This window comes from Tursiops truncatus, chromosome 17, assembly GCF_011762595.2.
Source record: "Tursiops truncatus isolate mTurTru1 chromosome 17, mTurTru1.mat.Y, whole genome shotgun sequence".
NCBI lineage: Eukaryota > Metazoa > Chordata > Mammalia > Artiodactyla > Delphinidae > Tursiops > Tursiops truncatus.
The window spans coordinates 56,326,549-56,398,637 of NC_047050.1; the positions used below are offsets into that span (position 1 = coordinate 56,326,549).

Below are 72,089 nucleotides of genomic sequence, written 5' to 3' on the forward strand. Positions count from 1 at the left end.
CACACACACACACACACACACACACTTTTGTTGCTGGGCCAGCCTACCATTTTGTAATTATGCAGTCTATTCGAGAAATATTTATTGAGCCCCTCCTATGTGCCAAAATTGTGTAATACAAAAATGAGTGAAGTATGCTCCCTCCCTTTTTGATGTCACAGAATAATGGAGGACACAGACAGGTAGATAGATGACTGCAATGTGTTTGAAAAGGAGCTTTATCCTGGCCATAGTATCAGAATCACAATTTAGAATATATAGTCTGAAATAAGATTTTCCCTAATTTATTAATGTATTTGTACAAAAACTTATATAACAACTAACTGTATCTATCTGTTGAAATGGATTTATTGAAAAGAACAAAATTACAGGAAATTATAACTCTCCCAGTAAATAGGGTTACCATATTTAGCAAATAAAGATACAGAACACTGAGTTAAATTTGAATTTCAGATAAAACGTGACTAATTTTTTAGTCTAAGTGTCTCCCATGCAATTTTAAGGACATACTTATGCTAAAATTTATTCATGGTTTATCTGAAATATAAATTCAATTGGGCATCTTGAATTTTATTGGCAACCCTACCAGTAAACCTGGATTGTGTGGTCACAATAAAACAAAAATATTAAGAATGGACTCTGGGAATTACAAAGAAAAAAAAAAAACCCAAAGTATAGAGCTTTGCTTATTTTGGTCTGATATAAAATGGGCTGCAATGTAGATTAGAGTGAGGTTAATACAAAGGACAGTTGTCTGAATCAACAAAATTATTGTTAAGGTTGATTTAGCTCTAAAGCAACAAACATAAGGAAAATCAGTCTGTACAACTTTTTTCTAATCCATGAGGCAAATTAATATTAAGATTCAGGGTCATGAGGCAACAACTAATAGCATATGCAATTCCAGGCATGAAGAGTGTTTGCATTGTCTTCCAAGATGTGTCTCTACTTACTTCTGTAGCCTAAGGGGGCCATTTGGATCATCAGACTCTATCTCTACATTAGAAGTCAATTATCATTGCTGCCTTATTTTCTTGACTTATAAAATTGGGTCAATACATTTAGTGAAAAAATTGGAAAAAAACATAGCAGGTTAGAAATGTGACCGAATGGACTTGAAATCAAACATTAGCCATCTTCTCTCTCTTGTAATCAGAAATACTCCAGGCTCAGAAAACTGTCTTATATCTCTGCATAAATTGAAGCAGTGAAAAATTTCAGCAAATGGTAATTTTATGGATTTACTACATGACAGAAGCATCAGTGACTGACTTAATGCAAGGCATAGAAAATTAATAAAAATCTACCATAGGTCTGCTCATCACAGAAATAGGAGGGGCTGCTACCCCATCACAATTTTTTATGTCCTCTGAGCTGGGAAGACAAAGTCTTATCATGGTTATTGACAATCTGACAACCAACTGAGATGTAGTACGAGTCATTCCTATGCTTGGAAAAAGGAAGCATGTACTTCTTTTCAAGGTATCAGTGGTAGGCGGGAAGTCTTACTTGGGGTGTTTTTAGTTCCCTTTGAACTAAGAGTAACATTTAATTTCTAAGTCAAGCAATTCAAGAATGTGGGTGTCCGAAGTGATTGCATCTATGGCAAGACCAAGACAAAAATTCAACTCTTGGTCCTGTGAAGTGCAATAGCAACGGTGCCTTCTGCAAATCGCTTCAATTGCCAGGGCCCACCCAGCGGAAAGGGAGTGATGGGTTATAAATACTGCTATACTTATTGTAAAATGACTACAGATAAATAAGAGGGAGAGAGACAGAGACAGAGACAAAGAGAGAGGAGACAGAAAGTTTGTAAGCTTTTGAACCTTCCTCACTTTCTTATTTCAGTGTTTTTCTCCTAGGTTCTAGATAATACATGGAGAAATAAAAACAAAAAGAAAGATTACCTTTCTGTACTTTAGAAGTCCTGGTGAGCTACTGGCTCAGAAAACACTAGATTAAAAAGGTTGGAAGGAGGGGGAAGAAGAAAGAGAACCAGAGTTGTGGGATACTGGGGGGAGTTTGACAAAGGTGAGGTCAGAAACCAGGGACAATTGCTAGGTTATTTGGAATGAGCCTTCCACAGAGATAGGGAAAGAGAATCTGTAAGAGGTTTCACTCAGTGTTATGCAATGTATTACTTCTTTGGCATTTTTCAAGACAGCTTTATACTGGTTACCAAAATAAATGAATAGATGCCATGTGGAATTTTAGAAGAGGGCAAAGAGAAAGTAGCACAGATAATAAAGTCAAAGCAGAGAGTGTCACAATATCAAAGTTGTGGGAAATCAAGTCTCCTAACAAAATCATTTATAGATGTTAGAAGCACTGGATCAGATCCAGCAAAATCTTGATAAAAAAGAGCCAGAAAAAAGAAATACAACTCATACATTTAAACTTGGTAATGTATCCACATCCCTCTGAAGAAGCTGAAGCACTTGATCATCTTCTATCCTTCATCTGGAGTAATTTTCTTTAGGTATAAAAGTTTTATCATTCAGCTTTTCTATTAAACTTCCAATGCTCCCCAAGATTTATAGAATAAATTCCAATTTCTTAGCATAGTATTCCAAGTATCCTATAATCTGGTCCTAATATCTCTTTCCAGGCTTTTTTCCTATTATATCTACTCAAGCACACGTTGGTAGACTTCTTTTCTGATTCTTTATCTGTGTTTATCACATTCCCTCTTCTTACAATATCCTTTCTGAATGGAATGGGTTTAAATCTGGGCTCCATTACTTCTTAGCTGGGAGGGCTTAGACATTACTTCATGTCTCAAAACCTCCTTGGTAAAACAGATCTAATAACAACGTCTACACCATAGATATTCTGTAAATATTAAAAAAATGATGCCTGTAAAAGACTTAGCACAGGGCACAGCATATAGTAATCAATAGCTGCTAGCAATATTATTTTCTCTTCTCCTATAAATCATATGCATCTTTATTCAGATTCATGGAATATTCTCCAGTCTGGACTTTACCTCCAACTGAAATGATTCTTTTGACCCTCCAGACCCCCATAACACTTTGCATATAGCTTCTTATGCACTTTCTCCATTCAAACTTATTTTATAAGGAGTTAGGTCATGTTGGTTTTCCCCACTAAAACTGTAAACTTAATTTTTGTCGGGGCTGCATTATGTTTATCACAGTGCTTCCGTAACACAGCATACGTGGAGCTTGACATAATGCTAGCCACGGGGGAAAACGTCAATTAGTCCTCATCTCTGCCTCCAGAAGCTTCTAGTCTAATGAAGAAATTCAGCCTTTTAGATCACCTTCTAAAAATGTTCGTTGAATTAAATGGAACCTGCTTTCCCAGTGTTTAATTTTAAAGACTACGACTTTCCCAGTCTTTAATTGTAAAGACTATGACTCCAAAGCAGGTCCCTGCCTCAGTTTGTTTGACCAAGAAGCAGAGCCTGAGGTGGGAACTACTGTGCAGATGATTTAAAGTGGGAGTGCTCTCAGGAGAAACATGTAAGGAAGGGAGGAAAAAGTCGGAGAGGCCAGAGTGGTAACATGAGAAATCTAGCCACCTGATGACACGGGGAGCTCTGGGGCAAGAACTGTACTACAGAGGTTATCTTACCCGGCTTCAAGGGAGCTTGAATGTCAAGCCCCTGTAACCCCCTCCCATCAGATAAACCTGATTATGGCTGACTTGGGGGGGAAGGTCCTCAACCTTTCTGGCATTTCCACGCTAGACAGGCCTCATCAACTGAGTGCAAGCATCCAGAAAAGGACGCAGGAGTGAGCAAAGCAAGTCAAAAAACCAAACAGAAGAAAGGGAAACGTGTGGGAAGGAATGAGGGGTTGCGCATATGGAAACTCACATAACTGCTGAAGAAAGATTACTTTTATCGATAATCTGGACATTTGGAAAAGAGGTGGTTTTTTTCCCCTCATTTTCCACTGGAGAGAGAATTGCTTCTTGGAGACAAGAGCTTTGATAGTGTAAGCAGTTAGAAGTTGTTGAAGTTCCAGAGTGTATGGAGACAAGAGGTAATTTCTGTGCTAATGGAGGAAGGGGAAAGCTGCTGAGCATGTGCTAATTGCTCAGAGAAGGGGAAACACAGGAAACTCTGCATTTTTAAAATATGCCCCATCTACTAGGTCCCCTACTAACTGCATGAAGGCAGGAAGTTTCAGGGACTGAAAAGCAGTGTCATCGTAGGAGGCCTCAGTTTCTGGGGATTTAAATGTATTTTCCCTCCTCATCTTCCCATTTTAGTATTACTGAAGGTAAAATGCAGTTCCCACCAACAAGAGGCTTTGGGGGATTTCTTTCTGGTTTGCTTGTTTTCAGGTTTTTAATATCCATAGGGTTTTGTGTTTGTCGAGTGGAACTCCTATTGTAATTCATTAGAGCCATTCCAGATTCTCAGCATCTAGAGCAGCCAAGAATCTTGTGGTTTTCTCTCAGTTGTCCCATCATGCACTTCTGGGGACCTACATGATAAAAGACAAAAAAGCATAAAGGAAAATCCTTTACATGTAGTTTTTAAAAAATCAATTACATAAGGACAGGATGAGAAATACATGGCTTGACTACACTTCCTAGGGGAAAATAAAAGGCCTGGGGCTTTAGACCACAAGTTCAATAAAAGCCATGAGTGTAACGCTACTGTTTTAAAAGCTAATGCAAACTTAGGCTGCAATGACAGAAACACCATTTCTAAAGCAAGAGAAATTATAGTTTCAGGGTTTTCTGCCCTTCTCAGGCCACATCTGGTTTATTGTATTCTCAGGATGGAGGAGAATAACCAGAGGAGAAAAGCCAGCATGGTGAGACATCTGGAAACTAAGTCAAATGACTATTGGCTGAAAGAACTAGAGATTTTTGCCCTGAGGGGAGGGGAGATATGAGACGGAAATTAGGAAGAGACAGAGCAGCTTTTCTCAAATAATTAGAGAAGTTGCATTGAGGAAAACAATTCAAGATTGTTTATTTTGTTTTATCTAATATAATATAAAAACAGCATTGTTCAGAATAAGGGAGAATGGGGCAGTGCTATAGGGAGAAAGATTGAGGCTTATTAGCAGAAAGAACTGTTTGAAAATTAAAAATGCCTAACGATGGGTTGGGCCAACTCAAAAGCACTGAGTTTCCTGTTACTGGAGGTGGTCAAATGCAAGCTGAATGATAGTGTGACAGGATCACAACATGGCAAGAAGTTTTCTCCAGTGGAGAAGAGGTTGGACTCAGAATCTATGGGGAATCTGAGAGTGAGGTAGTCTGAAAATAACTGAGTGTGTTGGGGTGAAGTGTGGGGTGGGTATCATCATTCTTTTTTGCAATTTACATTTAGTGTATATTACATATTAGAGGCAGTCTGAGAACAATACACAGAAAGTTAACCTTTGATCTACTAAGTATCCTTTAAGAATTGTTCACTTCCTCTGAGCAGATTTTCTGCAACCTTTTTTCTAAATATACTTTTAGTCCCATTGACTTGTAATGAACCTGGTATTACCATAAAACTACGAATTTTAGAATTCATGTTTGTGCCCCAAATTTTATTACCCATTATAATTTTTCTGTTGGAGGAGTGTTTAAATTATACCTGAAATCACAATATATCAAGGTCATTGCATTGTTTGCATAAATAACTCACTTCATCGCCATGGCTGAGTTGATCAATACAGTCGGAGTGACCAGTCTGGGCAAACAATTTGACCGAATTTCTTAAACAATCAAAGCATCAAGTATTTATTTATCTCTTCCTACATGTAAGAAACTGTACGGAGACCAAGTTACTGATGATATGGCTGGATAAATACAACAACATAAGAGCACACAAAAAATAAATTTAAGCCAAAAGTATTAATGCTAGCATGGGACAACGATAAATCTGCCACAGGCCAGTAGAAAAATAATTAGCAAATTATTTACTTTGTGTATCCAGGAATTTCATAGAATAGAATCATCTTTAGAATGGGATGGTTAGATTAGATTTTAAAAAGGAAATGAGGTTTTTTATGGGATTTGAAAAATAGATGACATTTCACTGGGCAGAAGGAATGGCATTCCAGGTACAATGGTGCGAGGGAAAAAAAAGGGGACAATGGCAGAAAACTTTAAGGCATACTCAAGAAAATAGAATAGTTTGGTTGAAGGCAAACATTTGTGGGAGGCATTATAAAATGGTGGTTAAGAACATAGCTTTAGGTTAAGCTCTGGGTATAAATTCTATCTCTATGACCATGTAACTTTATGTGAGCTATTCATATCTACCTGAGTGTCTCTTTCCTTGTGTGAAAAATGGATATAATAATATCTACTTCCTGGTTGTTGCGAGGATTAACTTAGATTATGTAGCTAAAGCATTTAGCACAGTACCTGGCAGATTGAAAAGACTCAAAAGTCTTCTGTAAATAATTAGTGCTACAGTCTGAATGTTTATGTGGAAATCCTGTCCTCCCAAGGTGATTATATTACGGTATGGAGCCTTTGGGAGGTGATTAGGCCATGAATGGGATCAGTGCCCTTATAAAAAAGGCCCAGCCAAGCCCCGTTGCCCCTTCTGCCATGCAACGTTACAGCAAAAAGAGGGCCATCTAAGGAAGCAGGTCCTCACCAGAAACCCAATCTGCTGGTGCCATGATTTTGGACTTCCCAGCTCCAGAAGTATATGTTTGTCATTCATAAACTACTGGTTTATGGTATTTTTATTATAGCAGCCCAAACAGATTAAGGCAATGTGTGTTAATATTAATATTACTCAAGAAAGTAGAATATGAAATAAAGTCTGAAGAGGGACCTGGTCAACAGGTTTGAGGTTGAAACTATTACTAAAGGGCATTGAGCAAGAGGGGAGAAGCAGGACAGTGATATTTTAGAAAGAGGTATTAGATAGCTTTGCATGCATTTGATTGGTGGAATGGACTGGAGTGGGGGTGAGAAATGAATTAAAGGCAGAGCAAGTGGACAGGAAGATACTCACAAGGTACATATCTTATACTATAAGTACCTGGATAGTAGTGGGTGGTGGAGTTGGAAAGCAAAGCAAAAACATAATCAAAAGGTATACAGGCACTATCCAGACATGGGAAGAATCAGACTTCTGAATCGAAGTTGATGGCCCAGTTGATAGCTTGAAAATTGAGAACATTGGCACTAGCAGTGAAAACCATGAAGTTAGGATGAGAGCCAGATTGGGAAGGAAAATGGAGATTTCAGTTTTATATCTATAAAGTTAGAGGTGACATCAAAATGCACATATAGAAATGACCTGTAGGAACACATAGATTTTTTTGCCCATATTTGCCTTAGAATTCGGTGGAACTGGAGAACCTGTTGATCACACGGACTCTTTTTTTACACAATAATATGCATTATTGTTTTGATCTAAGTGGAAGCACTGGGACACACTGTGGAAGAGGCGAGCTGCAGATTAAAAATGAAACTACCTCAGTGACAGCTGCACAGGCCTGGGTGTTTCTCTGCAAGGTTACTGACTGTGAGATGTGAAAAACTCCATGAAAAAGCCCACTCCATCTAGTTTGTGAATAAAAGAAACTCACAAACATTTCTGTGGGATAATTAATACAGATCACATCAAAACGAGTCCTTTAAATTGTCCAGTTTAAAGAGAAAGAGGTGACGGAAAGTTTTCTCTGTTCTGGAAGATTAAAAAAGAAAGGAAAGAGTTTTAAAAGAAAGGCTCCAGTGTATATGTTTCTAATTACAATATTATGAACAAATGTTTTATAAATAAAAACAGAAGTTTTTGAAAATGTCCCAAACACCGAGGATGTATGTAGTGCATGGTAAATGTGGAATTTAAAAAAAAAATAATAGAGAATAATTTAACAGGGACATTAATATCTAAGAGTAAGTTATTTTGTTAAAATCATTACTTTGAGAATTTACAGCACAAAATAGGAAATAGTCAAAGTGTTATTTATGAATATTATTATCCATCTATTTTTGAAGTTAAAAGAGTTATATTCTTTCTCTAATGGATCAAAGTTTAACATCTATGAATCAAGAAAAAAATATATAAAATCTTCCTTGAAAATAAGCTATGCGGAAGAGATTGTATTCTAATATTTTTAAATTTTATGCTTGGTCTGATTGATAACATATGAAGGGGTTGCAAAAAGAAAGATGTTTTTAAACAGTGCTTGCTAGCCTCTCCTTTAAAAGGCAGATGCACTGTGGAACTTTAAACAAAAGTTTCATTAGTGATGTATTAAACTACACGAAAAATTATTACTTATGTAGGCAAAGTTGAAAAGTTACCACTATTTCAACAATTACTATTTTTTTAATACTTGAAGTTTGGTCTCTGCTGACAGATGGGAAACGATGAATACGTTCAGAGTAAAACTACAGGAGAGGCAATAATTTATATTACCTTAGTGGTAAAGTACTGCTGGATTTCAATTAGCCCATAATAGGCAGTCTCAATCACTCTTTTCCTCCTGCTTCTGCTTCTTGGACAGTACTACTATAAATGCAAAGTTTCTGGTCACACCATTAGGATTCTAGTATTACCCTGATACTTCATCAAATTTCCAAAGATGGCAGAAAATAAAAGGGGGAACTGTAAACAAAGTAAGGCAGAACACGTTTTTGAAAATGAAACAAGTCTTGTTTTGCTCGTACAATGTTTAAGGTGAAGGAAACTTTTCAAGCATATTTGCCAGCATGGTAATACAGTTTGGAAGACTTTTTTAATTAAAACCAACGAAAGTAAACAAATCAATAAATTGAAAGCTAGTCGTGTGTAATCTCACAATACAATGACTTTGAGGTCATTAATGTTTTCGAAGTGACAGAGCACAATGTGACTTCAGCAGCTTTCAGGACAGAAACTCTCAAACCGAGGTGGATTGGAAGAGATTGATCTGATGAATCAATTTTGAAATTCTCAGTAAGTCTCAGTGTAAATTCAAGTGCGTGAATTTTCTCCCCTTCTCTACACCTCTCCTCCTAGCTAACTGGGAGACGTTGACCGTTGAAAAATCATAGCAAATGCAGAGTTTGTTCAGGATTTCATGTATCAAGCACAAAAGGAATTTCTCTATGAGATTGCCAGTGTTCTCATACACAAGCTCTCACACACCTGGGAAGCGACACAGAAGGCTGGATGGAAAAAGGAGCTTCTCATGGCAACTAACCCATTCTCCTTTGATCAGCAAACAGCTCTGCTGTCAAAGGAGCTTGGGGTGATGCCTCAGGAAAATCAGAAGGTCTTGCTGGGCAAAGGAAGAAATAAAAGAGGCTAGAAAATCTCAAAGAACCATAGGAAATCCAACTCTTTCTTTGGAACAGGAAAAAGGGCTTCCGACTTCATGTCTAACAACATTGGGTAGGTTCACTGGTTTTTCAATGTCCTGGGGCTGATGCTGGATCATTGGAAATTGCTTTAAATCCGCAAACTTCATGGCAATTGCCATGAACAGTTTTTATGCAATTCAGAGCCTGCCTAATCAGAAGGTTCCTTGCCACCAGTATCATTATTAATATAGGATGAGATGCCCATCAATACATAGAACACTTTGGAAGGTTACTTACGAACTGGGTGGCAAAATGGCACATTTTAAACTAGTAAGCAGAACATTTGTCCCATGTAATAAGTTAGATAGAGGTGTCACCAGGAAAGAAATTTGGAACACTCAGCAATTAATCTGTCCTTGTGACATTTATTTCTATCTTTTATTATAAGGATCTCTATAGAGACATGCTTTATCTCCCTAGTAGGCAATGTGCTATATAAGAGAAAACGTCCAGGATTACAGCTGGACATATTTGTGTTCACATCACTGCCTTGCCACTTCCTAGCTATGTGTCTTTGTTAAGTTTTTTTTTTAACATTTTAATGTGCCCATTTGTTTACAATGAATGAAAATGCCCACCTTGAAGGGGGTTTGTGAAGATTAGAGATAAGAGAGATCAACAACTAGAATCATATCTGGGTCACAAGATTTTTGCCAGATTTAATGCTATCTGACTTCCAAGAAAACCACAGGCAATCCTTTTAAGTCAGTTTTCCAAGGCATACTTAAGCACCTACTTCACCAAACACCTAACATTGCAGCAGCAGGTCCATATCAGCTCAGTATAATTCCATGTGTGCAGCATTGAGACAGGGCAAGAAATGGGCAACAAAGCAATAGCAGAAAGGAGGAGCAGCTCTGAATAACCAGGGCAAACTATTCTTTTCTTGGTCCTATAAGGGTAGTTCCATAAACCAGGACTCGCCTTCTTCCCTATGGTCTAGATTAGCGCTGTCCAGTAGGACTTTCCGAGATGACGGAAACGTTCGGTATCTCTGCAGTCCAATATGGCAGCCGTTAGCCACGCATGTCACCTGAGCCCTTGCAGTGTGGCTCATGTGACTAAGGAACTGAAGTTCTAGTTTTATTTAACTTTAAGAAGTTTAAATTTAAAAATCCACATATAGCTAGAAGCCATTGCATTAGACAGTGCGGGTCTAGAAGTCAGGAAAAAAGGGAAATACGTTAGACACAGGATATATACTATGGTGACCAGGCAAACTTGGGTAGCTCAGTCTCCTGGGCTGACTTATTATTTTTAAGTTGAAGCTGTCATTGGTGGCCTCTGCTCCAACTCTTTGGTGACATTTCTGACTCTGCTGTTATGTCTAATTCTAATGTGTGGCTCGGTTCCCTCCTATTTAAGCCAAGAAATGACTTGCCTAGGTTTCTTAGGACAGTGTATCTATAAAAATGGGCAGAGCTCTCTCCCTACCAGTCTTACACTTTCTTAGTAGGCTCCCAAAAATGCATTCTTCTTTCAGTTTTTCTACATTACTATAATATACATAGTAATATATAAATATAAGTATACCAATACATTATTATGCTAATATATGCTATCCTATATATTGCTATACTACTATGCCTCATGATTACATTTGCTGTTTCTTACAACCCACTCTGTCACGGAAGCTGGAGTTTCCCAGACTGAGCAGATCCTAGATAAGTGGCACCACACTGTGTCACATCCCAAAGTCTTTTTCTTTCCCCCACTGAAGCAAGATGAAACCCAGGCTCCCACACCAGAAATGGCAGACGCTGCTTACTGACTGTGGCACTCTTTCCCACTGGGTTTTCATAGAGCCTCTGAATCCTCCTTAACACAACCCACTGATTGTTTTTTATATGTGACATGAGATATATTTACTTTCAGTGGCACATTTTCTTTTTTACTCCAGAATGAGTTCCTTCCCGTGTAAGGTTATAAACTCCAAGGCTTGAGGTGACCTTTGTCCTCATTGTTCAAGAGTCTAGGTTCTGGGAAATATGGTAAGTATGACAGTGCTTCTTCCAGGTGGCCCTTTGGGTGTGTATGAATACACAACTTTTGGCAGTCTTCTCTGGCATGGCACAGCTTCACACACAAATTAGTTAGGACGTCCTCTTGGACTTGACCTGACTAACCAAGAAGTCCTAAATATTAAAAATCCTGCCAAACACAGGTTGAAAAAGTCCCTTGCTGATCCTTGGCTAATGACTAGATATTTCTTGTTGGCTCTTAAGAAGTGAGAATTTCTTTCTAGCAGGATCCTGCTCCATTCACTGGCCATTTTAGAAATGAATTTCAGATGCTACTTGCAGTTCAGAAGCAGGTTCAGAAACTTTCTGACTACCCAATTTAAAAGCTACATTTGATCAATGAAGTTCTAGGTAGTATATGCCAATCTTTTGCATTTTAATGAGAGACAGGGATATCACAAAGCACATATGACTCCCCTAGACACTCTGCAGACTTGTGCTTCGCTATTCTAGAAGGAAGGAGAGAGACAGAGAGAGAGAGAACTAAGAAGGGAGAACGTGGAAAAGAGGAAAGACAATAATGGGAGTGATGTTGCTGAATGCTTCTTTCCTTTCTTTCTACAGTTTTTGAAAACTGTTCCCCAAATCATTAGCTCACAGGTTTAGTCATTCATTTTTGTTATTTTATCGTTGGCCCTTGTTAGTTGTGAATATTGCACAATTAGCACATTTCTGAAAGCCCCGATGGCCATGTCCTCAAGCTTCCTCCCCAGTTCCTGGAATTTATGCCGTAGGACCTCAGCCCTATTTCTGTCTGTGGTTTTGATTCTGGCTCGGACTCTGAGTACAGAGACATCCCCTCTCCCTGGCGAATACCTTTTTCTCCTTGTGGTGATGTTTCCAGTACAGCTTGAGGAGTCATAAAGTGCTATTAAAACAGTCATCTCTCTTCATCTGTCCTCAGTAGTCATCACACAGTATTGCTATTGTCCAGGGGCTGGAGGCCGAGGCTGAAGCTGAATCGGAAAGTTAGTTTTAGCGTCCCAGCAGGGCCAGGGAAAATAAATCCCCGAGCAAGGATATGGCTCGGCGTCAAGCAGCTGGAGAACCGGTCCGTGAACAGGGTCCAGGGGCAGATTATTTGGGTGAGTGTGCATGGCTACCAGACATCAGTTTCATTTGACTAATATGTTCTTTTCCAACCAAGTGAATGGATTACCACAGTGTCAAATAAATAATGTGTTGCCACATTTGGCCCAACGAGAAAAATACTGGGTATCAATAAGCAAGTGGAATACCACATGAAAGCCCAACTGTGTTTGAGAAAAACAGGAAGGAGCCCTCAGGTATCTCGAAACGCAGTCATGCTTCTTGTCAAAATGTTCTAGGAGCCAAATGTGTGGAGTCCCCACTGCTGTGACAACACTCTGGTGTCTGAAGCTCAATCAACACAGCCACGGACCCAAATTAAACCCGAGGTATTTGAGAAAGTGGCCACAGAGGTGGGACAATGGCTCATTACCCCATTCAGAATGCATTCAGTCAACGCTCACTGAATGCCTGCTGGTTGCCAGGCACAGAGGTGGCATCTGGGGGTGGCAGAGAGGAGAACAAGGGTTGAAAAGAAATAAAAAATGAACAAGGCACAAACTCTTGGCTCACGTTCTGGTGGAAGACACACACACAGAAGATCCTTGTATCATGCAGCAAAGCGTTATAATAGAAATGTGGGTAAAGGAAGCAGGAGGTGAGAACAGGTCAGGCTGCAAGAAAGCAGAGAGCATGGGGAGCATCTTCAAGAAGTGATGACATTTGGGCTCTGCCTTAAAATATGTTGCTCGAATGCAATATTTTTTTCAGAATGTATAAAATGTACATTACAAACCATAAGAAATCCACCCCCCCCCTCGCCAAACCCTTCTCATTCTGTAACACACATCAGCACTGATGGTATTATGTAACTTTGTTAAAGGAGTAATAAGAAAAATAAGACAGGAATAATAAACACTGTCCTAAGCATTTTACACATACTGGTTAATTCAATCCTTATGATATTTCTGTGCTCTAGGTATTATCCTTACTTTAGAATAGTGGAAATAAGACACAGAGAAGTTAAGTAAATTGCCTAAGGTCACACTGTAGGTGCTCTTACACTGTCAGTGCTCACTGTAAGTGGTCACAGCGCTAAGTGCTTTAGACTGGTTCTCACAACAGCCTTTGCTCTGAGCTACGTACGGTTATTTCAGGGTGGAGGGTTGAGAGGGTTAAGGACCTGAAGCTTAGAGAGGTTTAGTCTCCTCTCAGAAAAATGTTTCAGATAGAAGGCTAAGTATGGCTGTTGGCTCAGTGGCACAGAAATACACGTGCGGTGTGTTTAGAGAAGGCAAATGAAAATATCATAAATATCAAGGGGCTTGAAATTCATTCTCTAGAAATGGGGAGACACTCATGAGAATAACATAATTGGAGTTTTATATATATTTACATGCTCTGCTGGCACTCTGAATGGAATGGAGGGGAGAAGAGTACAAGGAAAGACTGCTCGGTGGCTATTGAAATGATCTCAGTCAGGGTGGTGGCCACTGACTAAGCGGGGTGCATCTGAAAGATATTCTAGAGGAGAATCAAGAAGACGAAATCCCTGATCTGGTAAGCGAAATATGGTCTGGGGAGAGAAATAAAAGCCAACTCCAAAATTTCTCACATTGCCCACTATGCTGGAATATGCTGGGGCCACCCACCAAGATAGGAAAAGGAGAAGAACTGGTAGATTTTATGGGAAAAAATAACTGGTTTCGGTGGTGTGAGTATAAGGGGGCTACTAAGGGGAAGATGTCCACTACGCAACTGAATATACAGTTCTAGAGTGATCCATTGCACTATTTCTTCCCTGTGTGAGGACAATTCATTGCCTAGCATTTGGGGACGTTCCTTGGTGGGATAATAATACTATAGCTGGCATATCTTTATAAGGCTGACTTGGTGACAGACGCTTCTAACAATCATGTATTAACCTTTACAACATTCTCTCTGCAGCACAGAGAGTGTAAGTCATTTTTCCAGTGCAGCACAGCCCAAGGAGTTCCAGAGGGAAATTCTTCAGTCTCCAAGCAGCATTTCCCATATCCATGATTTCAGGCTTCTGTGGCTAAAATTCCTATTCTGAAAGTTTTTCTAACTATTCTGGGAACTGGGAGAAGAGAGAGATGCTGTGGATGGAGATATAGGTGAGGGCCTGCTGTGTTGTGAAATTCCTGCTCCTTTGACCTTTATAAAATTTAGTACACTTGTTCTCGACTTGAAGATTCTGCAGGACAGCTCATCTTCCCTGCCTCATTTTCCTTCTCTATGGTATAGAAGGATAACGATACTTGCTTCCTAAGATGGTTGAGAGGATTAAATAGGTTCCTACATCTACAGTGCTTATTCTTGGCTCAGGTACATGTTCCAGAAATGTGAACTAAGATGGTGACATTCTAGACAAGGAGCATGACAGTGAGGATGGCTACCTGTTTATCTCTACACTATTTTGCTCAATGGTTTACAGAAGAAACACCAGGTCAAGCCCTGCCCTTCTAAACCACAGAGAGAAAGAGAGAGTAAATTACCACCAGTTGTCAAGATTTAGAACGCAGAGGTCTCTGGCCTATGCATTTTGGGAAGTAAGGGTAATCGAAACTGTGGTGGCAAATTGAGAAGCAAGAGAAAGGCCCCATGTCAGGGTCCAGTCCAGACAGTCAGAGAAGCTCGGTATCCCTCAGTTAGCCTTCAGGAGCACCACAAGAGATAAAGGGGATGAGACGCTATGAGACGAGGGGTTAAAGGACATAGAAACCCGATGCTCTGGGCCTCAGGTGGACCTGTTCAGGTACCAGTGAGAGGCTGGACTGGGTCCTGTAAGGGGAGAAATTCTAGGGGACCAGCCCAAGCGCAGACAGCCTTTGTTTGGACTTTTAAAACCGAGGAGGGAAAATGCTGAAAACATAAAAGACCAACTTGGACCATCTGGTTCTGTAACAGTCTCCCATCAACACGTCCTCACTTGATGAAGCCAATATAATAAATGAGGATAGATGCGTTTCACTCCTGTCAACAGCCATCCGAGAGGAAAGATAAGAGAAGCTTTTGAAATCGTAGAGATCTTTTGGCTTTAGCTATTCCAGAGGCAATTAGTTCCATATGGAAAGCAAATCCATGCGGATAGATTTAACTATCAATTCTGTAGCTGCTTATCACGAGGCAGTATATTTTGTAATGCACACACAAAAGCTGGATCCCCTTACTGTGACACCTGCTTTCACCCAGACCAGGCAGCAATGAATTAGCCTTAGGTCTCCTGATAGTCCACGTGTCAACTCACTTTAAGGAAACTAATTAATTATCCCTGGAATCAGTAATAATAATAATAAATTGCTTTTTAAAACGAACTGAATCGGGACAACACTACTTGCATGAGACTCTAACATGCTTATAACACACCATACTAAGTCCAAACATCTCCCCTTATGCCACAGGAAACAGCTAGACGATCCACTGAAAAAGACTTTCAGATATTCTCTGATGGAACTTACAGTGGGTAACTCTCAAGAAAAGACATTAGACACAGATAATTCATCCCTTCACCCTCCTACAAGCTTTCCCTTATAAGCATCCTGTTTTTATCCATTCTTCTGTTCTAAGAGAGTTAAGAAAGAAGGTAGGGAGGAGGAAAAAGAGACAGCAAAATAAGGAAGAAGTGAAGGATGAAAAGAGTAAAGGGAAAGCACTGGAGAAAAAAGAGAAAAACTGAAAAGCAAAAGAGGAGGAGAGAAAAATCCAACCACCTCCTCTCCCTGCCCCCATTTCTTCCATTCTTTCAAGATCGGTTTCTCTTTGATAACTACACACTTGTGTGCATGGTGAGGAGACGGCAACAAGAGCAATGATGGCAGGAGCTGGCCCTGACAGGTCACACAGTCCTCAAAGCCAAGCAACCTCAAGGCTCAGAAGATTTCTGAAAATACCCATAGGACGAACCCATGGCCTTCAAGATCTGGCAAACAAATTCAACCCATTATTCAAACATTTTGAGCTAAGCGAAGTGCAGTGCATTTTGTCAGGCAGTTTCCCCTTAATTTCCAAACCCATGTGTATTTCCAAGGGAATGTGATCCATATGTTTCTAATTCATTTGCATTTAAATCATCATAATGCTGTTTTGCTGAGCTATTTGATGTCCAAGAAGCCTATGAGGCCTTTTACAAGCCCTTTTAAAGGCTTTCTCCTTTGAACCTGCAAGTCATGGTTTTCCTGTACAGAATGTGAATTAAAATAAAGAAAGGTTATAGTTTGTCTTCAAACTAAATTCCTCTGTATTTAAATAGATAATAATAATGACAACCATTAAAATAGTGTGACCTCTGTGGCAGCCTTACATATAAATTTAGAGAAATCTATCGGTTGAGAAAAAATGTTCCACCTTTTCCAATGCAGCAGCCATGAATAGTAGTGGCTGGATTCTACTCTGTTTGCAGAGTAAGTTGAAAATATTATTTGTTTTTTTAACCCCCGGATTTTTCTGAAGCCCAACCTACTTTCTTTCAGACTTTGAATACATTCATGGATGTTTATTGTGACCATCCTATAATATTTTTAAAGCAAGTTTTGAATGTCTTTGGGCTCAAATCACTTAGGTCCTCAATATATTTATGAAACATTAGAATATTGATTTGTTCTTGAAACAGTAACAATCACAATATTATCTACCTTGTATTTAGCACATTGATATGGGCTGGGCACTGTACCGGATGCTTTATACACACATCCTAATTTAATATTTGTAACAACTACAAGTTTCTCATGATTGCTACCCATTTCACAGATGCAGAAACTAAGGCACAAAATTTGGCCAAGCTACTTGATTTAAGGAAACTTGTTCAAATTCACACAACCAGCAAGCAGAAGAACAGACAACTAGGGATTAGCAATTACTATTTGTGTAGCTTCCAGAAGGGCCCCTGTTAAAAACAGGAGGAGGAATCTGTGAAACGTAGTATAAACTTCTTTTGTTTATTGAGTTTCTACTATCTCCCAGCCACTGTCCTAAGCACACTGAAAAACAAAAACAAGCAAAACCTCATCCTTTTACTTAAAGAGCTCTGAGTTTAGTGGTCTGGAAAGAAGTGCTTGTCAATGCAGTGTGACTATGTCCTTAATTAGAGACTGGAAGTTAGGGTGTGTAGAATAATACTGGGAGATGGGGATCAGGGTTCATTCTGAAGAACCAATGATACACATAAACCACTTAGGACTAAACCTGTCCCACAGGCTTAATAGACATTGGTTTTCTTCTTCAATAAGGTTTGGAATTTGTCCTGAAGACAAGGACCAGGGGTTTTGTTTTCTTGGAAGAGAACTTTGGACAGCAGTGCAAAGAATGAATTCGGAGACACCTAAGACAGGGAAGCCAGCTAGGAGGCTGTTTCAATAACCTAGTGATGGATGGAAGGCAGTGGGCTGGGGAAAAGAATTAATTAGAGAGAAACTTACATTTCACATTTTCTAAATAATTTTGAATCACTTGGCCTTTTAAACAAAAAAGCTCATTTTGCAGTATTTGCTGAAAACTCAAATTTCTCTCTCATTTCCCAATGTAATGTCTATGCACTCGTAGACACACATATGCAGTCATCTGTAATAAACACTAGCTTAATGATCATGTAAGCAGAAATGCTCCTTTCTGGATAACGTTTCAATTCAAGAATGATTTTACACTGGGCTTTGTCTTTCTCCATTGATATTGAGAAACTTATCTACTGTAATGACTTTTCAAGAGAAAAAGAGAAAATTAAGACCTCCCAAATGGAAAATGGTCAAAGTCATTTACATAAAATAGTTTCTTTTCCGCATTGCTTCAATGAAACATCATCAGTCATCAGTCATACCAGCAGTATATATATTGAGTATGCTGAGTCATCAATTTGACAATTAACAGGTCTCAAAATATCTGCTCATCGAAATATCTCCCCTCCCTTGTTAGTTTAAATGAGACTTAAAAGCGTTCGTTTACTTCATTTTTTATAAAAAGGTCTTTGGATCTTTTATGATTTGGGGCTTGGGGTTTGAGAGGTGAAAAGGAGTTTTTGAAGAGTAGCTCATTAACCTTCCTTGTCACTTGTGACAATGAGATAATTGAATTAACTAGATACACTCCAGTATCTTAAATCTCTGTTTTCTTTCCCTCTTCCCAAAGTCTCTCATTTGGTACCACTGCATTTACTACAATATTTGCATCTGTTCATTTCCCATCATCACCCCTACTATAACCCTCTCACCTGGACCCTGCCTCTCAGCTTCCAATTCTGTTCTGTTATAATCTCTTCTCCACACAACCCCAGAACAACCACTTACAAAGGTAAGACAAATGATGTCACTTAAAACCTTTCAACAGCATGGCATATCATTGTTTCTCATTGTACTTATAAAAGTGAAACTTTATGATCCACTCCAGCCAAGCCCCAACCTCAGCTGTTCCCCTGTCTATGAACTCCAGCAACCCCGGCTGCCCTGCTCAACTTGCCTCCTTAGGCTTAGATCTCACCTCTGGTGTCACCTGTTCAAAAAGACCTCTCATCACTCCAGATGAAGCACTGAGTGTGAAGACCCATGTGTGGGATTCAAATCAATAAGGGTCATAACCAGAATGAGTTAAACACACACATGTACATATACCTACACAAACACGCACACACACACACACACACACACACACACACACACAACAGGGAAGAGAAATAGAGAGTTCAATGTACTCTTGCTTCAGTGAACTATCAGTGTACTACTGGATTGAAATATCAAATACATGTCTTGCTGGTTACAGCCCCCTACATACCTGCCCATAAATTATCACATTGCCTTCCTTGTTTGCTTCCTTCATTGCCCTTCTCACTATCTGAAATCTGGCTTATTTCTGTGTTAACTTATTTTTTGAGAATGTAAGCACCTTAAAAGCAGGGCTTCATCTCTTTTATACATTTCCTTATTGCCAGCACCTAGAACAGCACCTGATACAGATCAAGTTCTAAAGGAACTTTTGTTCAAAGAATATCTGAAAAATCTTGTCATTGTGAACTTTATGTGTCAATTTGACTGGGTCACATCACCCAGATATTTGGTCAAACATCAGTCTAGATGCTGCAGTGAAGGTATTTTTTTAGATGTGATTAATATTTAAATATGTAGACTTTGAGTAAAGCAGATTACCCTCCATTTTGTGGGTGGGCCTCTTCTAATCAGTTGAAGACCTTAAGAGAAAAAGACTGAGGCCTGCTAAGGAGAAAGGATTCTGCCTCCAGACTGAGTCTGGACTTGAGACTGCAACATTAAGTCTTTCCTGAGTCTCCAACCTGCCAGCCTGCTTGGCAGATTTTGGAACTCATCAGCCCCCACAACTGCACGAGCCAATTTCTTAAAATAACTCTCTCGCTTATATACACACACACATACACACCCCACTGGTTCTGCTTCTCTGGAGAATGCTGACTAACACAGATGTGTTGACACTCACAGCCCAGTGAAATTTACCAGCATTCCTCTTTAGGTATTTCTCCCTTTGCCTAGAACACTCCAGTCAGGGTAAGAGCTGAGCCTAACTCTCTCTTTTCCAAACCCCCAAACTCTCTGCCCCACCTTTATTCTCTGTTCATTTTCTTCTCCTCAACATAACCTTGCCACCTGACCTTCTGGTAGAAGTAACTTCCATATTTGCCTCTCACATCCTCCAAGCTTTCCATGTCACCCTAAGAAGGGCCTGTAACTCTAGAACTCCTGGTTGCTTTGATAAACACAGTTCTTCTATTGTTTTGATTTCTTTTCTCCTGCAAAACTTCTGGTGGATAAAATGTTCCATGTTGTTCCATATACATACTCATATGGAAGTAGAATCAGAAGAATATAAGATAACCACAAAATGAGTTTGTGCCGCTCTGTAGTGTCAAGTATTCTACACTGAGAATTTTAATTCAAAAGAAGTCATAAAGAACATGTGTTTTGTTTTTTTTTTTTTTCTGAGTAGTTTTTTTTTAAATTTTTATTGGAATATAATTGATTTACAATGCTATGTTAGTTTCAGGTGTACAGCAAAGTGAATCAGTTATATATATACATATGTCCACTCTTTTTTTTTTAGATTCTATTTCCATATAGCCCATTACAGATTATTGAGTGGAGTTCCCTCCATATAAATAATAAAGGAGGTTCTTTAAAAAACTTTAAAAAACAATAAAGGAGGTTCTTTAAAAAACTAAAAATAGAACTACCATATTACCCAGCAATTCCACTCCTGGGCATGTACTGGAGAAAACCATAATTCAAAAAGATCCATGCACCCTAATGTTCATTGCAGCACTATTTACAATATCCAGGACATGGAAGCAACCTAAATGTCCATCAACAGAGGAATGGATAAAGAAGATGTGGTGTGTATATGTGTGTGTGTGTGTGTGTGTGTGTGTGTGTGTGTGTAATGGAATATTACTCAGCAAGAAAAAAGAATAAAATAATGCCATCTGCAGCAACATGGATGGGCCTAGAGATCGTAATACTGAGTGAAGTAAGTCAGACACAGAAAGACAAATATCATATGATATCGCTTATATGTGGAATCTTAAAAAAAAAGGGTACAAATGAACTTATTTACAAAACAGAAGTAGAGACACGGGTGTAGAAAACAAACTCATAGTTACCAGGGGATGGCAGGGGAGGGATAAATTGGGAGATTGGTTGGGACTGATATATATACACTACTATATATAAAATAGAAAACGTGATTTTTAAAAGAGATTTTGAGACATAAATGGAAGTTAACTGCAAGAGGTCTTCATTAAGGAGTCCTCCCTTCAACTAGCTTTCTCATCAGTACCGTTCAAACTGGTACCTGATCTGAATGCAACTCTGATGGCTTCACGTGTGATTGTCACCGATAGGACTTTGAGTCTCTTTTGAACAGGGACAGTGTCTCTTACATAATAATGTGCAAATAGGGCTTCACAATCCCACAGACCAGGGTTAGAAACGTATCTGTCACAACCATGTTCCCCAATCACATGATTTCCTCTCAAATGCTTAACATGGAATAATATGACATTTATGTGATGCACCTAACAGTGCTTGGTGCCTAGTAGATGGTCAATAATTGCTAGTGTCCATCCTTGGAGTTATAGTTTAACCTCCACAGTACCTAACAACATGCTAAGCACATAATAAAATAAAATCATTGTCTATGAGATGAAATAGAATGAAATTTAACTGATGCGGGGCACTTTTCTTTTTTATAGTTCTAAGCTACACCGAAACACATCACTATATAGAGTTTTCCAAATCGCTATGTTCATGTTTTATTATTAGATAAGTGTGCCCTACATACACGACATTTCGTAGTGTTCCTGAAAACGTATATATAAACAGCAGTCTTGATAAAAATACTATTTTATTCTTAACATTGGATTCATCTATTGCCTTTATTTTGAATTCATGTTATGTCCTAAAAATGTCAGGTTTTAAAATTTTGTGTAAACTTGATTCTTTATACCTAGGAATAAATAGTGATGGAGGTACACGTATCATTTTTCTTTAAAACTTTAGTTTCAGGGGCTTCCCTGGTGGCGCAGTGGTTGAGAATCTGCCTGTCAGTGCAGGCGACACAGCTTTGAGCCCTTGTCTGGGAAGATCCCACATGCCACGGAGCAACTAGGCCCGTGAGCCACAACTACTGAGCCTGCGAGTCTGGAGCCTGTGCTCCGCAACAAGAGAGGCCACGACAGTGAAAGGCCCGCGCACTGCGATGAAGAGGGGCCCCCTCTTGCCACAACTAGAGAAAGCCCTCGCACAGAAACGAAGACCCAACACAGCCAAAAATAAATAAATAAATAAACTTATAAAAAAAAACCTTTTAGTTTCAAAAGTCACTAGAGCTAGATTTGATACGGGCAGCCACTCTAAATGCAAGAAAATAAATCAAACACACACTCTTCTTCCAAACAAAAATAGTTATTGTAAAAATGCATTAATGAAAATATTCTAGCCTTTGAACAAGAGGCTCATCAACTAGGCAAAACTAAAAAATACTTTTCTAACTTAAAAGAGATATATAGGGGCTTCCCTGGTGGTGCAGTGGTTGAGAGTCCACCTGCCGATGCAGGGGACGCGGGTTTGTGCCCCGGTCCGGGAGGATCCCACATGCCGCGGAGCGGCTGGGCCCGTGAGCCATGGCCACTGAGCCTGCGCGTCCGGAGCCTGTGCTCCGCAACGGGAGAGGCCACAACAGTGAGAGGCCCGCGTACCGCCAAAAAAAAAAAAGATATATATACATATATATATTCCAATTTATTCTGTAGGCATCCTTCTTATAAGAGGCAAATAGAAGTTTGAGATTGGTTTGATCTTGTTATAGAAGAAATCTCTGTATTTAGTGAAGAGCCCAGGAGACTCTTCCAACTCTAAGATTTTATAGTTCTGTGATTTAGCTACTCCAGGAAATTTTTTAAGTGTTCATTCCTAATATTTTTTATGTCCCCATTTTTGTTTGGTGCTATACAACTATGACCTCAGTGTTGAAAATCCAGAGTTTTTTCCCCACTCAATTTTTTTGTATTTCAAAAAGCAAGAAGAAAAAATAAGAACAAAGAAAGAACGGCACAAATGTTACTGAAATTTTACAGGGTAATTCCACTTAACTCTAGAGTTATACAAATACATAATATAATTACACAAATATATAAAACATCTGCTTATATCACCACCGAGTTACACAATGCCTTCTGTATGATTTTCAAGAACCATCTTGAGAACTAAGGCTGAAGTGTTAAAATTTAAAGTATGTCCTAAATGACCTTTAACCTTTATTAGATGTCCTAGTATAAGAAACTCGAAAAACAAGTCTGGGAGTGTATGGATATGTAAAGTCTCCGCTATTGATGCTTGCTTTAAATATTTGATTAAGCACATCCATATGTCAACCTGATCTTATAGAAGATCAAAGCAAATAAAGTGCTTCCAAAGTTCAACGCTCGAACACATGAGGCTACTGATTCTTCTGGAGTTAGAGAAGAGAATTTATTTAGCAAATTGCATCTAGTGTCCTTGGAAAATTCAGACATGTCACTAGATATGAACTGACACAAACGAATTTTAAAAACCCATAACTAGATCCCAAATTCCAAAGAAATCAACATTTCTTTTGGATGCTAATTTTCCAAAAATGTGACCAATTTTTCCTGGATTAGTGAAATAAGCACATGATATTAGAAATTGCAAATGGATTTATTTTTTCTAGCTCCAAGGGAGAAATAAGACAATATACATTTTGAAGGGTGATCAAGGAAAGTCTATGTATCCTGTAATAGTGTAACTGGATGAACACACTGGTGTATAGGGCTCCACCTAAGCCTCTGAGATTTGAGTCAGGTTTCCCTGGCAGGCATTGTGACATTGCTAGTGGCCTATCTGCACCTACAAACAGTGTCTTACTTAGAAGCTCTGCCCAATGGCTTGGCATGAGGGGAGCTGAAGTGCCTGCTGCAAAGAGCAGTTCTGTTGCTATAACAACAAGGCCCCCAGAGGGAGCCCGACCTGCCTGCGTCTGGGGAACCAGGAGCTCCCTAAACAGTCTGTCATGTTTCTTATTCACAAGAAAATTTAATAATCCCCATACAAGGACGAGTGAAGAAGAATTTAAGGACTGATGGTCAGTCTCCTGGAAAACTGAGCCAAATAATCTTCAGTAGAGGAGATAAAGAGAAATATTTGGAAGCTGAGAACACGAAGTTAAAAGAGAATGAAGGTATGGCTTGGGTTTTATAGTGGGAAACTATATTTTTATTTAAGCAGAAGTCACAATCATTAGTAAAATTTAAATGTTCTCTCTGATATGATAACGAATACATCTGGTTTTTGTCCCTGGTTCCTGGCCCAGATGTTCAAAAACCATTGGGGTTTACTGAGTGACAGGAGTGTCTTTGCTCACTCATGGTGAGTCCCTAAATAGATTCAGCACAGGGACTGGCCACCGGAAAGACCAACCGTGTGATCAGATGGTTGGAACTCTGGGCCCACCTGATGACCCCTGATCTCCGAAGAGGTAAGAGGGACTGGAGACTAAGTTCAATCATGTGGCCAACGATTTAATCAATCATGCCTATGTAATAAAAGCTCAATAAGAACTCTGTACAGAGGCTCAGGAGAACTTTCCTGGTTGGTGAACACACTGATATGCTGAGAGGACGACAAGTTCTGACCCCACAGGGGTTAGGCATGGAAGCTCTGAATCCGACCCTTCCGGACCCTGTCCTATGTGTACCCTTCATAACAAAATTGTAATCATATTATGGTGCTTTCAGGGAGTCCTGTGACTCTTTCTAGAATGTCAACCCTGATGGGGTTGCAAGAACCCCCAAATGTACAGCCAGCCAACCAGAAGTGCAGATGGCCCCTGAGACTTATAGCTGGCACCTGAAATGAGGGCAGTTTTGTGGGGGACTAAGCCCTAATACCTGTGAAGTCTGGCACTAACTTTGGGTAGTTTGGGCCAGAATTGTACTGAAGTACATCCACCTGGGGTAAAAACAGAGCATCTCTAACCTAGAGATTTAGCCCATGTTCCTTGAGACACAACAGTAATACACATCCAGAGAGCCAGGCTCTCTCTCCCATCTTAGTGAAATCAGAAGTGGAAGTCAATGCCATCCCCCAGGATGTGCAAATACATCTAACCCTGGTGCTGGCCTTGAAGGAAGAGCAACCAGGCACTTGTTGGAGAGGGCATAGCAGGAGTGCAGGGGAAACAGCAGGGCTGAAGCCATCAGAGATTTACAAATGCCACAACAGACAATGTTTAAATAAAGGTGAGACAAAAGAGATGACCCTGAGTAAAATATCAGGACATGGGGGTAGGATGTGGTAAAAAAAAAAAAATGAGCTTCACATTTAGGTGCAGGCCATGCTGTTATCAAGTAGTGAGCAGTTCTAGTATCAGATGAGAGGCATTAGAAGTAAAATCTCCTAGGCTTGAAGGTTCCAGATTGAGAATGCAGCCTAAGGGAATGGCTTACCATCAAGTTCCCCCAATCTCTCAACAGGATAGAGAACTGCAAGCACCAAGAGACCCAGACAGTAGGGAGCCAGAGATTGGGGCAAGAGATAGTGACTGTGTGTCTAAATTAGCTAACATTTGCTATTGAACATTAAAGTCTAGAGTGAAAATAACATCCAAATATTAATGATGGTAATAATAATGATAAATATCTATAGAATATTTTCTATGTGCTGGACACTCCAGAGCATTTTACGTGTATTTTCTCAGGTAATTCTTACGACAGCAGCATCAAGTAGCTACTATATTGTCCCCATTTTATTCAATACATAGGAGAAAACTGAGGCCTGGAAATCAGTGCCCGAGAGGCTGAAATGCTGGAAGAGACTTGGGTCCAGAGAAGCGTAAGGTGTCCTGCAGTTGGTGGGATGACCCTTGTGTTCAGCTGAGAAAGAGTTAGAACGAGGTCAAGGAATGGTGAAAAAAAAAAAAGAGGATAGCAGTGGCAAATGCAGCTGCTATGTGGTTTTTACAATTAAAAAAAAAAATAAAAACCAGTATGGCTCATCAAACTGACCCTGTAGTCAACAGATTCCAGTCAGTATGAATTTAAAAACAAAACATCAAATGATTTTCAATATGAAGATTTTCTTTGCAAGGACACTGTCTGGATACTTTCCCAAAAGGAAAATTTAACAAAAGACCGCATATGTCCTTGACTGTATCATTCCAATCAAATAATAATCTAGGTTTCTTGGAGACCGAGAACAACATGAGGAGAGAACTCAGGAGCGGCACAATCCAGTGAAGGGCCTTAGCTAAGTCCTGGTATTTTCAGTCCTTCTGAAGATTCCCACACCTTGTGGACATATGAAAGGGCTTAGTATTTGGGAGGTTTTATTACCAAATCATAAATATTTTATTTACCCAAACCAGTAAGGAAGGAAGAAATGAGGGGGAATTTGGGCAGCTTTCTGAGGAAACTCTTGCCAAGGCCCCATTTGCATCGACTCTGCCCAGCATTCAAAAGGACTTTTGTTTTGTTTTAAATCTTTCATTCTGTTGGAATACAGCCATCAGGTATGCAGCACAAACTCATCTGCCAATATCCGAGATTAAATCTGAAAAAAAATACATCAATGAACTTGATCGAGGTTACATCTTTCACGCTAGCATCTGCTCTGCTGTTTCCAAAGGTACGTCAGCAATGGAATCAATATTAATGCTGTCCTTATAAAGACAGATCTACTGACCCACCACCACTGGGGTGACTGCTTTGAGAGTTCTCTTGAAGATGAGAAAACTGGTCCTTACTCACTCTGTTGACTAAACCCCAGTGTGCCCATGAGAAGAGTGTGCCAGATGAAATGGGTAGGCTGTGGCTGGAAAACAGCACTGTAACTGGTTTTTGTAGGGATGAAATCCTTGACTTTGCCTTTGAAATCGTTCTTACTGAGGGCCGTAGAATCAGTCTTCACCTCATAACTGAAGTTGTTATGTGCCTGTTGTTAGCCTCTGTTCTTTTCAATCTATCCTCTACACATCTTCTGGACTTGTTTTTACTAAAATGAAACACTATTGTGTCACTCTGCTTAAAAACCGTCAACGACTTCTCATGGCCTCCAGCACAAGCAGATTGCAATCTAGCTTGTGGGGAATTATTACTACGGTTATGGAATTAGTTTCTAATACTGAAAAATCAAGAGATTTTACCTGAATAGATATATGGATTTCTGTCTTTTCTTGTTAGACTGAGATGTCTGGAAATCCTGTGGCCCTATCCTTGCCTAGAAGGGAGCTGAGTTGCCACTATCCTCTACAAGGTAGGGCACTCACACTGCTGCTCTCCACGGTTCATGGGTCTTCCCAAATTCATGCTTGTCAGTTGCCACTTACTGGGCTGCCTGTTTAATTTTAGAAAGGTAGAGAAATATTCTTCTGCACATTCATCAAGCGGGCAAACAAAGTTGGGCTGGAAAACAGCAAAAAAACAAACTACCAAAAATAACAAAAGGGAGAAAAAAATACTCTCAATTGTCACATTTGCCCATTTCCATGTTGCAAATACTGATACTTCCACCATGCCAGATTTTAAGCTACCAGCGTGAAATCGCTGAATTCGGAGTTGAGAGCACATGCTAACAATCCACTCGCATACCAGCTCCAGCACATCATGTAAAAAATCCAGGGAAGGTGCGTGTTTCAAAATTAGAAGACAAAACAGAAAGAAGGAGCTTACATCCTACCCTATTCTCACTCTATTTTCCTGGCCTGTGCAGACCCTTGGGTGTGCAAATCTTATGAGTGATCAAATAAAATTCAAACTACTTTGAATGGCTTACAAATCTCTTCACAATCTGACCCCAACCTAAATTTCTAACCTATTTCCTTTCACTACCCGTATAAGCTAATCAAAGGGGTTCTCGCTGGTCCCTGCACATACCAAGAATTTTAATACATTTATGTCTCCATGAATGATATTCCCTACACCTAGAATACCATTCTCGTCTTTCACACCTACTGTACATTCTCTCCGAAACTTTCTCTAGTGATGCTGGGCAGAGTTAAATTCTCATCTCTGCTTCTATATCACTTTGCATTTGGGGTTGTAAATTGTGAGCTCTCTGAGGGACCATATCTTATTTATCTGTGTATTCAAAATGCCTAGCATGCACTAGATCTCTGATAAACACTTGTTGAAAGCAAGATATAACTGTGCCCTTAAATGAAAGACTTAGGTTTCATTTTCAAATTGTATAAAATGCTCATATATACCTACATGGTAATCTATATGTTTTCTTGATTTCTTTGCCAATTTTCTATCAGAGTACATGCTAGGGGAGTGAGAGTATTTATCTTGCAACCTCCAGCTGACCAACTGTCACCACTACCAAGTAGTATATTCTCATAAATGCAAACATGGAGACTTCCTTTTGACACACAGCTCTTGAGAGATACAAATTTGGCTCCATCACAAGGCCAGGACTTGGGTTTATACAGAACTGCTGATTCTAAAGCACTGAATTCAGATAGAATGTAGCTCTAAAAACACAGCAGTCAAACCCAAATGATGAGAAATGGATTGAATGGATGGTTGGAAATGATAAATTTAGGAAGATTTCCTCCTGTCTTAGCTACTATATTGAAAAACATCTACATCTTACCCATTTGTTTTTTTTTTTTTTTACTAATATGTTGCCCTAGCACAGAAGTTCACAAAGTATTTGGTTTCAGAACCCTTTTACATGTTTTAAATTATTGAAGACCCACAAAGAGATTTTGTGTATGTGGGTTATATTTATGAGTAATTATTTACTGTACTCAAATTAAAACAGAAAATTTTAAACACAAGAATCCACAAGCACACATATCATTAGCATCAGAAAGATGATGCCATTAGATATTACGTAGCCTCTGGAAAACTCTACTGCATAGTTGTGGGAGAATGAGAGTGAAAAATGAACATCATTCTTGGTATTATTATGAAGAAAGACTTGACCTTGAAGATCCCTTAAAGGGATCTTGGGGACTACCAGGGGTCCCTGGACCATACTTTGAATACTGCTGAACCTAGTTCTTTACGTTCAAACAAACAAGTTTGTTGAATAAATTAAGTAGTGATAGGTTAAATTCATGGCCAATATTTACTACCAATATTACATTTATCCAACTGTCTTTAATGAATAATGATCAGAGTCTGCTTGTTTTTGCACTTTTATTGCCATATCAATCAATCAATCAGTTTTGGTTACTAGCCAATAGACTATGAAATAGAAAATACTTGGGACAACAAGAAAATAAGTGTTATGAGAGGACAATTATCTACCTTGTTTGAAATCTTTGTTTATAATGATGCAAAAGGAGTCAGGTGGAAAGTAGGGGAGGGAGGGACATGTTTGATGGATTCAGAGAAGGCTGAAATTACCTATCTGAACAACCACTAAATCAATGATTCCATCACTGCTTTCAGATTCATACCATTATGACATGTCATCTAGATAGAGAAAAGAGTCTAAATTGGCCTAGTTACAGTATTTGTTGTTAAGCTTACAAGCACTAGATTTGACACAATCTCTTATAAAACACCCTTAGATACCTGCAGAATTGCCTTGGTTTACCTAGTTTTTCCATAGGTCAGGTTCATTTCTCTTTCCATCTTCAGTTCATTTCAATGTAATAAATGTGTAAATAAAGGCATAAATAAATGGTAATGAGACCTCAAATTGCTAAGTATTTTTCTTATATGTTATTTAATCTGAGACTCAGAATAGCAGGAAATAAAGTTTTCTTTAACAAACTGTGTAAATATCCTTCAAACAAGGAATCTATATACCTCTTAGATACAAAAGCCATTGCTATTGTGCTTCTGCTTGGAGCATTCTTTACAATTTTCAGCCTGTAGCCCATTTCATGAAGATGAGAGAGTCAAATAAATCATTCCAGTAGAGGACAATCTTAAAATGAAATGTCTCTTGGAGAAATAGCTTTTCCACTTATTAATATTAATTTTTAACTTTACCATATGTTCAGTTCATTTTCCACCTCTGAAAGTCAGGGTTCATGGTGTGCGTGTGTTTTTCTGAATAGTTGAAAGAATGATGTTATCCACCCAGTGGTCAGTTTATAGCCTTCCCATTCCCAGTTCTTTATCCTGATTTTAACTCAATCCCAGGTATGGCCACATTCTGGTAAATCCCTTAAGCAAGAAACACTGCAGCCAAATTAAACAAAAGAAAGGGCGGGGGTGCTGCTGTGAAGGCAGTTATGCCAATGGGAAAAACGAAATCAACTCTTTGCCAATACTCTGTGGCCTGAAGGTTAACGTAGTGTCCAAGAAGAACTTATAAAATGAGCCTTAAAATTGAAGCATCAGAGAGTAGGGAAAAGAAACTGCCAACTTAAGGTGATGAAATGTTTTCCTATTTCAGCACTGAGTTTGTATCTTCAGAACGTCAGATAAACACAGCGTATTAGAAATACGTCTCATATTGGTGATGTTTTATAAGACCAGATTGATACCGGTTACAGGTTTAGATATGATCTACTTTCAAGTGGATTTATATTTGCATTAAATAAACCCAGTAAGATGACGTCGTGCATTCAAACCTATTTGCTTTTGTTGATGAACATACAGTGGTTGGTAAATATAGAAGGAAAAAACTTTTTAAATTGTCAAACTAAGGAGAAGGTGTCTATCAATTGACTTTTCAGAAAGAACTTTAAGTAATCTGTTGGCTTAGGCAAAAAGGAACTTCAAAATACTGTGAGACAGAAATTATTCTGGCTCTTCATAATCTCCATTCTACCCTCCTCCTTCCTCTAAAGGGAAATTCTGTACAAGTCCGAAGTAGGAAAAGAGACACTTAAAAAGAAGAAAGAAAAAATAGCACTAAAAAATGAAAAACGTTTCTACTAACTATAACAACTACTGGGGATTATAGCTTTTGTCAGAATGACATTAAAATAGCTTGTTTAAAAGCAGATGCATAGGGACTTCCCTGATGGCACAGTGATTGAGAATCCGCCTGCCAGTGCAGGGGACACGGGTTCGAGCCCTGGTCCAGGAAGATCCCACATGGCCACGGAGCAACTAAGCCTGTGTGCCACAACTACTGAAGCCCACGCACCTAGAGCCCGAGATCTGCAAGAAGAGAAGCCACCGCAATGAGAAGCCTGCGCACCGCAACAGAGAGTAGCCCCCGCTCACCGCAACTAGAGAAAGCCCGCGCGCAGCAAAGAAGACCCAATAATGAAGACCCAATGCAGCCGTAAATAAATAAAGCAGATGCATGTAAATACTACCACATGTACTTAGCTAGTTCATATATAGTTTATCCTCCTCCTGAGTGTTTTATAGGGTTTTTACTAACAAAGTAGTAATATCAGCAGTTATTTATTTTCATCTGTACTTCGTGGTACTTAATCCTCACGCTGACTCTACAAGCTAGATGGTTGGGATTTGAACCCAGATCTTTCTTCCTCCAAATACTTCGTTATTTTCACTAAGCTACAATCATGTCTAAGCCACTGCCAACTGGATGAGAATACATATGCCTTATTGTCCCCATACCTTTCATGTTAGAGTGAATAAGACTCACTCACCCAGGAAGGGAGGTGTGGGCAGGAGAGGGAGAGAAGACTGTACTGTGGCTATTTGTGTAAGATGGATTCTGATGATAACTATTTCAATTTCTGGGGCAACAAAGCCAACACTGAACAACAAACCCTGGCTTTCTCTTTACTGTAGACACCAAAGACATGTTGCTATTATGTTGGGTTTTCTTATAAGTGGATTGAGCAAAGACAAGGGTCAGAGCGGGGTCAGCATTTTACACATGGCAGCCCTAGAAACTGTGGCTTTTGCTGTTGATGAGCAATGGCTGGAGGATGATGGTTCTCCATTTTCTGACAAAGACGACCAAAAACAAAGACAAAAAGCCACCAAGACACAGTATGAAAAGCTAGAAGATATGCCAATGTCATATCTACAATGGGGAGTGAATCTCATCTAAAAGATCTTCTATTATGTGCCCAATGTAAAGCCATGATTACTATTTGTATTTAGTCAGTGGTCGTTTGCCACTTGGTTAACCAAACTGTCAACAGCGCTTAGCAGTCGAACTGAAAATCGGGTAGGACTGCCAATCCTCTTCTAACCCACTGAGATGTTAATAATAAATGGAAAGATGCATCTGTGTCATTATTACGTTGTGTTTATTTTGAGGTATGGAATAGTTCTTGTTTACCTTCCATGTGAAAGATAAAAAAAAACAATTTAAAGTGATCTCTGTAAAGATTTTCAATTCAGGCACTCAATGACATTTGAACCTCCTTAAAGGGGTAGCAATAAAACATACTCATTTTCAAAATTTTTAAGCATGAAACTCTATATTATAATTAAATTTTCTTACTGAGACACAATAAGTAAAACAGACAAAAGTGTAACTGCTTTGGTGAAATCTGATTGGGAAGGTGCTGGCGGCTCTCCTCAATACTAGCTTCCCCTTCCTACCTCTGACCGCTCTCAAGAATAAGGCTTGATGGATTCCTCAGGACTCCCGGGACTCAGTCCTCTAATATGATCAATTACATGATTTACTGAATTTTTTCTTGAAACTGGAAATCAACTATTACATGAGCTGTAACTTTAGAGTGATTAATTTAAAAAGAAAAAAAAAAAACCAGCAAGAATACCATGATTCATACAGTCCCATGAGTGCTGTCCACTTCAGGGTAGTCCAATTTGGAAACTAGGCACTTACTTCACAAATGATGGCATTGCTCAAAATAGTTTTGGAATGTCTGTTTTATTATTGTCCCTTACATGTTCTTCTGGATTCTGTCAATATTGGCAAAACTTTGTCATCTGAAACTGAATTTGATCTTTTGGAATAATCAAAATCATTCATAACAAGGGTTGTTGATGGAAGTAAATGGTTTGTCAGAGTAACACGGCTTACTTATTCATTTGTTTTAATAAACCTGCCATGTGACCTTAAAGCACTAAGATTTTTTTGTGTGGGTTAAAAACTTTTTTTTGAGAAGAAGTAAATCCAGAGGAGATCTAAAAGCAATTTAGCTTGGAATAAGGATAGAATTTTATAAAGCAACTTTTTGACGGTAACTTTTTTTGTGAATGTATAAATTCTTGCTGAATAGTCTGACTTTTAAATAAGCATTTTTAAATATAGAAACAATCTACCACTACACATCTTGAAAGCTCAGGTTTCCCATTACAGACCAAGGGAAATTCTACCAGTTCCTTCTTTATTATAAAAGGTTACATAAAAACTAATTGGATTGTTTCTGCATGGAACATTTATGGCCTTGAAAATTTCCTATTAAAAAAAGGACAGGGCTTCCCTGGTGGCGCAGTGGTTGAGAGTCTGCCTGCCGATGCAAGGGACACGGGTTCGTGCCCTGGTCCGGGAAGATCCCACATGCCACAGAGCGGCTGGGCCCGTGAGCCATGGCCGCTGAGCCTGCGCATCCAGAGCCCGTGCTCTGCAACAGGAGAGGCCACGACAGTGAGAGGCCCGCGTATTGAAAAAAAAAAAAAGGACATTTGATTGGTTAAAAAAAAAAAAAAAATTAGAGTTGTAAGAAGATGAGGAAGAATTTCAGCAAAAGTACCTCCGGATTGATTTTTTAAACATTTTTACTTATGTTATTTGAAAATATTATTTAAGAAAGCTTATTTTAATATAATGATTTTAAGGAGAAGTAACACAAAATCTGAGAAAATGATAGAATACAGAGTAGTCAGCCTGGGAAAGTCTGATTGTACACTGGGAGGCTACTTAAGATTCAGATTTAGTTAAATGTTCCAGAGTGTCTACTACACAGGCACAAACTCTAACTCATTCAATCCTCAAGATAATCTTAGAAGATATATGATGTTATCTCCACATTAGAACTAGAAGAAAAAAAAAAGCAAGACTCAGAGAGGTAAAATAATTTTCTCATAGTCACATTCTAGCAAAATTGTCTTTTGACTCTATGCCCAATGCCCCTCCCATGACAGCATTTCAACTCTGTGGCTAGAAAGGCCATTGTGCTAAGCATCAGCAATAAGGGGAAAACAGGGAACATTAGAATCCTAACGGATTAGAATTCAAGATAAGGAATGTCTCAGGATTCAGTTCCTTGGACAGGAAAGGCTGGTGGACATGTGACTTTGGTTTCAATGAAAGGTACAATCAGTCAGCTTAGACAAAATGAGGCAGATCCAATCATAGAGATAGGGCTTACTCTAGGTGAACAGGAGATCTGGTGGGAGAAAATAGGATGAAATCATGGATGACCCTTAAAACCTAGCTCTTCATGGTCTTCAATCTTCTATTCTATAGACTACTGTTCTCTTTTGAGGAGAGAGGCAAAGGATTGGACTAATCACAACTGCTTTCTCATGCCCGGAGGACTTTTGAAGGTGGAGCAAAAACCTTGATCAAGGTCACATGTCCTCCTCAACCAGCTCTCCTCAACTGTCTTCTCATCCATCTTTACACTCAATTTTATTCTTAAAATCTTGCCTATTGGTGGGAATGTAAATTGGTGCATCCACTATGGAAAACAGTATGGAGGTTCCTACAAAAACTAAAAATAGAACTACCATACGATCCAGCAATTTCATTCCTGGGTATAAATCCAAAGAAAACAAAAACAATAATCCAAAAAGATACATGCACCTCAATGTTCATAGCAGCATTATTTAAATAGCCAATACACGGAAGCACCCCAAATGCTCATTGACAGACAACTGGCTTAGGAAGATATGGTATGTATACACACACACACACACACACACACACACACACACAATGGAATATTACTCAGCCATAAAAAAGAATGAAATATTGACATTTGCAGCAATGTGGATGGACCTAGATAATATTATGCTTAGTGAAATAAGTCAGACAGAGAAAGACAAATACTGTATAATATTACTTATATGTAGAATCTAAAAAGTAATACAAATGAATTTATATACAAAACAGAAACAGACTCACAGACATAGAAAACAAACTTACGGTTACCAAAGGGGAGAGGGAGGGGGAGAGGGACAAATTAGGAGTATGGGATTAACAGATACAAACTAATATATATAAAATAGATAAACAACAAGGATTTACTGTATATCACAGGGATTTATAACATATAATGGAATATAATCTGCAAAAAAACCGAATCACTATGCTGTACATCTGAAAATAACACAGTATTGTAAACCAACTATACTTCAATTAAAAAAATAATCTTGCCAAGCAGAAGCAAGCCACACCTGGTAATGATTCTGTGCAGCTCATTAGTCCCAGGGTAGGTCAGCCAATGACGGTGAAAAATAGTTGAGATAGATTAGTGAATGCTAAATTCATAATGGATTACTATAAAGCCAATATGTTATGGGGGAAATGTCTTCTCCTTTGATCTTTAAGTCATTGAGAGAGAGAAAAAACCAAGTGTTGTTATTCATCTATCATTTAATCATTATAATAACCAATAATTAATATTTTTACAGATGTGGAACCAAAGGGACAAACTTGTCCAGATTCACAGTCAGTAGTAGTACTGAGACCAGAATTTAGATACACTCTGTCAGTTTCCTATATACCCTTGCTCATTAGATTTTTTCTTTCTGCTTCAGACTAAACAAATATTTCAACATACACACACACACACACACACACACGCACACACGCACACACACACACACGCACACCCCTTGGCTGACAGTATCAGGGGAGCAAATCATGGAATTGCATAGTCTATGGGCCTTCCACTGTGAGAAAATTTTAAATTCTCAAATTTTACTTGCAAATCCTGTATGAAATGGTTGTATACACTGTAATTTGCAGTGTACATTTTGGAACTGGTCCAAATACACAAAAAGTACTATCAGAAAATGTTTTACAATGGCATTATCACTAAATATAATTGCACATTATATCACTATACCTCGAGATACCTCACTATACCTTAAGAATTCCACTTATATCACAATCCAAACGAAAGTCCCTCTCTGAAACAGATCAAGGATATCACTCTGAGTTTTTAAGGAAAACTCAAAGCTGCAACTTCAGTACAACAAATTCATCATTATAGATTATTTGGTGAATTGGTATTACCTTTTTAACTTCACTAATTTGCACCAATTAAAAATACTGCCATAAAAGAAAGAAACTCCATCATAATATCATGTTATCTATTTGCCTTTCATGTTTGGAAAGTCTGTTTACATATCAATGAGGGGAGTCCAAGGATTACATTCTACCTAATGTTTAATCTCTTTGGATATTCTTTTCTCTCTCTTCCCTGATATCCTCTTCCCTGGGTTATATGTGATTTCCCTTACTATATGATGTGCAATTTTCTTTCACAGTTCCAATCATAGTTTATAATGCTACTTTTTAAGCATAATTCTTTGACTAATACCATTCTCCCCTACTAGACTCTAAATGCCATAAGGGTATTGACTGTATCCCTAGCACCTTCTTGCTCAGTGGTTCAATAAGTAAATGTTCGTTGATAAATAAATTTTTTACATATACTCCACAAGGTTATTGTGAGTGAAAAAAAAATGTTAATGTGAAAGTCCTTTGTAAACTGAGGAAAAAAATGCTCTATAAATGTAAGCTCTTCTGGATCTATTGTCTTTTCAGTCAATATTCAAAGTAAGAGGAAGCGATACTACATATACCGTCAGACTGGCTAGACCCCAAAGTTTCTGGGCTTAAAGCTGGCAGTTGGCAAATGCTTCATCATCTCTGCGGGGGAGGAGAGGGAGAAGTGATTCATCTCTCATATCACCCCCAAGGGACAAGCAATTCACATAATTGCCCCTGTAGGAGGGAAGAGAGAAAGAAGAAAACAATTCGGAAGACATGAGACTGGTCCTACAATATCAGGATCTTTGGGGGATTCCTGCCACTACTGCTATTTTTACAGGTGGCGCTCATGGGCTATAATATTCAAATTCACTGAAGACGGCATGCTATAGAGGAAAATTCTGTAGCCTATAATTTATTTTTTAAAGCCATCTATCTAAGCACTCTTGAGTTCTAAATAACTTAATGCCATGTCTTAAAGTTAATCTAACCAGGAAAGTCACAAACACTGGCAATAATCACCTTAATCATTCCAGCTAGCATTGTTAAAAAGTAGGGCATGGAGAGCCGCAAACAAATGCATGGCACTCAATCAATCAGAGCTTGGAGGAACGATTGTACACTGGGGGTGTGTTTGGAAACTGACTGAAAACTGTGTGAGCAGTAAGCCATGAAGATTGTACCTCCCGGGTTCCCACCTCTGCTCAACAGTCAACATGCCTAACTTCAGGACGGGCTCTTAATTTTGCTCAGGGCTCCTACCCCCAGTCAAGTGAGGGCAAAGCAGAGTGTGAGAGGTCAGATAAGAGGAAGCAAATTTGTGATCTGTTTGCACTGGCACAGTGGAGGGGTCATGATTTTGGAGCCAAGCGGGAGATACCTTTGTGGTCTCCTTGGTGAGGGAAATTCCCAGAAAAAGCCAACTCTGAATATGTATATGTGGAGGCAGCATGGTTAATCATCATGTTGCACATTGAAAGGGATCAAGCCAGCACCAAGTGCTTTTGCTGAAAACAGATGATGTGTCCCTTCTCCCTAGCCAGAGGCAAACTGTTTCTACAAAGAGCTGACTTCGTTATACAAAGAACTGGTACTGCCTGATTCTGAGAGGATGATTACCAAGGGGCAGTGACCTTCTGTCTGCTCTGAATATCAGCTTATCTTGGTGCTGAATAATGCATAGTTATATTTATGTTCTCATTTAAATACTGTTTAATATTTAACTTGCTATTGCCCATTCACTGGGTTAAAATAAGTGATTCCTAAATAGCACAGACATCGCATGTACTGTAAATGCAGTCATGTTGACATTTGGGGTCTCTCAGAAAACTTATATGAACCTCAGTCATTGAAAAAAATCGTCCTAGAATCTGGGACATGTTACTTCATCAACTCTCGCTTGGCCTTCAAAGAACTTTGCAGTATCTGTTGTGGGGAGCCTGAGGGCACCTCATTTTCTTCAAAAACAGTCTTAGGATTAAGAAATGAACTAAGTTTTAAGAAGGTTATTTAAAACTTCGATCATGTTAATGGGATTTTTAAAAACCCAATAAAGACATCATCCTGATTTAATTGCAGAGGCTATTAGTTTATTAAACACTTTGTTATCTGTCCGTTTATACACCACACACTGATTCTAAGTGACAGCGAGCATCCAAATGAAGAATAGATTAAAAACCCTGTGTTTCTAAGCATCCAATGTTGAAGCAAAGAGGTTGACAAAGATTCTAGATGATGTAAATTATTCTCCCACTTTTTTTTTTCCAAACAGTTGGTCTCCCATAATTTCAATATAATCTTAGATGTTGCATAGATATCTTTGGTGTAGTGACATCTGCACTGGATTTGGAGCCCAAATCCATCGGTAAATCTGTTTTTCTGCCCTAAGTGAGGGCATGGGTGATTCATTACCTCTGGATGCCAGTTTGTTCATCTGCAGGATGAAGGTGCTGGATTAGGTGCTCATCCTGCTTCCTTTCCGCTCCAACATTCCTTGGCTCCGAGTATTACCCACAGCACTTCTATTAGGTAGGGATGGAACCATGATCCCCCTTTCAAAGCTCAAAGTCTGAAGGACTAGCTCAAGGTCATATATAATCTGAGGAAGCAGCCAGGCTTTGAAGACATTATGACTGCTAATGTCTAACTCATGTTTCCTCTCCAATGAAATAGCTGCCTGAAAGAAATGCCGCATTCAGATGTATGAGTAACAGAGCGTCCACAAATAACTCAGTAAGATCCAAGACCACTCGACTTCTAATTTTATCATCTTTAAAAATTATAGGGCAGAAATAAAAAGGGATTTTAAATTACAGCTGGCAAGTGTGTTTCCAACGGAACTTTTTGAAGTCTAAATCATATTTGGACAAAATTACTGACATAAGTAAATTAATAACTCAGCTGAGAGAAAAATCACACTAAAGTATCATTTAATTGCAAAGACAACCAGTACCATTCTCAAGTTAAGAAAAACAAACATAGCGTATCTCCTAACCCCAGCACAGATCTTCTTATTTATAAAATTAATTATGACAATGAGATTAAGAGGTTTAAAATGCAGACTGCTGTACCATACTTTGGTAGCACTATAGCAACAATTATATTTAGAAGCTTTTAAATTAAAAATGTAAAAGCCTCGTATTTGTCTTTTTAGTTTAATTAGTTGCTAAGTACCATCCTGGAGGTTGCATTCATGACACAAGGCTGATGGTTGCAAATCAGTACTCTCTAAAGGATTCACAGCAATTCTTTAAATGAGATGCCATAAATGCCCCATAACAATGCATTTAATTTCAATTTAATATAATCACTTTTATATGGTAAATAGTAAAAAACAAATCCAGTGCCTTCAAAGGCCTCTAAATTGTCAATTTGTTTCCCAGTCCTTCCTCTAGCCTCTCGGAGAAAACACACATATTACAGGAACGCATAAAACAAGCATAGCAAGCATTACTCTGATTTGGTAACACAGCTAAAACATCTTCTCTGAATGAAGGATAAGTTGTCTAAGGTGAATAAAGAATATACCGTTTGTCTAATGAGTTTAAAACATGAAATAGGTTTACTGTGAAAGCGAAAGCTAAAATAACTGACACTCAAGCCTTGCAGCACTGGCTCACAAGCTTGCCCGAGGGTGGTAATGACAAATAAAGGCCAGTGGTGAGGATATTTTCTGCTTCCCTTATGTACTGCCCTGGGGAAAATGACAGCACAAGAGTTAAATCTCAAGTCCCAAACTGTCACTACTGCCTCTACTATAGCAAATAGAGCTAATTCTCCGGAGGTCTTGGTTCTTGCCCTCAAATTCATCTAAGGGGCTCTACTTTTTAAAAATAATTACTACTAATATGGCAGGTCCACTGCTAGGTGCCTTCCATGATCTTAACAACGCCCCAATTTATTTATTATTAGCTCTATTTTAAAGCTGAAGACATTTAGATTCAGGTTAACAATCCCACAGCTAATAAGTTATGGAATCTATATTTGAACACAAGTCAACTTGATTCCACAGCCCATGCCCTTTTCCACAAGCTATACTGTAGCCAAGTGATAAGGAACGATCTCTGTGTTCTGCTTCATGTTATTCTGTACCTGAATGCCGAGAAGGATGAAACATATGTTTACCCCACTTTGCCATACTTCCTCTGGTGCGCCTGGCCCAGTCGAGGGTCTGCCTCTCCCCGGGCCAACATTCCTGAAAGTTGATTTTTTTTTCTCACTGCCTCCTCGTCCTTATTCTCAATTCACTGAAGTCTGGGCTCCATCCCCACTTGCTGAAGTTATTTTCTAGTGCCAAGAGCAACTGGTGCATCTTACGTGGCCTCTTTAAAGCGTTTGGCACTGACGACCGTTCCTTCCTCAGGAAGGGTTTCTGGAGTTCCCCCTTCCTCTCCGGCTGCCCCTTCTCAGTTTTCCCTCCTGGCTCCTCTTCTGCATCTACTCCTAAAATGCTCCTGCCTCCTGAGTTCAGTTCCTAGACCAGGTATGATTACTCTATTTACTCAACTTAAGTGATATCATCTAAATGCTGGTGATTTTTCTGGGAGAATATTCTCCATGGTTCTCTTATATTCTTTCATGTCTTGTGAAGTCAGGTACTGACTACTCTTTATCTGAAACTATCATTTTAATAAAGGACAGTCTTGGAACATAGAAATAGTATCTCCTCCTGGTTAAAAGGAGAAAGTTCACTTTCGGGTTTAGATAACACGATGCCCCCTCCTGAAGAAAGTCAATCATGCTTATTGCCCATTATAAACGACTTGGATTCCCTAAACTCAGACTTCCACTCCTGTAATGTAACTCACTGAGTGCATAGGTGCCATCTGGGTGCTTGTGAATCACCCTGTGGGAATTGGGGCTATGGGCAGCTGTATAAGCCATCATGACACTCTGGCTACTGCCATTGCTGTGAATAATACGTTGCCCTTCCTTTTGATCTAGGAGTTTCACATCTCCCATCAACATCCATGATCCATGGAATTATGGCAAGTTAAGTTGTTAATTTGAAAGTAGGTTAAAATATCAGGCCCTTCACAATTCTTAACAATTTCCTGTACCAGTTAGAACACCATAGATTATAAATAGGAGAAAGGAAAGAAAGAAGGAATGAAAAGACCAAAAGAATATGTATTCTTTTGAGAAAGAGAGTGGAAGGACGGGAGGAAGGAACGAAAGAGAGGCGGGTGTAGGAGGTAAGACAGCCTTTCGAGAATATGCTAGATTGGTTTAGGCTAATCAGGTCTCACTTCTAGATCTTGAAGTCGTGTCAACTTCCTCTAATAGACATGGACTGGATAGGGAAGGAGTGGCCACTGAAATAAAAACTGATTACTGTTACAAAGGGAAGAAGGGGCAACTAATGCTGGGTAGGCAATTATCACATGTCCTTTGCAAGCCTGAACCTGTACCCCTGACTACACTTGCATCCAAACCAATACTTTCAATTGCTCCATGGACATCTCTAGCTGGCTCTCCTATAGGCACCTGAAACTCAGTATGCCTCTCCTCTTTCTCTTCTTTTTTCTGAATTGTCTGTCTTGGTAAATAGCAGGGTTATCCACTCAATCAGCCAACCCCCAAATATGCAAGTCATCCTAACTTCTGTGTGCCTCCTATCCCTACGTCTAACAAATGACTAACTCCATTTGGTTCTATTTCTAAGTACTTCTTAGAATTACCCTCTTTTTATTACATTTCCACTGGGATGTTCCTCATTCAAGTCATCGTTGCTCCTCTCCTGTGTTACCACAATGTCACCCTAACTGGCATTTCTGCTTTCAATCTCGCTGTCTCTAAACTATTATCCACATTACTACTAGATTTGTTTTGGAAAATAAAAACCAAAACCTGTCTGAACCATACTTAAAAGACTCCCTGTGCCATCAGATAACAACATTCTCCTTAATGTGGCCCTTTATGATCTAGTTTCTACACCTTTTTCACTCCGACCACTCCTTATAAAAGTTTTTCAAACATACCATTCTCACTCATGATGACTTGGCTCAGGCTGTCTCCTCTTTAAGAAATACCTTCCACTCCAACAAAGTCTGAGTAATTCCCACTTATTTAGACGCAAGACTGAATTCAAGCTTAAAACAGCACTGCATTTTCTGATTCCAGCTGAGGCTGAGCTAAGGGGCTTCTTTTCTGTACCTTTGCCATCTAAGCCTGTAGCTTCCAACATGTGTTTCTGTCACAGTACTTACATCACTGTATTACCATCAGTCACTTTCTTTTCCTTCTCTCTTTTCTAATAATCTGCGAGGTCGTTAATGGTACGAGTCCATGTTGAGCACCCATCATCCAGCATGGTGGCCGACCCATAATGGAGACTCACTGACAGTGAATGCTGAATGAACAAATCACATTTTACCAGTGCATTCAGAGTTGATATTTAGCTTTGCAGCATAGCCATGCTGGTTGTCTACAATGCCTGTGTTATACCAGTTGCTAAACATGTGAATATCATCCTTATGCATGGATCTTATCCCTGTACATGTCACTTGACATGTAGGATTGCTGATACCATATATTTATAACTGGTATCAGTAGCTAGTTTTAGTGATTGATTCTTGACTTTGCCAAACACGTTACTGTTGTGAATGTGTGATTTAATGCAGTCAGGATTGTGCTCTTCTGTTCCAACGACACAATCAGCTGGAACTTGCTAACTGGAATAATGAATACTTTGCTAACATGAAGAAGAGAAGTGGCTGATTAATCTCACAAGCAGATGCACTAAGGGGGCCTAGAAACCCCGTTATCACCATCTACACACTGACCATCACCCATTCCTCTAAGACAGCTCTGTTAATTTTAGAATATATTTCTACTAATCCCATTGCTAACTCATAACATAATGATAAAAACAGTAAGGATAATAATAGCTAATACTTACTGTACACCTACTAGATGCCAGGCACAGTGCTGAACACTTCACATTCAGCATTCATATTGTTTCACTCAATCCTCTCAACATGACTGTGCGTTCTCATTACCTGTATTCACCAGTGTATTGGTGCTCTGTTGTCATATGAAAAATCGCCACAAACTCAGTGGCTTGAAACAACACATATTCTGTAAGTCAGAGAGGTTCAAGGTCCTCCTTTAAACTTGAAACTGTAGAATTCATGGAAGCTGGTGGGAGAACCCCCCCATACTTTGAATCTCTCTGATTTCTCTGTTACTGACCTCTAGAGCTGACCTTTACAGAGTTAAAGTGATTAGGTCAAGCCCATATGCATAATTTCCCTTTTGATTAATTCAAGGTCAACTGACCAATAACCTCAATTACATCTGTAAACTCTCCTTTGCCATGTCATATAACATAATCATGGGTGCGATTCCTCATCCTCTTCACAGGTTTTGCCCATACTTAACAGGAAGGAATCAGAAAAGGGAGAAAGTCACTGCAGGTCTTTGTGTGATTCTGCCTGCCACAACTAATGGGGAAGCTGCTAATTAGAGAAGTTACGTTACTTGGCCAAGACCAAACATATAGGAAGTGCAGAGCCAAGGACCAAAAACTGAACCCATACTACTCAAAGCTTTTGACACTAATCCCTGTGATATATTTCTTTTTTTAATTAAAAAAAATTTTTTATTGAAGTACAATTGCTTTACAATGTTGTGTTAGTTTCTGCTGTACAACAAAGTGAATCAGCTATGTGTGTACATATATCCCCTCCCTCTAGAGCCTCTCTCCCACCACCCCCCACCCCACCCCTCTAGGTCATCCTGTGATGTATTTCTGACCTCAAAAGAAGCAGGGCTTTGATGATCAAGGTGGAATATATGAACCTTTACCCCTTCACACCAGTTCACTTACTTTTAGAAAATGATTGGTTTCCTCATCTTTATTAAAGGTCTTTAAAGATCAACGTCAAGTTAACTTCCTTTTATGCACCATTGCTAGAATATTTTTGCAAAGTACAGCTTTTATCAGACCACTCCTCAGCTCAAAATCTCTCAGTAGCTTTCTCCCTCTTGCCATATCAAATCCAAATAGTATGATCCCACCCGACATTTCCATCTTTATTTCAACTCCTTCCTACCATCCATTCCACTGGCTCCTCTCTGCCACATGCACTATATGGCCCAATGGGAGTAACACCATTTCTATGGCCTGTAATGTGTTTTCTCCTTCGTATTCCTTCTTAAAACCTCATCTCCAATCTCTTCTGAGAAACCTGTCCCAATTCTTTCCGCATACACTGATCCTCCCCTTCTAGGAATTCTTATTACACTTAAAGTCAGCAGCACATACATGAGCATTTGATTATTCTCTAATTTTTCATGGATATCCGTTGTTTAACTAACTAGTTTGTAAGTTGCTTTGGGCAGGACCAAACTATTCTTTGACGACCTCCACATTCCCGAGAACAGCAGAAAAATCACATTGTAGGCAGTCAACACATAGAGGTTGACTGATGGAGTTCTCCCAAGTTGGATTCTTCCTTCTCAACCAAGAGAATTTGCCCAGTGTTTAGAAAGCAGCTTTAGCTCATCCAAAGATGCAAACTGTTGTTGTTATGCATTCAGTTTGGTTTTGGACATCAGTACCAGGAATCTGTATGGCCACATGCCTTCTCATTCTGGAATAGGCTACTCCTACCCTGGGGCTAACGGCACCCACCCAAGCTTACAGAACAGACTTCTCTGACATTCCTTTTGCTTGCATGTTGCTCCCACCAATTACTCCTGGAGCTTTATTTTGATTAGGAATGAGAAGACATGATATTTGAGGATTCAGGTTTGAGTTTATGTGCAAAGTTAAAACAGAACATCTAAATTTGTTTTCTTTCTCAACAAAAATAGTAGGAAATGCAGTGATATAAGATGTTCAGGAGAGGCAAGAAGAAGTATGAAGGAAAAAAAACAATGAAAACTACTGTATACAATGCTGGATTTTGAATGAATTTTAGCATCTTGGGAACAAGCTTAGCATTTACAAGAGAGTTCAAGAAACGGCTATACCCAATTTTCATTTATCATTTCCCCCAAGAAATCTATAGTTTTATTAATTTAAATTATTTGTGATAATATAAAAAACTTACTCCTCCATGTCTCTGGGTAAATCACAGCAGGCAGAAGTGACTGACATGAAATGAAAGGCTTCTTTCTGATGTACCATCCAGGAAGAGAAACAGACTTGTCTTACTGTGACTTTCTCAACCTTCTTTAGAACTTTTCCCAGCCCTCCTCCCTCAGGATAGTCAGTGAGAGCATCAGTAGACTAATAACAAAGAAGAAATGAGTATCTTACTCACCAGTGTGCAGGGATTCAATGTCACTCAAAGCTAGAAAAATGAAAACAATTTAATATTTTATTGGTTTTCTCTACAACCACAAAAGCAGGTAATACATACCATTCGGGACTTCGTGAAGGCAAAACACACATCCAACCTCCGCCTTAAATGTCAGTTCAAAACCTTCGACTGAATCCTCTGCAGGCACTTAAGGTCTATTTGCTTTTGTTTCATTGGAGAGCATAGTGTGGCTCTTTCATTTCTCAGCCCTGGCATGCTGCTCTCCCCCAAGCTAACTGATCTGATGTATCAGTTCTAATTCTATGTTTTCATACAGACACACCAGGCTGCATCTGTGGAAGTCGGGTGGAATATTCACAGCCTGGACCTCTTATCTTGGAAACTGGTCTTGGCCATGGTTTTGGTCTTAGAGAGAGAGTAGACAGGGCAACAGCCAACAGTGATTCTTATGTCTGTAGGATGACCATCATCAGTAGATGCAAAGTAGGCTGAGTGTCTCATTCCTTCTTGGGCATTCATCTTACTAAGTGAAACCAAACAATTTCCAAGGATGGATGAAGTGGGAAGTAGAGTGAACATTTATGAAGGAGTTTCTGTATAGCAGGAACAATGATAGGAGCTTTAGTTTGGTGTTTTGACCGCCACAAATGCTTCAGGGAGGTATTCATATGGACACTTTAGAGATGAGAAAGTTAAACCTCATGGAGGATTAAAGACATAGGTAATAAAGGTTGGTGCCAAAACCCTACTCTCTAACTCCAAAGGCGCTTCTGCTTCCACCATGCCACACTGCCCAGCTTTCACTGGCTTACCACTCTTTGAATGCTGAGCTGAGCTGAGATGTAAGGAATATCCAGCAAAGCAAAAGCGAAAGCACTATTTTTTTACATAGTCTCAGCATGCTAATGAGATCCCTTAGTGTAGTGTCAGCAAAATAACACTGTTTGTTAGAAAAATTATTCACTAACTTATCTGTCTGACACAAAGTCCCTTTTTAATTTCCCCCTCACTGAGTTCTGAAAAAGAAAAAGGAGTGCTCAGATACAAGTGTCATTCCTAGTCTTCCCAAGCTTTCATTTTATTTTTTTGCTCTTTTCTATGTCTATTTCTATTTATTTCTCTGACGCCTATCACCATGGTGTCTAAGTCTCCAGACAAACACATTAAGCTAAAACAAAACATATGAGAGAATTGAAAAGAAAAGCTTCTCAGATCGCTCTCCTCTGGAGCTAAGTTTTGTTGATTGAGAGATAACTGATTGAGCTGTGAAACCCTGGGGCTACACGGGCAGTGTTAGGAACGGGCTCTGGTGGCAATTTGCTATTATTTAGCCATGGAAATGATGATTTACCTACAAACCATTTTCGGAATAGAAGAGTAAAGGAAACCCAGGAGAATAAGACATAGAAGAGTAAAGGAAACCCAGGAGAATAAGACATAGAAAGTAATCGATTTTGATCTTAGAAGATTCTTCACCTCTGAGAATAAGATCCCAGCACCCCAAATACAGCAGAGTGAAAACAAGGTACCTAGAAGGCATGAGAGATCAGGGCTTTTCTGTTGCTTTTCCTGTTCCATTTTGGTTTGCTTATCCAAGTCATCCCATGATGGCTCTGAAAATGCAGAGCCCACACAAAATTGTCATTACAGAAATAAATTAGTCCAAAGGGTCGGGCCATACAAATGTAGTCTATGTCTCTCTGATGAAAATAGTCACTTTTTAAAAAATGATAGGAATAAGGAGGTGAAATAATACCATTGGAATTTGTAGTTAGGGAGAATGGACGTTCTGTAGAAAAAGAGAAAATCTGCTATATAATATTTTATAAACACTCTTGAAGTCTTGTCTTTTAAAAGTCTGACACCACATCCCTCTCACATGCTTCACCACACATGTGCACAAACACACACAGACACACAGATACCACTAAGGCCCATCTATTTCCCCGGGATCGCAGTCACCATACCACTCCATTGGCTGCTTTGTAAAGACGTATCTACAAGGTCAAGGGAGAAATGTTCAGCATCCTGATTGACACAACCCTGGTGTTCCTGAACCCAGCACACACAATGGACTAATGATCTTTTGAAAACACAAATCTCATTGTCCATTTTCAATTACTTTTTTTTTTTTTTAACATCAAAAGCAAAATCTTCAATGTGACTGCAAGGTCTCACGTGATCAGGCTGCAGCCCCACTGCCTCTTCTGCAGCTGCCCTCCCAGCTTCCTTCACTCCACACATACCAGCTTTTGTGCAGGTCCCCGAATAGGGGAGGCCAAGCTCTTCTCAACTCATGCCCTCTGCCTAGAATGTTTTTCCTTTCTCTCTGAAGTTGCCTTTGAAAAATATATTAAGTAATGTTATTGAGTTTTCTAGTTGTAAGTGTAATGACTGCTCTTGAATAAAATTTAGAAAATACTGACAAGTTTAAAGAAAAGGGAAGATAATAGGCTCAAAATTCGGAGACACTACTCAGTATTTGAGGTGTTTCTTTCTCCTTGTGAACTTATTTCTTAATACAAATTGTGATCATCTTGTGTTTGTTTTTTAATATTTATTTATTTGGCTGCATTGGGTCTTAGTTGCAGCACGTGGGCTCTTCGTCGTGGCATTCAGCCTTCTCTCTAGTTGTGGCATGCAGGCTCAGTAGTTGTGGCATACAGTCTTAGTTGCCTTGTGGCATGTGGGATCTTAGTTCCCTGACCAGGGATTGAACCCGCGCCCCTTGCACTGGAAGGCGGATTCTTAACCACTGGACCACCAGGGAAGTCCCTTGTGTTTGTTTTAATGTTTTCTAGGGGGTTAGAAGATAATTATTTTTCAGTTCTACTAATAATTACTTTTGAAATTTTTGGAAACATTCTTGAATATGTATTTCCTAAATAAGCAAAATCAGATATACAAGTACTTCTGAGCAACTTCCACCCACATTTCTTCTATGCCCATCCTATACACTACCCTGTATCTCAACTTTTTTAATATAACCTAGTATTTTAGACCCCAAGATTTTAAATTAACATTTATATAATGAAGTTTCTCTTGATAATATAATTATTTTTATTCATGTATGAGTTAAGTGTATAAAATTATTCAGAAATCTATATTTTCACTAATTTAACATTCGCTAGTTCCTTTATACCTCAACTTCCTCTTTCTTGAGTGCTTTATTTGGGTTCTTTCTCAGTCATCTGAACTACAATATCAAATAACATGTTAGATTACAGTACTTAAATAATACATATATTCTCAGCCTTAGATAGCTGAAAAACTCCTTTTGTTTGCATTACAAATAAATTATCTCATTTTGTGTTTTCCATTTTAAAGCACAACTATTTCCCCTCAAATTTATACAGCCTTTGCTTTGTGTCTTAGCACTTAGTGTTATGGAGGAAATGTCCAAAATCGGCCTGAATTTCTTCCTTTCTGCTTTCGTTGTTAAAGCAATTTTCCCTTATCAAGATATTTCAAAAAAGTTTTATCTGAATATACCTTAATGTGTTTTAAAAATTTCATCCAAAATAAAGTGAGATATGTCAAACTGCATAATTAGGAATTATCCCAGTTCCTGAAAGTTTTATTTAGTGATGACTTTTCTTATGGTTACTACTTCAATTGTTCTACTTTCTTCCTCAGGGAAATTGAATCTTTAAATTGAATCTCCATTTTGTCTGCCAGTCTATGCTCTCCTAACTCACTACTTTTTATCACTTTAGTCTCTCCTCTGCTCTTTGGGAAACAGTCTTAAGTTTTTTCTCTGCACCACAGATTTATTTTCCACTGTGTCAATTCTGCTCTTTACTGCATCAATATTATCACCACATTTTAAGTTTTCTTGGTAAACTTCCTTATATAATTATATCCCTTTCCCTCTCGGCTTATCATGTCTTCATTCCCACTTGTTTTCCTTTACAGACTTCTTTGTGCTTTTCACAGAAAAATTCTGTCCTCTTAAATCCTATTAGGAGGTTAATATGTGCAATTATTGGTGCCTAGTGGGCTTTATCTATAGCTGCTTAGAGACTCCACTCCCTCTTTAACTCTCTAAATAGGCAGAGTATATACAAACTAGAATCATAGATTAGTGCTAACATTCTTTTTCCTGACTCTTCCTTCTTTCCCTTTGCATTCCATGATGCAATTAGTCACACCACTGACACCTATCCACCCCACAGGAGCCCCACCCAACAGACATACATCCACAGTTTATGCCTAGTTGTTTTTAAGGAGGTGAAATCACCAACTGGATGTACAAATGGAGCTGCCAATTTTGGAGGCATTATGCTAAGAGAAATAAGCCAAACGCAAAAGGACAAGTATTGTATAATTATATAAACACAAATATAAATATATGCCATAACTTCCAGTTAGATACAAAGTACTGCGTATCTACAGCAGGGAGCAGACGATGGTGTGGGGTGCAACATAATAGAGAACAGAAATTCTCTATTTCTCACTGGTCCTAGTCCAAATAGGTCCATCAATTATATTTTTCAATTCATTCAACTGACCATATATAATTCATGATAACTTCTCTACAAAATTTTGGCAATAGATTTGCTGTCAGTCCTAGTTTTAAGTTTCCTTTTATTTTTTATGTTTGGTACTTTTCTGAATTATAACAATTATACTATTGGCAAATTTGGAGATATTTCAATAGAGTAGCATTTTAAAATTAGAAATATCTTTCAAGATTTCAAAACACATAACTGGGGTCACCCTTCCCTGAGAAATTCAAAGTAAATGACTGAGTCCTGCGCGTGTGTACACATTTCATTTATTTTTTTTCTGTATATTATAATATCATCTTCATCATCATCATCATCATCATCATCATCATGTACTTTTTGTGTTTCTTCCTGCAAATTTAGAATCCCACTTTACTTAAAATGTATAGTTTTATAGAGTGGTTTTTAAATGTTTCTCATGTCATGTTAAATATGTTTTAATAGTTAAATTCTGGTACCAGTTAAAAAGACTCTACTTCAAAGTTTTTGTACAGGCAATCTGTATCAGATTTTCTAAAGATAATTGAGCAAAAATATATACTGGTCTCTTTCTTTCATTCCCCTAAAAAAACATTGGTTACATGTCCAGACTATAACCAAGGAAACCACTAGTCACTTGGCAGCCTCAAATTGTAACAGCAGACTAAATATCTAGGAGGAAATAAATGTACAAAGTGGTAAGTGTACAAAGAGGAAATAAGTGCCAAAAGAGGAGATAAGTGCACACACAGAGTATTCGGGGGCGGGGGTGGGGGAGGAAGGAAGGAAATGAGGATGGTGGAGTAGATGAAGGACCAGATTTGGAGTTTAAAGACCTGAGCTCATGTGTCCATACCTCCTAGCGATTAGGTAAACTGAAGGAGCCATTTAATTTCTCTGGCCCTCGCTTTTTTAACCCTTGAAATGTGTTCATTATAAGATTCATCCCTAATGGCTGTTATCACAATGAAAATATATCATAACATGCCTTATAATAAAACGTTATAAAAATAATGTCAAAGTGAAGTATGAGGACGCTACAATATGGATTAACCTTGAAAACATTATGCTAAGTGAAATAAGCCAGACACAAAAGGACAAATATTGTATGACTCCACTCATAAAATACCTAGAATAGGCAAATTTATAGAGACAGAGAGTACATTAGAGGTAACTAGGGTCTGGAGGGAGGAGGGAATGGGGAGTTATTGCTTAATGGTTGCTGTAGCTCTGGTGTGATTAAAAAAAAAATTGGAAATAGAAAGCGATGATGGTTGCATAACACTGTGAATATAACTAGTGCCACACATTGTTACACTTAAAAACAGTTAAAACAGCAAATTTTATGTTATATCTATTTTAACACAATAATTTTTTTAATGTCAGGTTTTATTTTGTTATTTTACATGTATTCTTTAAACCACTTACGATACAACTTTGTTCAAAAACTAATTGATAAACTTAGGGTGGTATTGTAGTAATTGTGTGAATACATGAACAAATTAAATCAATTAATTAATATAAATATCATGAACAAACATTTACGTAATGCTTATGTATGAGGACTAGTCACCATGGCTATGAGGATACTTGAGAGATAATTACTCACCCACTTAAAGGATAATCCCATCTATCATTTTAGAATGAGTTTTTAGGATGTGCCTTATGATTCTCCTGTAGTAAAGAGGTACACATGATGATTTATGACATAACTACTCCATATGTGAGCATCCCTCAGATAGCTATGATGAAAATGAATGCTATAATATATATTTTCACCACTCAGGAAGCATGAATCATTAGAACATAAATAACTTTTCCCATTTCAAAACTTATGCATGATCCCAAGAGTTGCTGCTTCCACCTGAATTCCCCATCATGTCTGAAGGTTACAGCTTTCCTCTGGTTTTATCAAAACAGCTGGACCTCACAGAACCTGGGGAACAATACTCGTGACTTTCTGTATTGGCTCCTCTCCTCCACAGTCCAGCATCATCTCATTTTCACTTTAGCTCTCATGAAGCAATCTCATTCCCAATGGGAGTGACTGAGATCACCCTCCCATTCCCCATAGTTAAACCTATCAACAGTTTCATGATAAATGCACTCCCTGCACCAAATACAAAATTGAGATGACTTCAGACTAAGACCTTAGAAGAAAAGAAAGTCAGAGTTAATTCCCCAAACTGTAATAATTTTTATTTGTTGAATATTTTATCTCAGATGAATCATTTTATTTGTTGTAGTCACTTTCTTCTTAGTTTGATAAGTTAATTTAAACTGTATTAGCCCAATTTGAGCTGAATTACTGGGGGTTTTGTAATTGCTTTCTTGGTTCTAAAATTATCTTACAAATGACGTCTCATATTGAATTTAATTCAGCAAGTATTTTGGAGGATCATATTATATAGAGAGCATGGAAATGCTCTATGAGATGCTGTTATAGCAAAGCTGAAGATAATATCACCTATTCCTAAAGATTCAGGATCTAGAGAGAGATTACAGAATTATAAATAAGTGAAATCTTAAGAAAGATAAGGTTTCCCTTGAATATATTTACTTGGCAGAATTAGAAGAATCTTAGAGAGAGAAGTGGCATTTATGATGGGTTTTCTGGCAATGTTAGAAGGTTTATTATTGTACATTTAATCTATTAAACATAAAAGTCCTCAAGTGTAAAGACTATCTTAGTTACCTGTGTACCCTGGAAGCAATCAAGTTGTTAGGACAGGATCATGAAGATATCCTGACTGGAACAAAGGCTTTAAGATCGTGCTTCTTATTTGGGAAATATGTTCCTAAGTCACAAGGATTTTTATCAGCACTTATTTACAATAATTCATATTCCTTTTACAAGATTGATCCAGGGACTGAGAAGTTGAAACATAATCAGAGTTGAACAGGACTGGATACTACCAACTTGATCAAGTTAGAAGTCATGAGCTTGAATTCCAGCTCTGCTTGTTAGCCAGGTGAACTTGAACGAGGTATTTGGTCTTTCTGAGCTTCCAACTTGTCCACTGAGATTAGAAATAACAAAATGTGGTACTCAGGGTTTGAGGATGATTAAATAAAATATTAAGCCTTTCACAAAGTAGAAATTTAAAACAGGTTAGACAAAGTTGAATTCGACTCAGCAAGACATGTTTCAAAAAAATCTTTTATTTATTAATAATCTTTTAATTTATTTATAAAATAATAAATTTATTTATTATTAAATAAATCTTTTATTTATTAATAATAATAGCATATGAATCGAATCTTGATTGTGCATCAATATCAAAAATACTATGTTCCGTACACAGTCTCATTAATCTTCAGACCAACAACAGCTCTGAGAAGTAGAGATAAAGAAACAGAGACTTCATGGTATTTACTTGCCTAAGCCTTTAAGTGGAATAGACAGCCTTTGAGCCCTTACTGTCTGCCTCCAGAATTTTTGCAATTAGTCATAATGCAAACTATTTCCCAGTGAAATGAACAATTGCAAACTTCTGAATCTAGTAAGAATACAACTTTTTAATTTGTCTCCTGTTAGGGAAGATGTTTTTCCTCCTTGCCCCCTGAAGGGTACTGTCTTCCCCTTTACAAGAAGTTCTCGCTTTCTTTGAGAAACCTTTAGCTCTGGCTTCCCCCTCTGTCACTGTCTCTTCCACAAGGGAGGACGATCATCTGGTTAGTGAGGTTGAGGGGTAAGGGTGTAGGCCAGGCTTGTTGATAATGCAGCCCTATCTCCTCCATAGGGTCCCCTACCCAGCATGTTCTGACTCTGCCTGGAACGCTCGTTGCTGCCCTGCTGCTCTGTGACGAGGTGAGTAAGGTCCATTCAAGGACAAAGAGTAGGAAACCAGGTGTTAGCCTTGGTTCCAAGCTATCTGAAATAATTCTAATACCTTGATGCCTATCAAATTCCATGTGTATTTATCAGTTGGTTCAACATCTGGAGGAGACAGAGGTATGATTGGCCATTAATTTCAAGTTCCAACACATGTGAAATGTGGCCAGTTGTGTGGGCATTTTAAACTCCACTTGGAGAACGGACCATAATGGATGAATGAACTTTTTGTATCCAGAATCCATTTTTTGCTCTTTCTCAAAGTATATCTTATGAAACATAGATACGGATAAAATATGGTCTGAGTATAATTAAATTGTCACTGAAGAAAGAAATCAAGAGGATGTGAGTTTACTACCTCACGAGGCGGGGAGGGTTTAAGATGAAGAGAGTCACTGGAGCCAGTCAGATCCTAGCTCTACATTATCAGATACCTAATCATCTAATCTTTAAGTCACTTAATACCACTAAGCCTCAGCTTCACGTCTATAAAGTCAAATAACGATGCTTCATTACAGGATTGATCTGAGAATCAAATTTATTAAAGAACAAACAACTTACCACCATGTTTAATATACCATGAGCACTCAGTGGTATCTAATGCTATTATTATTATATCATCACCATAATTTATTCAATTAACCAGTTACTGATTTTTCCATAGATAATAGAATAAAAGAAAGTAACCTAAAATTTGGTAAGAAAGAAGCCAATAAAAAAGAATGAGCTGGGCTTCCCTGGTGGCGCAGCGGTTGAGAGTCCGCCTGCCGATGCAGGGGACACGGGTTCGTGCCCCGGTCCGGGAGGATCCCACATGCCGCGGAGCGGCTGGGCCCGTGAGCCATGGCCGCTGAGCCTGCGCGTCCGGAGCCTGTGCCCCGCAATGGGAGAGGCCACAACAGTGAGAGGCCCGTGTACCGCAAAAAAAAAAAAAAAAAAAAGAATGAGCTTTTAAGCCGTAAAATGTGCTAGGCATTTTAAAAGACATGTTTCTGAATTGCTATTCATCAAGCTCATTTAAAATAGGATCAGTAAACCACCAGTATATTTGGATTATTTAAGCAAGGGTAGTAGTACTTGCCCATGATATCTTCAATTAGTTAAAGCATGTCATGACTTTATACGATGCTGATCACAGGGCAAATTGACTTTTTTTGTTTTGCGTTGTCATAATTGATAAAGTAAAAGATGCCATTTCTAGAACAAAATTTGTTATATTCATATTCCAATGAACTTTTTTCTTTCCTCCCAAAACATTTTTGATTATGAATACTGGTTATCACCTTTTTCCATGCCCAATAACCACTATTATTACTGCCCTCTCAACTGCGGCCAGTTTCAGATTTAGAAGTTAAGTGACTGTCACTACCTTGGCTCCTAATTACTGAAGACACTCTAAAATTGAGACTTGGTTGCTAAGAAATATAGCTTTGAGGGAACATTTCTGGTATCTTTTATGTTTATGTTGAGCCTTAGATTAATGCAAAGCACGATATATTTCCAGTTGGTGACTAAAATAAAAGCCAACTGCAAAAGAAAAGTAATCAGAAACTATTCTTGTGTTCAGATAATACAAAGTGAACCTGCGTTTCCAGTTATTCTGTGTTAGTAATTGTTTGAAGTTGCACGGTGAATTGCATAATTGAGAAATTCAGAATCAGGCATTTTAAATAATAATATGTAGCAGCTGTCAAGGTAACTTGGGAAGGGTATTGGAGAATTTTTTTTTTTTTTTCCCGGTATGCGGGCCTCTTACCGCTGTGGCCTCTCCCGCTGCGGAGCACAGGCTCCGGACGCGCAGGCTCAGTGGCCATGGCTCACGGGCCCAGCCACTCCACGGCATGTGGGATCTTCCGGACCGGGGCACGAACCCGCGTCCCCTGCATCGGCAGGCGGACTCTCAACCACTGCGCCACAGGGGAAGCCCGGGAATTTTTTTTTTTAAGTAAAAGGAAATGGGAACATTCTTATTTATTGATCATGTTTGTGCTTTATGCTTTGCACTGACACCACAGAGCAAAACGTGATACATTTCCAGCTGGTGACTACAGTAAAATCTTTTCTCAGACTTCAAAGGGAGCAATTTGAAAATGTTCTGGTACTCTTTAATACTCTATTATAATATGAGCATATTCTATTAGTATGTGTGTCTAACTAGCTGAATTAGAAGTGAGGCAGGTAAAGGATATTCCTGGAAGGTAACACTATAGGGCTACAAAACTGAGTAAGGTGATGATTGAACAGACCCATGAAGCATCATACAATCTGAATTTTTATCAAAATCAAACCTTGGGCAAAATTTCAAACTATTTGCAGAGATGCTACTGGGTACTCATATGTCTATGTTGCTTTATATTTTTAAAGAAAACATGCACAGCACTAGCTATGTGCCAGGCCTCATTCTATGTTCTGTACCCACTTAGCTCATTTGATCCTCAGAACAACCCTGTGGGCCAGGTCTATAATTATCCTCACTTTTCAGATCGGGAAACTGAGTGATGAATAGATTAAATAACTCATTCATGATGCCAGATAGGAAGTGCCAGAACTACAATTTAAACGAAGCAAGTTTGCTGTCAAAGTCTATACTCTTGACCATGCAGTTTCTCTTCTTGTGGGAGGGTCTGGAGTCCTTTATTTTCTAAGCACAAGTCTAATGAAAGTAGAAATGTATTCTAGTCTCCAATCTGTGCCTTCCCTTTGTGGGTTTTGATGGCAGAATGCATGTGTTCCCCATTGGGAGAGCCGTGGAATAAGAGTGTTCTTGCCTCCCTGGTTTCAGAATGTGCTTAGTTTCACCCTTTGGAGTTAGAAGAGAAGAACTGAGCTGATTGGGTTTTTAGGGACGTTGTTTGTTTCACCAGCTTTAGCAGAGGTGACTTCTGCACCTCCAAAAGCACATCAGACCCATGGGCAGCCTCAGTTTGGGTGTTCACCACCGCTGACTGAGGGAAAGTCATGTTTGCTACCTATGTGTCTCGCTGTAAAACAAGATATTCTGCGGCCAATGACAAATGCTTTTGTATAGCATAATAATGCAATTTGGCTGGTCTTCTTCAAAGGAATTTGCACAATGGAATTAATTGAACACATCAGAGTGAAAATAAAAGAGTTCATAAGAAAGAACAAACAAAACAGAACAAATGAAGTGCAAATGAATTTAAGACAATTGTCTTTACGAGTTTTACTCCTCATATCTCTTAAAATAATTGCCAAAGTCCTAGGTTTAAAACTGATATTATATGATTTTGGTGGACAAACCCTAAGCATGCTACCTAGAGGTACGGAAAAACTTAACAGAAATTATTCTAAATATAAAGACCTTATCCACTCATATTAGTGAATTTAAATTAAAATATCTGTAGTGTGATCATATATTTAACTCTTTCATCTTTCCAGTCTAGGGTTGAAATATTTAAGCACAGACAGAAAAATATAAATTCTCCGTGTACAGAGAACAAGAACAAAGTAGCCTTCAAGGTTTTAACAAAAGCACACATATGATAGATAATCATACAATTGAGGTCATGAAATTCTTCACTGGATGTCCCAGAATCAAGGTTTTCGGGTTCTGGGAGAGTCCTCTGGGCTGACTTAAGGTTTTGTGCCTGATTTCCCTGAGATTCTATTTAAGGTGGAGTTTGAGACTGAGAGGCAGAGAAGCTGCCTGGATCTCGAGCTTTTGAAAGAATATCTGAGGCTGAAAGGAGGCAACTAGAACCAAAGGCTGGCTTCTAATGCAGATCTGCTTGGCTTTCATCCTCAAATATTAATTTAAATAGTCCACCCTCAAATAGACAGAGATTCATTCGGATGGGATCTCACAGCCTCTTAAGATTGGGACCAAATCAGAATGTGTGTGTGTGTGTGTGTGTGTGTGTGTGTGAGAGAGAGAGAGAGAGAGAGAGAACACAGAAAAAAAGAATTATCATTTCTTCCCAAGAAAATAAGTCTTAGGACCTAGTATTCAGGACTGCATGATGACAGTTATTTCTGGGACTTATTGAGAGCATTTGACTACATTTCCAACGCCACCACTTCATGTGACAAGTGTCAGGCATAGGCCATTCAGTGATCCCTCCCTAGTCAAGAACTTGCACATGCCCACCAGGTGAGGGCCTGAGGATTGTTATGAAGAAGAAAGTCACTGAGGTTAAACTCCCTAACCAAGCCTCATCACAATCTTCCTCACCAGCCCTCACTACCCCTCACCATCTGGACTCTGGCCCCAGATCAGTGGAGTATGTGATGGCAGGAGGGTTTTCCCCCAACGCAGGGTTCGGTGGAGTGACTGCAGGCAGGGAGTGGCTGCTGTCTTCCCAAGAAACCTCTCCAATCTGGAGTGAATTTCAGTCATTTACCAAACACGCTGCACATCAATTATTCCAAACCATGTTTACTTACTTGGGCCTAAAATCCTGTAGATGGACAAAGCACACATGGCCACAGAAAGAAAAAAAATCCTGATTGGAGCCTAGCCTGGTGAACACAACTTTTCCTTCTCCAAGAAGTTAAGTCCGGGTTTTAACCCTCTGGCATCAGATGTGGCCACACAGCAGAATATATTAAATTAAAAGACTTTTTTTTCTTTTTGGTCAAAGACATGTAAATAAATGATCAGGAGAAGTAAACCTAATATAACAAAGAGATTCACAGATGAGTTTATCAAGAACAGAAGGAGAGTTCTATAGTTCTTAAAAATTATGTCCCCAGCTCATTCTCCTATAAGTTTATACTCAATGACCAGTGATAGCAACTTTTTCTCCCAACCTATTATTCACCTATTATTCAATTTTAGGGATTTCCTGGGTGTTTTATTGCAAACACTTTCTTAGGGAATTGGTAAAAGAAAAGCTTCTCTCTCAGGTAATAAGATACGTGTCTACTCAATTCTTCAGCTCATTCAACTTGAGGTTTCTAGAGCCATATTACTAACTCACAAGACTGTTGTGAGACTGAATTAAGCAGCATTTGCAAGATCCTTCAAGATGTTCACATAAAAGTTGCTAAGAAAGAATCAAATCTGGCATCATAACAGAGGGGCCTCCAAAGGAGACCTCCTTCTAGTAATATTTTTTTCTTAATTCTAACCCAAACTCAGTGGTTGGCCAATGCCAAGACACTGTTTGCAAATACCTGGATGATGGAATTCTGATGTTTGCAATCAGATTTCTTTCTGGCTTGCTCTTAGTAGTGTATTCCTATTAGGCCATAACTCACACAGTACCCCAGGACTACAGCATTTTCTTTATAGCTTTTTTCGTTTGGGGGAACATTTTTTTTTTTTTTTTTTTTTTTGCGGTATGCGGGCCTCTCACTGTTGTGGCCTCTCCCGTTGCGGAGCACAGGCTCCGGACGTGCAGGCTCAGCGGCCATGGCCCACGGGCCCAGCCGCTCCGCAGCATGTGGGATCCTCCCGGACCGCGGTACGAACCCGTGTCCCCTGCATCGGCAGGCAGACTCTCAACCACTGCACCACCAGGGAAGCCCTGGGGGAACGTTTTTTTTCAAAGCAAACAAACCACCCAAGAACCTCACGGCAGTCCAGTAGGTGAGAAAATATCTATTGTCCTGTTGTGCTCTAACAGGGACACCAGCTCATGTTCAGTTTTGACTGCTCTTCCTATTTTCCAGATCATCAGTGTCAGAGATGAGTTTCTCTTGTCCTTCATTTGAAAGTTGTCTGCAACCACAACCTCTGAAATCCTTCTTGGGAGCCTTCAGGTCTGTTCGGATTATTTACCTTGTTGCAGCATTTCTAACCATTTTGGCTCTGTTATCCAGCCCAGCATTACTTCTAAGGTCCGTCAGTTTCTGGCCCTGAGTCACTGAAGCTCTTATTTCCCATCACAGAATTCTAAGAATGTGCTCAGCATGAGAGGCATTGTACAAGCTAAGGCTGCAACCATCAGTAATTTTACCAAGTTAAGTTTCCCAGGGCAGGTGTCAGCAGTCTTACTTCCCAGACCCCACCACACAAGGAGCATTGCCTCCCCACCATGAGTGGAGGATTTCATGGCAGAAGAGTTTTTATTCTGCTCGCTATGCACTGTAGGGCAACAGGCAGAAGTCCTGTGTGCTTGCCCAAGAAGGCACCACCACATTAAGATGAGTTTTCAAACTTTTTTCCCCTTCTGCTCTTGTCATACAGAAAAGGAAAGTAGCATGTAGGTCAGCACCAAATACATAATAAGCATTCAATTGATGTTTGTGATGACGAATCATTCTGTCAGCAAATCTTGTTGAGTCCCTACTATGTGCCGGATACTTTTCTCAGAACAGGAAATACTGTGGTAAGAAAAACAGACAAAGCCCTGCCCTTGTGGAATGTACAGTCTTGTGTGGGGCAAAGATGAAAAAGTATCCTCAAAGCTCAAAGCACAACTGGCCGGTTTCAGCAAATCAGACCAAAGACACTGCAACTTCTCAGTAGTAAAATGTTTGGCATTTCAGCCCTTGTTCCCCAGACAATAGCTGTAATTCTTTTTGACTTTAGTTTTAGTCTCACTGTTCTAATACAGAAGCATCCAGAAATGCTTCTGTTTAAACCCTGCCCAAGGACTGTTTAAGATAGAAGCTCTTACAGCCTTTGGATTTGAAATTAATATAAAGCGTGTCGTGGCCCCATCACTTGAAGGACTAAGAGAGCCTAGAATTTGGCTCGGCGAATGGCCTGGTCAGTTACTGTGCCCTTCCTCAGGGCCTGTGCTCGTTCACTGCACATTCACTCCTCTGTCACTGAGGCCGTTCAGCAGGTGACTGCCTTGACACATCCATACTTAATGATTACTCCGGTTCCTAAAATGCTTCATCAACTGTTTGGCTGAAGTTAAGATTGATTGTACTACCCGTACTACCTTTATCTATTCAGTTAGTTACTCTATTTAAAAAAAAGGAATAAATAGGTGTGTCTGGGAGGATTTATTTTTAAAGACTTTAGTAAATGATCTCAGAGTCCCCATTTTTCTTCCTCCTACAACTTCGCAAGCAAATTACCCTTGGTGTGATGCCTCATCGTATGTCTCCTAGATACACATGTGGTTTGATAGCCCCTACCTGACCAACAGCTCCCCAGCAAATTACGGTGCTCAAACAATCCTCACCTTCCAGCATCTTCTTGTAGGTCCATGGCATTCAGCTGCAGGGAAAACTTTATCTTTGATTTTTTTTTTTTTATAATTTCCAGGGGCTGATGTGTTTAGCTGAGACTGCATTTTTTCATAAGAAGTAGGGCTTCTCAATACTATGGAAAGCCACACTGGCATATTTTGGAATTAATTTACTAGTAACAATGAATTTAATACAAAACATACTTCTATTGTAGCAAAGAAAAAAGCCTAAGGGAGCAATATGCATTTTTCAGATTCTGCCAAACGAGGCAATGTTTGTTTATGCTTTAGAGAAAATAAATTAATGTCTTGTTTACATTTGCATACATCTTTCTAAAACACATGCATACACAAAACACAGTTGCTGCTGTGTTATTATTAATATTTTTGTTATGGGGCCTCTTCCTGTCAGTCCATATGGCTTCCTCCACATGGCTTTACCTTTCTACCCTAAGAATGAATCTTATAGCCCTTCCTAACTTGCCATGACCTATGTGACCTAGGTAAAGACACTAGGAAGCACTGACTTCTACTCTGGATTGACATTGCCACCACAGTTCATGGAGATTATATATATATGTACATCTCCCATAAGATTTACATGAAAACATCATCCAATAAAGAAAATTGATAAATTCTTTCTAAAGAGTTACTCAAACTGAACAAGTGACTATTTTCAAGGCTTGGAAAATCTAAATTAACATAAAAAACTATCATTCCTTTTAAGAATTTGACCTAAAATGTCTACTCAGCCTTAGGTTTTATTCAAAAGGATTTTTTTTCTATATATATATCAAAAAGTCCTCTTTCTGATACTTCTTTGCCTTAACATAGCCCTAATGTAAGAGAGCACGTTTTTTGACCCTGTTACTTTCTTAATGTATTTCCCCCTGCACAATTCAAATTTGGTCACAAGTGTGTGAACCAAATACACTAATTGGTTATTATTTATACTTTTAAAATCCATTTAACATTTTTCTTCCTTCTCCCTTTTCCCTGTGCTTCTTTTTCTCTTCCTATTTTTTTTGCTTCCTTGTTTTTTAACATATGTGTACATATATTTGCACATATATATAGAAATACTTATAGGCTTAAGTGTGCATGTGATTTATATAGATATATGTTTGTACATATAAAAATTAATTTATTTCTAGCCCTATCCACTAAGAGGTCCACAAAGTAACAACACCCCAGTAGCAATGATCACACTAAACACCCAGATCTTGGTTTCTAAACACCTTCTCCACAAAAAGGAATCTGGGTTGCTTGGAGAAATGAATGATTTCAGAACTAGGGCAGGAAAAGTGCAAAATAAACTTGAAACAACTTGTGATCAAAAGGTGAAGACATGCTCAAACAATGATGGAAAGGTGTCAAAAGAACACAGGAAAGGACTACTGTTGGACATATTAGGAAGAGTTTGAGCATCAAAATAAGTACTGATAATAATGAAATACACCAGTTAAATGAAGTTGGAACCTATGTTCACACTGATATAAATACAAGTGGGAGAAGCAAGAGTTCTTCCTTAAAATAAAACACTAACTAATAAATGTAGAAGAAATGGTGGAAATAGAAAATTACCATTAGGTAACTATCACAGTTCAGGCAAGGGGTGGAGATTATTGAAGCCAGAATATTGTGTACTCTCAGAATACTTTCCTGCAAAACACTAGGCAATTACAAAGGAAAATGTTGACATTATGATGGGGAAATCTGCCAGACAACAATATGGCCAAATGATCAAGTTTCACATCACCAGAGGTGATGGTGATGTGATGTGCTGAAAAAAACACAGCATCTTTCCTACAGTATTTCTGCCAAGAGAGCATAATCTAGTCTGGTCATGAAGAAATAGCTTAAGAATTGGTCAAGGACATAAAAGGGAAAGACCATATAACTGTTTCAGTTTGGAGGAGAGCAAAGGGATGTGACAACTAAATGCCATGAGTGTTCCTGGATGGGATCTTAGACCTGAAAGGCAGAACTTCATTGGAACAACTGCCAAAATTTGAATTGGGTCTGTTGACTGAATCACTGTATCATTGCAGTGTTGGTTTCCTGGGTAAGAGGTTTGCATGACGCTTATGTAGGTGAGTGTCCTTGATTTGGGGAAATACACACTGGAGTTTTTAGAATAGTTAGGGCTTTGTTTGTTTGTGTGTGTATGTTTTGTTTTGTTTTGTTTTTGCCACATCACACAGCTTGTGGGATTTTAGTTCTCCAACTAGGGATCGAACACGGGCCCTTGGCAATGAAAGCACGGAGTCCTAACTACTGGACCGCCATGGAATTCCCAGGGCTTTGTGTTTTCAATTTGCTCTCAAATGATTTAGAATACCAATGTTAATGGGGATACCAATAGGCCTGTGTGTGTGTATGCGTGTGTGCACACGTGTGAGTGCAGGGGGAAGACAGGGATAGAGACAGAAGGAGACAGAGAGAGATAGAAAGAGAGAGAGAGAAAGGTGATAGAGCAAATGCTTTAAATAACAATTGGGGAATCTGGGTAAAAGGGATAGGGAGAGTTTTGTACTTTTAATGTAACTCTTTTATAAATTTGAAATTACTTAAAATAAATTGTTTATTTTTCTTATCTCAGACAATTTTTCAGTTTTATTTACATCCTTTTCTCCTGGCTGTGGTGAAAAATGGGAACAACAGTTGAGGACTCTAACAGATGCTCTCATAAACTGAATATGTATTTGTAATCCACATTTAATGTAGAAACATCTGAGGAAACATCTTGACCTCTCCTATCCTTCTCTAGGGTTCCAAAGAAAAAAAGGAAAAGGTTATTTTGCATGTACAGAAATCTCCCCTTTCTACTCATTGGTGTATTTGCATCGTGTCACTCTGTTCCTGCAGAGAGGGACAGTGGAGTCTATCCTATTCTGATTTATCACATCTAGCACCCACTGTGTACTTAATAAATTATTACTATGTGGTTAGTTACATCTTTTCAGCATTCTCCTGCAGAGTAAGGTGAAAATACACAGACTCTGAGTCAGACAGACAAGATTTCAAATTCTTGCTCTCACCTGTTTCCAGCTGCTTCTTTAATTGCCTGAGTCTCAGTTCCTTGGTAGGCTTGTTGAAAGGATTAAATATATTTAATATATGATTTGGGCCCAGGGCAGTGACTGGGCTATAATGGATTCAATGGGTAGTAATGCTTCTTACTGCTTTTTAACATGGTATTACCTTTGCCCAAAGATGACAGACACAATGAACCGAAACGAGTTGAAAATTGTGTAGTATAGAGCCCCTGAATATCAAGCAGTGGGCTTCGGGGAAGAAAGGAGAGAGAGAATCTATGAGCCAACAGCAAACTATTCCACTCCATACAACTTGGTTGTCACTATCATTACCATTACCATCACCGTGAAGAGCACCATTACCTTATCACTAACATTCATGCCACACTTGCTCTGTACCTATAGTATCTCATTTAATTCTCACCACAACACTCTGAGATGGTGTCCATTACTCTCCCTCTTTTATAGAGAGGTTAAGTAACTTGTTCAGAGTCATCTAGATAGTAGGTACCAGAGCTGGGATTCAAACCTAGAGAGCCCTCCTCCAAAGGTGGCCATTCCAGTACACTATACCCCGAAGGAGTTCCTCCTGGGGTGTCTTCCTAGATCCAAAAAGAAATTAGACAGTCACATCCGAGTCTTGAATCTCATGTTAACTTTCTGGCTTTAAGATTCTTGAGGTCCACTGGAAAATGTTTAAACCCAGAGATCAGCAATGGCCTTCCACTGGATAATAGAACTTAATAACCTAACCAGAAGCCCGAGAGATGCCTGTGGTATGTCAGGGGTGCAGTCTAAACAATGTGCAGTGGCCATTACATTTGGCCCTGGTGGCTCTAACCTTGATATTTGAAAGTAGATTCCAACCTGACAAAGGCAGAAGCTTTATCTTCTTTGTTCATACAGGGATACCTCCTTTACTAAGCATAGTGCCAGGCACAAACAAGGTAGGAGCTAAATAGTTGATAAATAAGTGAGTGAACTCTTTTGCACCATTTAATGACACTCAGCAAGTACTTGTGTCACCACTGCTATTAACCTTGAACGCATTTCCCTACCTCTTTGCCTCAGTTTCCTCATCTGTATAAACTAGAGATAATAGTTGTATATGCCTCATAGGACCATTTGAGGATTAAATAAATGAGTAGTGCTTAGAAAACAGTGCCTGGTACACAGTGTTGGTCATGATTATTTTTATTTTTATTATTTACCGTAAGTTCCTAAAGGCCCGCAAAGGCTACTCAATATAGTCCTCAACAAGTGCCTAATTTACTTCTAGAGAGTAATTTCCATCACACCGACTTATAAAGTATTTAGACCTATTTGAACATGTACATCATCATCTCTCCATTACCAAGCATTGATGTCACACCTACTGGACAAGACCAGTATTAATAGAGCGATTTTTGCATTCCGCACTCAACTTAGAAAGCTTTTAATTCACTGGCACGTTTCACAAGTAATTATAAGCAGCTCCATTAGTGATACCAATCCCCTTTCACCTTTGCATGCATACAGTTTCTTAACTTTCCATATTTCAAGCCTTGCTTGATTGCTTTTTGCCAATTACTTTTTTCATTTCCTGAAAGGTCTTCATTAATTTCTAATTGTAGACTTTCTTATCTGCATTTTTCTTGTTTAAATAAAATTAGAAATATAAATGTTCAGGAATTTTGCCATTTTATATTCATCATATTGCCGTGGCTTTTGTTGTTTAACTTTCAGAATGTATTTTTTCCTCCTTAATAACACTTGATCATATTCACTAAAATTAACTCATTTAAGTCCTTGCATCTTTCCACCACTTATTTTAAATATGTACCCTGTTTTTAATCCACCTCTACTTTTTATCCTACTCAGATCATTTTTAAGCTAAAGATAATTCGAGTTCTTCATCTAACACATTTTACCTCTTCCTTCACTGATTTCAAGAGGAGTTACAACTATTGTCTTTAATAACAGTACATATCTCCTTCTAATACTTAAGAGATTAAGTTTTTTCTCTTGTTGCATGACTCATATTACTTAATCTAAAATCTCCCTTTTAAAAATGTCTGTTGCAACAAATCAACTATGATGAACATAAGTTAAGAAAAGTTTTTAAAAGATATACACAATAAAAGGGATGATGGAACAATTATCTCCACAAGTTAGGTCAAACAAAAGGGTATATGCCTCACAGGGCTCTTATGAAGGTTAATTTACGCATAACACTTACCTGCCCCACAAAATAAATATGGGTCTATACGTATTCCCCAAAACACATTATTCCTGACACACTCAATCATTCAATCATTACCTATATCTTAAGCTTATTTCTTTGGATTCTTACAAGTTGTCTAGGTACTGTTTGAAATGTCTAAAACACCATAGTGAGATCATAATCTCACGATTCCTATGCCAGCTCTCCACAGAACTTCAGTTATACTAATTTTTCAGGCATTGGGTTCTACTGACAGTTTAATTATTTCTTGTATGAGTATATGAGCTTCTGAGATTGAAAACTCCCTTTTTTTCAGGTACTTGGAAAGTGCATAGGTCCTAGGCATTATAGATATTGTGTCCAATAATCATAATGGCCCATTAGCTCTGTGTTGGGTAAATTAGAATCTTAATAAATGTACTGTTGGTGTGTTAATTTTAACAGAAACAATCTCCAACACTCATAGTAAAGAATATTTTAATTATACATTAAATATAGGGTGGTAATAGACAGATATCTGATAGAAAGGTGTTTCCATTCTTTTTTATTCATGTTATGGGTCATTCGTGAAATCTTACTTTTGATTTTGTTTTTCCATTATATTCTGAGGTTTTGCAATGCATCTCACTCAACATAGATTTGGAATCTATTGCAGAAATCTGTTTTTACACATTGATTCTGGCTCCTATGTCCTCTAAGTAGACTTTCTGGAAAGAAAGAAAGGAAAGAAAAAAGAAAAGAAAAGAAAAAAGAAAGAGAGAGAGAGAGAGAGAGAGGGAGGGAGAGAGGGAGGAGGAAGGAAGGAAGAAAGAAAGTCAGTCAGGAAGGAAGGAAGGAAGAAGGAAGGGAGGGAGGGAGAAAAGAGGGAAGGAAGGAAGAAAGAAAGGAAGGAAGTCAGGAAGGAAGAAGGGAGGGAGGGAGGAAGGAAGGAAGGAAGTCAGGTAGGAAGGAAGGAAGAAGGGAGGGAGGGAGGAAGGAAGGTAGGAAAGAAAGAGAAAGAAAAGGAAGGAAGGAAGGAAGGAAGGAAGGAAGGGAGAGAGAAGGAGGGAGGAAGAAAGAAAGTCAGGAAGGAAGGAAGGAAGAAGGGAGGGAGGAAGGAAGAAAGAAAGTAAGTCAGGAAGGAAGAAGGGAGGGAGGGAGGGAGGAAGGAAGGAAGAAAGAAAGGAAGGAAGGAAGGGAGGGAGGAAGGAAGGAAGAAGGGAGGGAGGGAGGGAGGGAGGAAGAAAGAAAGTCAAGAAGGAAGGAAGGAGGGAGGGAGGAAGGAAGGAAGAAAGTAAGTCAGGAAGGAAGGAAGGAAGGAAGGAAGAAGGGAGGGAGGGAGGAAGGAAGGAAGAAAGTCAGGAAGGAAGGAAGGAAGAAGGGAGGGAGGGAGGGAGGAAGGAAGGAAGAAAGAAAGAAAGGAACAAAGTCAGGAAGGAAGGAAGAAGGGAGGGGGGGAGGAAGGAAGGAAGGAAGGAAGTCAGGTAGGAAGGAAGGAAGAAAGGAGGGAGGGAGGAAGGAAGGAAGGAAAGAAAGAGAAAGAAAAAGAGAGAAAGAGAGGAAGGAAGGGAGGAAGGGAGAGAGAGGGAGAGAGGGAGGGAGGGAGGGAGGGAGGGAGGAAGGGAAGAAAGGAAGAGAAGGGAAGGGAAAGAAGAGAAGGGAAGAAGAGAACAAGCTGGCTACCATTTACTAAGCATGTTACAGGTGTACTACATCCCAGCAATTTTGTTAATCACTTTGCCTGCATCATTGAGTTTAATCTACTCTAGGAACTTGTGAGACTTAGAGCAGTTATGTAAATTGCCCAGAGTCACACAACTATTAGGCTGCAAATCTAGAATTCAAATCCATGTCTATTGACTTTAAATCAGGTACATAATCATTTCACTCTTCAATCTTTCCTGCAAAAGGAGACCAACTTAATCTTTCTATTTTGTCATGTTATTTTCCTGTAAGAGGAATTATGATCATCTCCCATTACCTACCAAGAAAAGACCATAATGAAGGGAGAGATAGCAGATGAAGCTGGAAATATAGGCAGAGGCCAATTCATGGAGGACAGCCATGTCATGCTAAGGAGTTCGGACTTCATCCTGTAGACAACAGAGTCATGAAAAGACTGTCACCCCTAAGCAGGGGTGACATCATGAAATTCAAGTTATAGAACCATCTTCCTGGTAGGAAGCCCTATAAAGGGTTGATTATGATGGTACAATCTAGAAACAAGGCTTCTGCTCTTATCTAAGTAAGAAGGTGATAACCCTTTCACGAAGGCAGATTCAGTGATAATGGAGGAAGAGGGTCAAATTGTTGGCTGTATTAGGAGTGAATTCAGTAGAACTTAGTGACTCGTTAGATTTGGAGAGTGAGAGAAAATGAGGAGTCATGAAGGACTCACAGATTCCCGACTTGCGTGTCCAGGTAGAGATGACAATGCCAGCAGCGGAAATAGAGAAAAGAACAGAGAAGTACACTCGCTATAGAGAAGGCAGTCTCTTCTGCCCTCTCACCTTTGCTCACTCACTTCCTTTTGCAATTAGTTCCCTAGACATATCTCCTCTTCCTGGAATCCTACCAACTGTTCAAGGCCCAGTACAAATGCTACCTTCCCCAAAAGGACTTGCCTTGACTATATAAGAAAGAGGCGGTACTTCCCTCCTCCGAACTCCTAGTAAATTTAGGTACAGTTCATTTGGTGAGCACCTTGTCTCACCTTGTCTCTCTGCCTTGTCTGAGATTTGTCTGTGAATTTTCTGATAGTTTACAGAATCTCTTAGGACTGAAACTACATCTATTCTTTCCTTATGTGTACCCTCAGTTGATATATTTGATACATAAATAAATCCCAATGATTTTAAATATGAGAAATAAAGCCTGGTGTTAGACATTTTTTGAAGAATGTAGCATCTACCACAAAACTGGAAGCACTCTGAAAGCAGGCAGCGTGTTGTACAGCTTTTATATACTGTTGTCTCAAAGGCACACCTCAGCTTAGTGGTCACCTCGAAGCTAAGCACCAAGTATGAGCCCCAGAAACATGTGTAAAAACACTCTGGTGTGGATGGCGCCTCTTCCTCTCCTTTTTCTTTCTCCAGTCCCTGTACGGTATTTATCTTTTAAGGATGGCATCTTAGCAACGAACATGATCTCAGCAGATTTTGTTTATCTAAATGTAGTCATAACCTCCTTCACTCAGATGCACAGTTATCTTCTTGCCAGCCTCCTATAGTCCTTGCATTTGTACAAAGACATTTTAGTACTTTCATTTTTTCCATCTTTCATCATATGCTACAGAAATTTTATCTTCTGCCTAATTTTTTTGAAAAGCTGCTAGCCTGCCAGTTTTGGCAGAGCAAACTAGGAAATAGAGCCTGGCAACAAAAAGCACTAAGCAGCAGACAAACCCAGGGTTTGCAAAGTAGTGATGCTCTTCAACCTGTCGCATTGGGTGTGAAATTAGATCCTATCAATGTCACACTCACCCCCGGAGCAAATGTCCCCTTGTGACAACTACATGCTGTGCTTCAAGCCAAATAATGGAATAAAATTTCCAACAATTATGTGTTGGGAGCAGAATCTCTCTAAAAGTATCAGCATATTATTGATTGGCCTTTAGCTACTTCCAAAGTGTCTCCAGTAACAAGTCCACCACCAGCTTAAAAAGCAGATGCTTTAGGATAATTGGGAGTAAAACAAGAATTCACAAGGGTGGGAGCAGAAGCCCTCAAGGATATAGCATAACACAGTGTAAAATGGGAATGCTGCTTCTGAAAATTGGCAGGAGCCACTCAGATTATAATAATAGGGAATATAAGTGACCATGTCTTTCTTTTTTCCTTCTTTCCTCCCTCCCTTCCACCCTCCCTTCTTTCCTTTCTTCCTTCCTTTCCTCCTCCTCAGACTCACTCATGTATTCCACAATTTTTTATTGAATACTCATCATCTCCATGACAGAAACTGTGTTTGGAATTGAAAATTCGGTGGTGACCAAGTCAGAAAATGATGAAGGAGAAGGGAAAGGGGACTGCTGTACAGATCACAAAGCCAACAGAATCAGGGAGAACCTCAAAAACCTGTGCCATCCTCAGCTAGGTTCTGCACATTAGCCACGGCACCTACTTACACAAACTCCTTGGACCTACATCCCTTTATATATGTGCAAAAGAGTAATTAGAGACAGGGTAACTCCATTTCAGGAAAATTAGCAAAAGACCTACAAGCAATAAGAGCCCCTATGCCTGTGTCTTACCTGAAATCCTGATTTGGGGTTGGGAAGGACTGGTCTTTAGAATATTTAAGAAGCTGTGACTCCTGCCAAGAGTTTTAATAGGAGCAGATTTCTCTCACAGCAAGCACTTTAAAGTGAGACGAACTGAACTTAGAGTGAGCTTCAGTTACAGTGGTTCAGTAAAGTAGGAGGGATGAGAAGAAAATGACCTATTCTGCTTGGAAAGAAGGAGATGTGGATAATCAGCGTGCATGTGGGGGGCGGGTGTGTGTACACAGATATCAGCTAGAGAGCCCTGAAATCATCCTAAGATCACATTTATTGGAGAAATGGTTCCATTTATCAAAAGGAAAAAAGTTTTGGAAATGTTCTTTCAAACAAAGTATAGCAGATATCTTTATTATGAGACTTTTGGAATCTTTAAATGCCAATGTCATTATGAACTTCTCATAGAGAGGCATAAAGATGTCGTGCATTCCACTCTCAACAGACTATACTTTGAAAATTGATAAAAAGCATCCTCTGCATTTTAAAGCTGCAGTTCAGGGAGGTTAATTAACTCATCCAAAGCCACCGGTCAGCTCTTTTGATCCTGTTCTATTGCTCTTTCCACTACCACACAATAGTCACCAAACTGCTAAATGGTCCTCTAATTTTGATGATACCACCTTCTGTTTTCATCTCTGTGCTTTATCAAAAAGAAAATCTAATATTCCCATGTTTGCTTATTTTGGGATGGCCCCAGCTATAAAAGAAAAGAGAAGATACCTTACATATTCTCAGAAGTAGGATGTAACACTCTGGGACTCAAGTCTCAAATGCAACTCCCCCTGAAGAAAAATGTTAAGATAAAACTCCCACATCAGGCCAACCCAGGGAAGGCCCTCAGTGTCCTTTCAGAGCCTTGCTTTGGAAAAATTATTCGCATAAGGTGTGTGTGCGTGTTATGTGCAGGTGTGTGTGGTGTTGGCATTTCTACGGCACATCTTGATTCCACCCCCTAATGTCTGATATCACTTCCAAGAGCTATAGGTTGATTCCATTTATTCATTCAACCATTCATTCATTTACTAATACAACCAACCAACATTCATTGAGCCCTGCCCCTCAAAGCATTGGGCTTGACCCCAGCCTGCAGCCCCACCATGTTCCTACCATGAGGATGTGTGTTTATGTGGTGAGAACTCTGATTGAGAAATTTCTCCCTAGAACTACAGATTCTGTTTCCACCCACACTTGCTCTGAGCTAACTGCTCAGAGTACGTTTGCTTTAATGCTGAGATCCACTCAATATGTCACCATTTAGCAAAACAGGGATGCTCTCTGTAAAGCTACCTCACTGGCTTTCCAGAGGCATTCCAGAGGCAAACAAAGAGTGTCTCCCCTCACGGGGTGGAGGGAAATTTACTACAAGGTGCAGAAATGAAGGAGGATAATCAGCTCCTTAGTAAATGGAGCTGAGCAATGACAATGCGATAAAGGGCAGAAAATCTAATCAAAGGATCCATGCTGGTAAAGACTTTGGAAATCGGTTCTTCAGACGGGTTCCTTTGTGAAATCTAGGCTAGCGAAAACTAGATTGACTGGAAGAACACATCTCCAGCCCTCCCCTGACCACCCTACTTCGTGATGTTGCCCTGTTCCCCATCCCATTACTCCATCACAGCACCTGTTTTCTTTACTTCATACTATTCATCACTCTCGGAAGCCATCTTTTTTTCTTTTTCTATTTTTTTTTCTTTTTTGTCTCGTACTTTCCAGAATTTACGTTGAGTGTGGAGATTTTTTTTACTTGTTTCTTGTTTTATTCCCAGAGTTTAGAACTTTATTGACACATATCAACCAACCAACAATACTTGTTGAATGGATGCATGCATGAATGAATGCGTGAAGTGGCTAAAAACCTCTTTTAATGTCCTATCTCATCTTAACCTGTGTAATGACCTGTTTTCTTGTGTAATAACCTAACCTTTCTTTTCATCTGAATTGCTCAGCTATTTAGTTGAAACTAAACA

At 39.0% G+C, this 72,089-nt stretch overlaps 1 long non-coding RNA gene across 1 annotated transcript; it reads left to right on the plus strand.

Annotated features, from left to right (window-relative positions):
• The first annotated feature begins 24,044 nt into the window (after nucleotides 1-24,044).
• LOC141276864 (uncharacterized) lies at nucleotides 24,045-59,218 on the plus strand. The gene is made up of 5 exons (XR_012327114.1): nucleotides 24,045-24,071; nucleotides 52,540-52,654; nucleotides 52,988-53,051; nucleotides 53,426-53,493; nucleotides 59,152-59,218. It is a non-coding gene; the product is annotated as an uncharacterized lncRNA (long non-coding RNA).
• The last annotated feature ends 12,871 nt before the right edge of the window (nucleotides 59,219-72,089 follow it).